This window comes from Eptesicus fuscus, chromosome 2 (genome assembly GCF_027574615.1).
Source record: "Eptesicus fuscus isolate TK198812 chromosome 2, DD_ASM_mEF_20220401, whole genome shotgun sequence".
NCBI lineage: Eukaryota > Metazoa > Chordata > Mammalia > Chiroptera > Vespertilionidae > Eptesicus > Eptesicus fuscus.
Genome location: NC_072474.1, coordinates 73,472,186 through 73,523,922, shown reverse-complemented (window position 1 = coordinate 73,523,922; position 51,737 = coordinate 73,472,186). Strand labels below are relative to the sequence as shown.

The 51,737-nt window shown below is 38.7% G+C and overlaps 2 protein-coding genes across 2 annotated transcripts; one reads left to right on the top strand and one right to left on the bottom strand.

The window, feature by feature from the left end:
* The first annotated feature begins 13,258 nt into the window (after positions 1-13,258).
* On the top strand, positions 13,259-27,769 carry ENAM (enamelin). The gene is given in 9 exon segments (XM_054723520.1): positions 13,259-13,290; positions 13,292-13,310; positions 15,246-15,314; positions 15,438-15,482; positions 16,416-16,457; positions 18,501-18,776; positions 19,772-19,825; positions 21,296-21,346; positions 24,923-27,769. Coding segments are annotated over 9 exon segments (3,435 nt in total).
* A 6,590-nt stretch (positions 27,770-34,359) lies between these two features.
* On the bottom strand, positions 34,360-43,465 carry JCHAIN (joining chain of multimeric IgA and IgM). The gene is made up of 4 exons (XM_008157476.3): positions 43,402-43,465; positions 39,798-39,924; positions 35,959-36,039; positions 34,360-35,341 (listed from the first exon to the last, which is right to left on the bottom strand). The coding sequence occupies exons 1-4, from the start codon at positions 43,463-43,465 to the stop codon at positions 35,137-35,139; spliced, it is 477 nt and encodes a 158-aa protein (XP_008155698.3). The 3' UTR covers positions 34,360-35,136.
* Positions 43,466-51,737: the final 8,272 nt, after the last annotated feature.

The window sequence follows — 51,737 nt, the reverse complement described above, 5'->3', positions numbered from 1 at the left end:
TACACAAATAAAATTGCTGAATCGTAGTAGTTTTCCTTTTTTCCTAATGATCCTTTTCTTAAAGACAGCCTAGCAAAACAGCAGCAGTAACAATGGAAGAATGGAACTGTTCCCTTTATCAATGAATTTGTGCTTTCCTATTCACATGCCACACACTGCCCTTCTGATCCTTCTTGGTAATTTGGAACATGCACTTGTGAGATCACATATGCTGGTTTCCTGATGAATGTTGTCATATCAAGGTCTCAAAGTTGGCCTCAGCTATTGGCAGGCCTGACACTTAATAACATTACTAGTTAGATCAACTTTGACAAGGAGAGATACCATGTTGTTGAGTCCTTGAATCACCTCTGTCCCTGTCTACCAATACACTTTAAATACTGACCCACAGAGTAAACACCAACGTGGCTAGCAAAAGAGTCTAAATATCACCCAAGGAGTGGGAAGATCTTAATTATTGAGAATTTTCTCCACTGGGACATCTGTGTACCAGGCATTTACATGAGAAACAAATATCTTCATATCATATCCCATTCTGAGAGGTCTATGCAGATAGCCTGCCTTCTGGACCTCCTTATTACTAATCTATCAATTTTATTCTTTCAAAGTCCCTGAATAGCTAACCAATCTGGTACTGACTGAGTCAGTGTAAATATGCATCTCAAGCCATCTCTCCTTCCACACAAAGTAGACAACCAGATGTGTCATTTAAAGTTCTGCCCACTGAGTGGGGTGTGGTATATTAACTGTCCACTTCCAGCTAATGCCAGAATACCATACAGAAACCCATGAATCAGGCACACACTCTTTTCTCTCCATTAATTGATCAAAGGTAGGGTAGCCATATAATTGATTCTCCAAATTGGGACACTTTTGCCAATGAAAAGTGGTATTGTGAATGATGAATGAATGTTGAACAGGTATAAACCAGTGATACCTAAGGAAAAGCTGGCCATCTCATTATTCTAGTCATTCCCCATGAAGCCAAATGTGTAAAATGAGGGGAAGGCATCAAAGTTATAAGGAGGAAATACATTAAAATCTGAACCACTTGTTTGTGCAACTTACTAGAGCCTTCTAGACTGGTTTCATATGTATCATTTTAACTTAAAATGCAATGCTTGTATTCAATTTTATGGCTCAGTGAGAATCATCTATCACCTAGTTCAACATGGACAACTCAAACAGCATATCAGTAGACATCCCATAATCAGGCTCACCGTCTGCATCAGGGTTCATTAGCAAGGCAAAAACTATCTCTCACAAAGAAAACCTTAAGGTTCTCTGATGTTATTCTATTGGGGCTTGCCAGATGTTTCATGCAGCCATAGATAGTTCCAGTATATTTTGGTCCCTGTGTCATAATGCCCAAGTGACAGGGAAGCATATATTACAGTGCAAACCCCTTTTTTGCCTTAAGTCCTACTCAAAACCGTCAGCATTTCAAATTATACAGTATGTAGTAAATGTTGCGTTCAAAACACAAAGAAGTCCAAAAAGCACTGTGGTTCTCTCTTCTTATACCGCCTTTCCCTTTAGCTATCCTGATGTGTCCAGAGTACTAGACCTATAGAAGTGTTAGCAACCCAAGGAATTTTTGCACCATTTATCTTTCGCCCTCTGGCTTGCTGTTTCAAAACCTACTGCATCTGTCTTCAGTGTAGTGGACCGCTGTGGTGTCCTAAAAATATAAAGATGATCAAGGATCTTTAGGACAATATGAAAAAATCACAGAAGAGGTTACACAATTCTGGGGCAAGATAGTTTAAGTTTGTGTTTGTCCTGATTTTTCTTGCTGATTGGAACAGAAAGAAAGCATCTGCCAGTCCATAATCACATATTTGGTGCCATGGGCTATGCTGATTTGCTCCAATAAACTTACCACGTTTAGAACAGCTACAACTGGCATCACCACCTTACTGAGTTTGCAGTAATCCACTGCAATTCTCCATGACCCACCTAGCTTTTGTATCAGTTGAACAGTTGAGTTAAATGGGGACGTAGTAGGACAACTTCCCAGTATTTCTCAAATCTTCAAAGGCGCTACTGAGCTCTGCAATTCTCCTTACAGGAGTTACCATTTTGTTGGGGGTGGGAGAGAGTATACAGTTTCAGGAGCTTCCTCCACTTGGTTAATTCTACCATGATAGCTTGCATTTCGCTGGTGCAGGAATCAAGGTGGGATTCTGCCAGTTATTAGATATATCTAGTCTCAATGTATGTCTGGAACTGGGGAAATAACCACAAGGTAAATAGATGCATCGGGCCTATTGTTACATGGATGTGAACCAAGATCACATCTCTCATCTGACTTCTGTAAGCTTTCACTGGTAAACAATGAAGGCTTTTCAAGTTCAAACCATGGTCTAATAACCTCCAAAAAGTCTGGGTATTTCTTTTTCCCACCCACCCTACATAGTCACTCTAGTAAACTGTTTCAGGTCCCTCTGGAGAAAGCTTAGGGAGATTCCCATGGTACATAGATGTGGTCAAATTCAGTCTTTTCTTCCAGGGACCTGGTCTCCCTTGAGCAGAGGGTCTCTAGGTCTGGGAATTGGATAAGAAACTGTGAATTGCACTAAGGTGACTTGAGTTAGGCTCAGTGAACCTAGAATTTTTTTGAGTTTTTATGTCAAGTAATACCTTAACAAGGTGCCCATCTATTTTTTTCTGGAAACCCATGACTTACTTGTCACCACCATTTCATCTGTGGCTTACTATATCCTCCTTGTCTCTGAGAGTTAAGCCCCACAATCTGGCCTCTATTTCAGAACTTTATTTTTCCCACTGAAAGTCCAAAGCAGCAACTTCCAGCACCATATCTGTCCTCTAGAGGATAAAACCACAGAGCTCTTCATAATGCCTTATTGAAGAAAGTGTTTTCTGGGCCCTTCTGCATGGAGAAGGATGGGAGTGAATCTGGAGTGGTAAACATAATAGATCCATTATCCTGTGTGTCTCACAGGTATATATTTTTATGTAATACTTGAGTAATCTTATTTTTATATCAAGTGATGATGGTTTTCCATTTGCAAAGGCAAAAATGAGGTCCTTTTATTTTTTAATATATTTTTATTGATTTCAGAGAGGAAGGGAAAGGAGAGAGAGAGAGAGAAATATAAATGATGCCCAAGAAACATATGAAAACATGCTCAAAGTCACTAATCATCCGAGAAATGCAAATCAAAACAACAATGGGGTACCATCTCACACCTGTCAGAATGGCTATCAACAAATCAACAAATAACAAGTGCTGGCGAGGATGCAAAGTAAAAGGAACCCTCCTGCACTGCTGGTGGGAATGCAGACTGGTGCAGCCACAGTGGAGAACAGTATGGCGTTTCCTCAAAAAACTAAAAATGGAACTCCCATTTGACCCAGTGATCCCACTTCTAGGAATATATCCCAAGAAACTAGAAACACCAATCAGAAAGGATAAATGCACCCCTATGTTCATAGCAGCACAACTTACAATAGCTAAGATTTGGAAACAGCCTAAGTGCCCATCAGCAGATAAGGGGATTAAAAAACTCTGGTACATCTACACAATGGAATACTACACTGCAGTAAAACAGAAGGAATTCTTACCATTTGCAACAGGATGGATGGAACTGGATAGCATTATGCTAAGCAAAATAAGCCAGTCAGAGAAAGATAAATATCACATGATCTCACTCATTTGTGAAATATAATGAACAACATAAACTGATGAACAAAAACAGATCCAGAGACAGAGAAGCATCGATCAGACTGTCAAACCTCAGAGGGAATGTAGTGGAGGGTGGGGGTACAGGGGAGAGATCAACCAAAGGACTTGTATACATGCATATAACCCTAACCAATGGACACAGACACCAGGGGGGTGAGGGCATGAGTAGGGGGGGGGGGGGGGTTAGGGGGCAATGAAGGGATAAGGACACATATGAAATACCTTAATCAATAAAGAAAAAAGCAAAAAATAAAAAAAGAAATATCAATGATGAGAGAGAATCATTGATTGGCTGCCTCCTGCATGCCCCACACTGGGGATCAAGCCCACAACCTGGACATGTACTCTGACCAGGAATCGAACCATGACCTCCTGGTTCATAGGTCGACACTCAACCACAGAACCACGCCAGCCAGGCAAAAGTGAGATCCATTTAAATTAAATTGTTTAAAAAATATTAAGTGAATAGTACAGGTTATAGTGGGAAATGGCAACAATCATAAAGGCAGTACATAAATTATTATGAACATGAATAAAGTTTGAGAAAATTTGATTTAATTCAATCTTCTCATTTATGGGTAAGGAGACTAATGCTCAGAAGAGTACTGTCTTTTTTCAAATTCTGATTGTTATTAGAGGGTGAAAAACCCAGGCCTTTGGATTTCCTGTTCAGCACTGTCCTACACAGAACCACCACAGCTGTCAAGCACTCGCTCAAGAATTTAATTAAAACTATGAATGATCTCTTTTTTAAAAGCAAATGCAAAGAACACATAAAATTCTGCCAACAATATCAATGTTTACTCAGAATGGCTGAAGTTTAATCATTCAAATACCCACCAGTATATGGTATTGTACAAGTTGAAGCAAATATTCAAAGTGACCAAGACTTACAGTCTGAATTATTTTGGAACTTGAAAACACTCTCTTTAGGAAAATAAGCCTCAAACACATAAAAGCTTTGAGTTTCTAAGTGTGTTCCCCTTTCATCCAAAACTGTTCAGCATGAGTCCTGGCCAGGGTAGTTCAGTTGGTTAATGCATCTTCCCAATACTCCAAGGTTACAGGTTCGATCCCCAGTCAGGGCACAAGTCAGAACACATACAAGAATCAACCAATGAATGCATAAGTAAATGGAATTACAAATCTTTCTCTCTCTCTCTCTCTCAAATAAAAAATAAAATAAAATAAAATGCTCAGCAGGGACCGGTTGACTCATATAGACCACATGTGATAGCAAACAACATCAACAGACAGACTGTGCTGCATTTTCCAAAGAGGGAGATCAAACCAGCTGTTTAGATCATTTCTTTCTTCCATGAACATTAGAGACTAGGGGGAAGTCCACGTACCAACAACCACACTCCGGAGAGGCAGACATTAGAAGCACAATTTCTAGCTTTGTGAAATGATCATTATGAAGCTGTTTGTCATAATACCTTTTGCTGATGCCTTCAGCTCTCTTCCTGCACTTTCATCTTTCCCCAGGGTTCAGCAGCTTTCTACCAAGAGACCCACTTAACAACCGGTTTGATAATGACTTAAAAATAAGCTGTAGTGAGCACAGTGAAGGAAATGACTGTGAGTTTTTCAGGGTGGATGGGGATTTACATTCTAATTTATTTACAAACTAGAACTGTCTGGGTGTTAAAGACATGCTTGAAAATCTGACATAGAAAAGGTCAACCTGGGGTTATGTGTCTAGCACATTTTGAACACCATTTCTATATGACTGTCTGGACTAGGCTACCTCCATGAAACAAGGCGGACTGAGTCCCAGATGGCAGAAACTACAGCATTTCTGCAACCTTGTAAAAAGTGAAAGAAAAAAAAGAAGGAACTCGACCCTGGCTGGGTAGCTCAGTTGGTTGGAGTTTTGTCCCAATATGCCAATTTTGCAGGCTCTATCTTTGGTCAGGGCACATACAAAAATCAACTAATGAATGCATAAATGAGTGAAACAACAAATTGATGCTTCTCTCTCTCTCTTTCTCCTCTCTCTCTCTTTCTCCTCTCTCTCTCTTTCTCCTCTCTCTCTCTCTCTCTCTCTCTCTCTCTCTCTCTCTCTCTCTCTCTCTCTTTCTCTCTCTCTCTCTCTAAAAATCAATGAAAATTTAAAAATAAAGAAATCCTGTTAGAGACTCTCTGTCTTGAATCTTTAAAGCTTTCTGGTATATCCACCCAAAGCCCAAATATACCAAGTCAGGTATCTTCAAACCTATCTACTAATCAGAATTCTGGGGGGAAAAAACAACATATATGAAGTACACAACTCTTTCCCTAGGTCAGATTCCGTACAAGTGGGTATCAGCCTCTTGGAATCCAAGGACACATTTGCCTAACATCCCAAGTGTGGGCTTATGAGATCCATTACCTGTGAAGGGACGGGTGAATTTGGTTGGTGACTGGTGGGAAAGGGAACACACACAACAGAGGGCTGCATTCCATGCGTATAGACCAGTTTAGGAAGAGGAGCTTGAACCAAATGTGTGCATCGTTTCACTATCGATGTGTCAGCGTAGATGTTAGCAATTCTGAAAAAAGTGATTAGACGATGTCTGGTAAGAAATGACGTGATAGACTCACCAAGCTTCCACTTACTCAATTATCTAGTCTGCTATAACTGTTTATTTAAAGTTGATTCATCTTGCCCAGCATGCACTGCACTCCCAATACCAAGAGAGCCTCTTGTTTTCAAAAGGAGCACGATTTTTTTTAACTTTCCATTAAACTTTAAAAATTATAATTCATGTTAGTATTTGGAGTTGAAGTTCCACAAAACTATTTCCTTTAAGTTCACATCCCGCTTCATATTTACAGAGAAGTCCTTTATAGAATCTTTGTCCTGGTGTCCTGACACCCCTGGCAAAAACACTTTGTATATGGCTACACTCTTTAGAGTGAAATGGGTAACCACAGGCAAACCTAGTTTCAAATCCCCACTCTACTTTTTAGCCTTCAGCAAGTTATCTTCACTCAGATTCCATTTTTTTCAAAGGTAAACTGTTGGTGAGGGGAATTATCACACCTACCTTGAAGGCTTTTTTGTGAATATTAAATAAGGTAGGTCATGTAAAGAACATAGCACAGTGCCCAGCACATAGTAAATGAAGGTATTACTGTTACCCGTTTCAAGGTGCTATTACTACAAGAAAACAATAATGACAAGGTTTACTGTCACCATTTTATGTTATTAATTAAATATTTTATATCTATCTCTTTTCAAAAAGTATTTTTAGACAGTTCACAGCAAGAAATAGTAGTAACACAGATAAAATTAGTAGGTAGGCACAGCAGAGAGGAAGTTCGCCGACAGGCTCAATGTGGAGTCCAAGGTAGAGTCACAATGAAACTAACGAAGCACAGGACCCTTCCGCACCCTCAGTGTTCACATGGCCATGAGGTTTGGTAAAATTTGCCTACAATTGGCTAAGACTGCTGTCTCTTACCACTCCCGTAGTCCCTCCATCCTGCTTCTCCTAAATGCCTATGGTGTTGAAATAGCCATGGCTATTTTGAGGAAGTTGAAATAGGGAGACATTTCATTTGGGTGTAGCACAATATATTTATATGATTCACAGTCAACTTCTGTGTATAGTTAAAACATTACTAGGCATTCTCTTGTAGGAATGGCTCCTAGAAATATTCCTACTTCCCATGCCTAGCTCTCAATACCTACTCATTCTACAGGTGGCCCAATGATACAAGGCCAGAAATCATATTGTCTGGATTCTCCCACTAGCGATGAATTTATCAGAAAAATAAATTAATAAGTGTCTAAGATAACAAGGTCTTTTATAAAATAAAATTCTAGAAATGATTTCCTCTGTAGCATTTTATATGATGAATAGAATGTTGATATAGTACAATTTTTAACTTTACTAGATGAAAATGTTCTTCACTGGGCTTGAGATTCTGTTTGGCTCATCTCTTTTAGCCTCATCTCTCACTACTCTCAGTCCTAGAATCCTTTTCCAGCCAGTTAGACGTCTAGAGTTGTTCAAATTAACATTGCTCATTCTTCCTCCAGACTTCATCAATACTGTGTTCTGCCTTGAACACTTTTCTATGCTCTTTTGGCCACCTTGAACTCAGATATGAGGTTATGGCTGATATCTCACTTCCTCTGGGATGCCTTCTATAAAATCCCTCCTACAACCGATATGACATGTGATATTACAATGTCTAGATCCACTATTGGATAAATGTCTCCATGACAGCACAGACTCTATCTACGGTGTCCACCATAATTAACACCACTCATGCGAACTGTGCCTGGAACACACGGGGCACTTAATAGGAGCAGATTTCCTATGTCTATCACTCATTCTGGGAGCTTTAGTAAATGTAACTTTGTGAAGGTGATTTTTTTAAAGGAGCTAAATTAATCTAAATGCATGGGCTCCTGATAGTATGACTTAATCCATGGAGTTCCCAGGGGAATGGTTGAGTAGCTTTTTTCCTAAAACCACTTCACTCAATCTGGCATGTCATAAGAACTGAACTGCACATATTTTGAGGTTCTCTTAGACCGAAAGTCCCAAGTATTAGTATTCTGCTCTGCTGGGGGACAATATCATATGCTTTGGAAAACATAGAGACGGGTTCTTGTTAAGAAAGGGGAAACACAGTGACGTCTAATGACATTCCCAAAATCTCAGGGTTGGTGAGTGACCAAACAAGAACTAGAAACTAGATACTCTAACTCCCTGTGATTGTTTCTCTCCACAGTTAAAATCAAGACAATAGCAGCCATTGTTATGAAAGGAAAAGCTAGGTAAGCTGTGTGTTAACCTCTTCGCTTCAATGCAGGCCAAGGCAGCGTGGAGTAGAGGAAGAACAGAATGGGGATTCTGGAGCCAAACGATCTGATGTTAGCCATTTACTGGCTGCGTAACCCTGAACAAGCTACTTAATTTTTGTGTCTGGGTTTTCTTATAATAAAATATGGATGATAATAGAATATGGAATACTACACTGTGATAAAACCTCATAGGGTTGTTAAATCCATGATAAGTGGATGCTTACAGTAGCATCCTTGTAGCAAATGATCAATAAGTATATTGTCTCCATTACAACCAGCTTATATGAAGTATTAGAAGTTTAAAAACGTCTAACCCATGTGAAGCACCCGTATGAGTCGGTTACTGTTCCAAGCACAGTGAACACCATTACTCAGTATTTCAAACCTCAAGATCTGTGTTCTTAACCATTGGGTTACATTTTCTTCTCAGGATGAAGAGAGAAAATGGAGAACAAGACAGTCTTCTTCGATTCTAAATCATTTTAAAGATGATCTTGAGTACATATATGAGAGTGATTACTCAGAGCTCCAAGAAGTAAACACTACCTCTGAGGGTGGTCCAAATAAATTAGCACCCACCAGCTGTAACTCACTGACACCACAGAGTAACACTTGCATTTATAGAGCGAAAACTGGACTTAAACTAGATAAATCTGATACATTTCACGATTTAATTGTTTCTAGGTTCTAATTATGTATACGTGTTATTGCTCCTTGGGTGGCTTTTGTTTCTTATTTTTATTGTTTTGTTTTGTTTAATGAATATGCATAATAAGGTGAAACAGTCCTCAAGAATCTTTAAGAAATATATCACTGGTAAGTGTTAAAGCAACTATTAAGCAAGCTCTAATCATAATCACAGGTAAGTAACCTTTATATACCTATTTATTTATAATATTTATTTGCACTCTGTGCTAAGAACTTTAAATATCATCTACTAAATTCTCAAGAAACCAATCAAGAAAAGACTATTGTTATCTTCCACTTTACAAGTGAGGAAACTGAGATTAATGAGATTAATTCACTTGACCAAGATTTGAGAATAAGTAAGTCATTGTCTGATGCCAGAATTGAAGCCCCATTCTGAGTTTTGACTCAGAAAATTTCCTATCTTAATACCTTGTGCAGATTGGGTGGACACCTAAGCTGGGGCTTTGCATGAGAAACCACTCGGGAAATGTTTATGGAATAAAACATTATTAACCATTTAATATGTGAGAAATTAAATCACACTTCTCTTCTCTTAGGCTGGAAGAGTTTCTCAAATTTAGGATGTGAGGATATGCTATATGAATGGATCCAGAGAGAAGTCAAGTTTGTGGACTCTTAGACACTATTTGGACACCAAAAATGAATTCTTAAGACAACTTTATCTCAAGTGTCTCAAGTTCAGTAAGTCTGCAGTGTTGGGGTATTCTGCTAAAAATAATCCAAAAACCTTCAGCTTGACATTAGTGCTTAGAAGAGAGGATTAATTTGCTCTAATAATTATGACTGCTTTTATTACTCTTAAGTCCTTAGTAAATCATTATAAAGTGTAATGTGGAACCATACAAGTAACCTGTGTATTGATCCATTAGTCGCTGATCATCACTCAGTGCCTGCTAGGTACCAGACACTACATACATTATTTCATTTATTACTTAGAATCAACTTGTTACTCCCTAATTTACTGAACAGGAAATTGAATAGTTGGATAATCTGCAAAAAGTTTAAACTCAGGTCTGGCAATGCCAAAGTCTGGCCTCTTTCTACCACAGCTAGACTAAAAAAGTCAGAAGATTTTGCTGCTCCAAATGGCTTAAAATCTAGGGCAATGAGAAAATCTTAATAATTGGAGGAAAAGAAAAGTGGGGAGGTCACAGACTCTTAGAGGATATGAGTTCTCTTTCAGAGAAAAATTAAAGTGCTTTTACACACACACACACACACACACACACACACACACACACACACACGAATACTTATATACAATGTTATGGATTACAGATCCCAGTTGGAAGATTTGTTTTATGGACAAGATAACAAATAGAGAGAAGGGGCAGGGAACAGATACACAAACTTTTTAAAAAGCCAAATCATAAACATGTTCACAAACAGTTTTAATGGTTTGGAGGGGAAAGAATTTATAAAATAAGTAGAGATAACTGGTGTATAGAGGAAAAGGTTACAAAGGACTGGTTTCAAGATATTATATCAAGTTTTTAAAGAAAAAAGAGACTTGGCTGTTCTCTCAATCCAAGCTACCACTACTAAGAGTTTCCCCATTCAATAACTTGGCTAGATTTTTACAACAAATTGTTTCATAACCACTAACCACCCTGGGCAGTGGGAACAGGATAGCTAGAGAAGACGATAAAAAGTGAGGTTTAATGGCATCTCCCAATAACCTATCTGGCTAAGGCCGAAATAAAAACTCCAGCCTCTGTGTGAAGGGCAACAAGCAGAGGCCAGGGTCGGCAGACATTTCACCTCCATGAATACACTGTGCTCTGAGCATCCTACCACTTGAAAATTCATCTTAATGTACATACAGTATGTACAGTATCACAATTTCTACTCAGTTTCTACAAAATCCAAAAAGATAGCCAGGGGTTTGGAGCAGATATACCTTTGCACATCTTGGAAACTACAGACTTAAAAGATTTAAAGCTTAATTTAAAGTCAAATACTCTCAGCTTTGCACAGTGGCAGTATCGTAGCCAATGCGGTTTATCCGAGGCACTATTATTATTAACTGAAATAATAATAATAAAATAATAATAATAATAATAATGTCAAATACTCTGGAACAATTTTAATTTGTGGTACTAAATTCAGGGTGTGGGAGTGGGGCTAAGAAATGCAGCATTAGCCCAGCCGGCATGGCTCATTGGTTGAGCATCGAACTATGAACTAGGAGGTGGCAGTTCAATTCCCGGTCAGGGCACATGCCCAGGTTGCTGGCTCCATCCCTAGTGGGGGCGTGCAGGAGGCAGCGATCAATGATTCTCTCTCATCATTGATGTTTCTACCTCTCTCTCCCTTTCCCTTCCTCTCTGACATGAATAAAAATATATTTTTTAAAAGAAAGAAAAAAAGAAATACAGTTGTTAGTGGGCTCAAGAGAAGACATGGCACCTTCCATGCCTTGGGAGAACAGTGGCCTGGGCAACCACTGGATGAACTGATATGCACAATCATACAAAGTAGGAACCAGCTTTTGGCATCAAATTTAAACATTCTTAATTTTCAAATGCAAGCATTATAATAAGCAAACATCACCACTGGAATGGAGCCATAAGAGAACAGCAGAGTCCAAGCTCAGCAAAGACAGCAAAGCTTGTTCTTGTCAATGAAAAGTATCATTTATTTATTTAGAAATAAAATCTTTATTATGGTAAGTCAGGTTTCCAAAAAAATCCATAACATAACCCCTTAAGTGAGTTTCTCAGCTCATAGTTTAAAGAAGTTGTATTGCCATGAATAGCTGAGAGTCCATTTGCTGTTTTGCCCAGCGCCTCTAAAACTCTGAATCCCCAGTGACTGAATTATATTTGAGTTCAGAAAGAACACTGTGTAGCCTTATGTTGTCCATGACATTCAGTTCATTTTAATTATATATTAAGTATACGTTAATTAAACAGTAAATTAAATACATATATTGACCTGCCTTTTAATGATGTTCAGTGATCTATGACAACAGATTATAGTCAATATTCATCTTTGTTTCCTAGATGTCTTTGTATAAACAAAGTTTCTATACCTGAAAAGCCCCAAATTCATTAAGGAAAGCATCGTCTAAAACTTACTGCTACAAGCTCATTTTCCAGACTGTTATTATACATAATAATAGACTTGATTTGACAGCTCCTATAATAACACATTACAGATTTTACATTGGATGTGTGTTTTTACCTTAAACTCTTGTGTTGGCAAGACCATTTTCCTCAAAGCTGATTGGTTGTACAGGTCTGCAGCAGTGCTTAAATGTGACCTTGCTATCCCAAGCTTTTCTGATGAGGAGGAGCCTTTTGGTACAGAACATGATATCTTCATGAAGAATTTGTTTTATTATTAAGAAATAAATGTGTCTTGCTTCTTGAAATATCTCTGGCTTCAGCAATTTGTAGTCATTTCCACTGCAGACCATTTTGAATATATTTTGAATATATTTCAAAAACAGACTAACAAAATTCAAGTACAAGTTATTTTTTAAATATTGGAGCTTCTAATTGGGTGAGTATGTATTAGAGATTATCAACACAAATAATATAGAGCCAAAGAAGGAACTTAGGTCAGAGATGTTGGTCGACTTCCTTATTGCATTCTTTGATATTAGTTGTATAACCATGTTTTCCAGACTGATCTTCTGATAAAACTTGAAACTCCTTGGTTTATTTGGTATATTCGTTTTTCTTATGTTTTCTTCCAACCTACTTAATCTCATTTAACACTGTGATTTTGTACATTTTCCAATAAAGCAGTAAAGTTTTGTCAACACTGCACTAGAAGTACCCCAAGTACAATGCCTGGGTCATTTTCTCTCTGATTTAGTTTTCACATTCCCTTAGAACAACAGACTAAGCTTGATTTTTGAAGACCCTAATGAGGACATGATTGGGCAAAATAATTAAAATTGCATCTGAGCCATAGAACTGAGGCTTTACTATTCATTTCATTTGCTTGTTTCATTTCTATATTGAGTTTTTTCTCATGCCAAATGTGTATTTTTCTTAAAGGCTTATGAAAATTTTGGTGAAAAAATGTTGCTGCTTCAGTGCAGACATGGAACCTCTTCCTAAGTTAGATAACTTGGTGAGTATTATTACTTATTTTTCCTTATACACACAGGTTTCATATCAAACTAAATCTCGTCAGAAATATACTTGAGGGGATAAAACATTTTACATATGTCAGAAGAAACAAAGGATTTTTGAGTTGACAGATGGGATGGAAGAAGTAAGAATTTATGCAGTCATTGTATTCCATAGCAATTATGGAATTATTTGAATAATTTGAATCATTATGAATATTATTTTCAGCTCAAAAAATAACTAATCATAGACTTTCACCTACTCATAAACTTTTTAGAGATGGAAGGAATCTGAAAAGTCATCCAACATAATATATTAATTTTACAAAAGAGAAAATGAGTGGCATTTTATATTTATAAAATATAAGACCACATCTTCCTACATGAGTGTATAACATCAAAAATCTAAGTGACAGCTACTATAGAGATTAAATGGATGACTAAGCAAGTGAGAAATTAAACATCAAAAAAGTTCCCCAAATCTTAGGCCATAATCTTAGAAAGTATATTTGGGGGTGGGGGGGAAGCATTCACCAATATTCTCTTTATTAGCTTCCTATACTAAACACACTAGCTTCAGTTGTAATTTTTAATTCTCCACAATGTTATGATTCTGAAAACCTTTAATTAGGAGAAAAGGTATTTACATATTACTGCTTCCTTTGTTTAATTACACTCTCCCAACTTCTCTGATATATAAAAGGTAATTGATTACACTTAAAATTTAGGAAAATGTTAAAGTGTCCTTTAATTATATTTCTGGGAAGCAAGCAGAAGGCTGAGTATTGGCTCAAATCACTACTAGAAGCATTTCATGCCTAGAAAGAAGCAGGAACAAGAGGAATAAAAATGGTGTCTCTATGCTGGTAACTATGCTAGGAATTGTGTTGTATCTGATATACCATGAAAATAAGTCATTCTGACTAAATCCTTTATTTTCCTCTATTGTATATGCAAATAGAACAGTTTTCTTAAGGAATTAGCTAAGGAAATGCTTCAGAATAAATCTTGTTCAAATATGTAAATACAAGTTCTAATTATACAAGGCTTTCATAATAAACTAAAGTAGGATAAATGAAAACAATCTCCAAGTTTCATATATGTCTTCAGTTTCAATATTTTCCTCCATATGTTTAATCAAAGTATCTAACAGAGATGAATTTATGGCTTTTGCCTATGTTTTTCTATTTCCCTGACCAGCCCTTGAGCAGAAATGATTTTTTAAAGATAAAATAATAATAATAATAATTAATAATAATAATAATGAAAAAATAATAGAAGAAAATGATAGGATTCTGGGATATTCCAGCTTCTTTAATTAGCCTCCATATAATGGAATGTTGTCTATAGCACCTTAGAAAGTAGTTTAAAGTACTGATTTTGGAATGTGCCCTCATTGAAACTGAGATATTCTGAACAATTAATATAGTCAGAAATTACTATGCCTTTCTAAACCAGCCTAGCAACTAGACGTTCAAAACCAGCAGTATTTATATTTTTTAGGAAAACTCCTAATTTATTATTTCCACATTCTAGTGCTATGAACCATCTTCTACCTTCTCAAGCATCAATTCTCTCTCTCTCTCTCTCTCTCTCTCTCTCTCTCTCTCTCTCTCTCTCGGTCTCTCTCTCTCTCTCTCTCTCTCTCTCTCTCTCTCTCTCTACCTCTCTCTCCCTCCTTCCCTCCCTCCCCTCCCACACTTCCTCCCTCTCATCTCTCCTTTATACTGTGACCCTTTGGGTAGCTTAGAAAACTACCAGGTAATAACTACCTAATAGTTTCTTAATGTAAAGTTAAAATGGCAGCAGAGGCCCCTCTCACTGTCTGCTTCTGCACTCTTCTTGACAGACAGGTGGGCTAGTGCCTAAATAAGTGTGGAGTACCCCAAGCATAATTATTTCATAGTCCAAAAATAAAATCCAGTTTTTTATTTTAGGTACCAAGTGGGAAAATGAGGATTCTCCTGGTCTTTCTAGGTCTGCTTGGTAATTCTATTGCTATGCCAGTGAGTATATTTTTAAAATTTAGGACTTTTTTTGTGTGCTCTTTGTTACATAGCTTGAAGAAAATTATTGGGCTTATTTCAACTGACATTCTGAATTTGTCATTGGTATCCTCTCACTTTCAGATGCACATGCCCCGGATGCCTGGATTTAGCAGTAAAAGTGAGGAGGTATGTATGTTCAGTGTCTGGGGAGTTTTCCAGAGCCCTGTCCTGAGAGTTCATTTAAAAAGGAAAATGTTGGAAAACTTTCTGGTATAAAATGTCTTAAGAAAGAGGTAGAGGGAGTGAGATTTGAAAGACTTAAACTCTCAAATTAAGGCAAAGTAGTAATCTCCTCAGCACCATCCTACCTATGTATTTCAATATTCCTTCTCAAATTAAATGTGAATTTGTATTACATTTGATAGCTTTTTTGCTAAGTTTTCAAGCCAGCAAAGGTAGCCATTTATACCAAGGGTTGTTAGACATTTAAGTATATAAATAACTTCCAGCCAAAACCGGTTTGGCTCAGTGGATAGAGCGTCGGCCTGCGGACTGAAAGGTCCCGGGTTCGATTCCGGTCAAGGGCATGTACTTTGGTTGTGGGCACATCCCCAGTAGGGGGTGTGCAGGAGGCAGCTGATCGATGTTTCTCTATCATCGATGTTTCTAACTGTCTATCCCTCTCTCTTCCTCTCTGTAAAAAGTCAATAAAATATATTTAAAAAAAAAATAATAATAATAATAATAATAAATAACTTCCACATGATGTATACCCAGGATCATTAGCCAAACTCATTACTCATCAGAAAGGAGAATCATCTTTTTATAGAATTATCACACTCTCAGATCCTGAATTCCAAAAAAGTAGAATTGAACATTTAATAGCTTCAAAGTAGACAAGATTTTTATTCTCTATTATTCTTCTCAAAATAAAATTCTGAGTAAAAAATTAAAATGCCATAGAAGTTTTTATTGCATTTAACTTTTTTAATAACCAGTAAAATATATTATGACTCTTGTACCTTAAAATAAGAAATTCAACTTATTTATTATGATTTGTGGATTGATTGAATGACAATGTTTCACTTGTGCCACATTAATGGATTCCTTTGATCACAGATGATGCGGTATGGTCAATTCAACTTCATGAACTCCCCACATGTAAGTTATTATGTCTAATGATCTATACTTTCTGGTGATTTCTTGTTTACATAAAGATAATTACATTGTAACTATACACAGATTTTAATTATAAGAGTTTCAAGGGGGTGGGGGAATAATTTCACCTGTCTTCTTACAACAAATTTTCTTCTTATTCATTATTATTGTTATTTCAAGTAAATAAAACTCATTTTTAATTACATGGGCTCTTTAAGTCCAAAAGAAATTTGTTCTGAGAAAAGATCACTCAAGATATATCCACAAATAATGAGAACAAAAAATAGCATAGTAAATATTCAAGGGAGGCAGTGTAAATTTTATTTGGATTATCTTGAAAGATAACACCAAAATTACGAAATAAATTATCATTTTATTTAAATAAATTTAATTGTACTTATCACTGTGTGTTAATTCTTAGAACTGACTAATAATAAATCAAGCATCTGTTGAATCTTTTGGCATAATTTTTCAGACAAAATTGTGTGTTAGTACAATAATGTCATTTGTCACTTTTGACTTGTGACATGATTATAAAAACCATTTTGGAGGAAAATCAAGAATTTCATCTGCTTTTCCTTAATCTTTTTAACCAAAGAAGTTATATGCACACTATAGGCCCGGTGCACGAAATTCATGCACTTGGTGGGGGGATCCCTCAGCCCAGATTGCAAGAGGGCGCAGGCCAGGCCAAGGGACCCCACTGGTGCACGATCAGGACCAGAGAGGGATGTGGGAAGTTGGCCAGGGCATGTCCGGCCAATCTCACTCAATCCAGATCAGCTGGACCCCAGCAGCAAGCTAACCTACCAGTCAGAGCATCTGCCCCCTGGTGGTCAGTGCATGTTATAGTGAGCAGTTGAGCGGCCTTAGCATATCATTAGCATATTACACTTTGATTGGTTGAATGGTCATCCAGACGACCAGACACTTAGCATAGTAGGCTTTTATTATATAGGATATGCATAACCCATGACACAGACAATAGTGTGAAGGTCTGGGGTGTGGGAGATGGGTTCAGGGTAGAGGGGGTCAGTGGGGAAAAAGGGGGGGATAGCTGTAATGCTTTCAGCAATAAAGATACCGGTACCTTTTTTTAAAAAACAAGTCATTCTCTTTCAAAACCCCTCATCAATTGTCAAATTATCATCATTGTCAATTTTCTCACTTTTGACTATCGATTGACCTAATTCTTTTAAACTCTCATTCTCGGTTTTAGTGACTTTGCCTATAATTTGATGTGTTCACCAACTTAATTGTCATAAAATACTACATCTTAATGCAAGAGTTGCAATTTTATCTTCCATCAGTTCACATGGCATTTGCACTATGTGTGTGTACATCATCCAATAGACAGCAAGAGACTACTTAATGAAGACTGGAGATAGAAACTGGTGTGAAAACAGAGAAGGAGCATTTGAATGGGAATTGATGTTGTAAGAGGTCAATTTCTAGATTAGCATTTTCAGATTATTGCTACTCTTGCTTCCCCGTCAACTTTGAAATTGTGGAGATTCTGATAATGAAAATGGAATTAATGAGGATTCACCTGCAATCAAGAAGCACAGGCACCATTAAGGGTGTTTACACAAACAGAATTTTCTCTCTCTCTCTCTCTCTCTCTCTCTCTCTCTCTCTCTCTCTCATCATTTGTTTTTTTAACACTCTCACTTTATTCCTTTTGCTTTTCCTCCTCCTCTTCCAGCCTCTAACAAGTCACAGGGGTTTTGAATTTGACATCAACTCCTCTATAACCTGACTTATACAGTTCTTAACTGTAAGAGCTTTATTCTTAAACTGAAATTTCTTACCCAATTTGTCCTTTGCTTTGTTTGGTTGGTTGGTTGGTTTTCTAGAAGACTGAATGAAATTCATTTCTGTGAGATAACATGTAAGGGAATGCTAGCTAAAGATCTTGGCGCTTCCATTGTTAAGTTCCATGGGATTTTTAAGATTCCTGGCTGAGTATAGAGACTGACACAAGAGGGTGGGGAGAGCCAGAATCTCAGCCCTTGTGTGACCTTCTGTTATTTGCTACCCTTTCAGATGACACAATTGGGTCCCTCATATGGGTATGGTATGCAACCCCCTCAGCTCTTCCCACAGTACCAGATGCCCATGTGGCCCCAGCCACCACCCTACACGGGGCGCCCAAAGAAACCCTCATCTCCTTCAGCATCCAAACGCCAGGGCAAGACGGATATAGCCCCAGAGACTCCGAAGCCCAACCCTCCTCAACCAAAAAAGTCACCACCAAAGCGACCTTTAAAGCAGCCAACGCCTGCCCCAACTCCACCCCAAGAGGAAGCCCAGCCACCTCAGGTGAGGCTTGCCCAGCAAAATGTCAAACCAAGTCATATGGCCTCAAAGTGATTTGGAGGGCCTTGCTGCCCACACATACACACTTCCTTCGGTGCTGCTGAGCACGGGGACTGCTATGAGCAAAACAGAATCTTTAGTTTTGACATTTTCTTCCACGGTGATGCTGTCACCTCCTATTCAAAACTGCCTGGTGAGTCCATTTCAGTTCTTGTTTGAGTTAAAATTACTCAAAAACTCTCACCTTAAAGAAGGCCCTTTAAAATACAGAGGTAGCATAGTATAGTAATCTGAGCACTAATGGAAGAGTCCTGACACAGAGATTCAAGTTCTACCTTCAGTAGTAGAACTGGAGGGTAGTAGTATGAGCTTGAGCAAGTCACTACACCTTTCTAGACTCCAGATTCCCCATAAATGAACAAAATGACCTCTATGCCCCTTGCAAGCTCTACATTTTGATTATTTAAAATGTTGCCCTGAAAGGCAGTACTGCTTCAGTACTTCAGGATGGTCCTGACTTAAAGCGTGAAAACTGATAAATGGTTTCTCAAGATCTCATCTCATGTGGAGCTTCTAAACGACTGTCTTTTAGAAGGTTAGCACTTATTATTAGACACTATTATAGATGAAAAGAAAACAAAATTAAATGAAAAGACTCTCCTGGTTTCAATCACTTACCAGCTATGAGATTTGGGACAAGTGCCTAACTTCTCTGAACCTCAGAATCTTAAGTGAAATGGGAATAATAATAGCACATATTGTCTTTGGTTATGTGAGGATTAAGTAAACTTACCAATATAAAATACTAGGACATGTGTTCAATAATACTAATACTAATTGTTGTTGTTATTATCATCTCTGCCCTACAATTAAAAAGCACAGTTTAGTGCAAAGGGAGATGTAGACTCCCAAGTTTCAAATAATTGTATTTACCAGTTTTGTTTCATTTTTCATATATTCTCACTTCCACATCATGACAATTCTTTCTTTCTTTCAAGGCATTCCCACCATTCGGCAATGGGATCTTTCCCTATCAACAGCCACCATGGCATGTGAGTTTTTCTTCTTAGTATTAGAAGTGAAAAATAATATTAGCATGTTATATTTCAAACTAATATAAGTTTGTACACTCTAAAAGGAATGCTATGTGCCAATCCTAGAGAGCATGGAACAAAATCATTACATCAGTGATCATGTAGGAAAAAAGAATTTTTAAGTGAACTTTTTACTCAAATTGGTGGCATGAACACAGCCTAAATCATCAAACAACTGCTAATAACTTAGTTAATGAGTTAATTTTTAAAAGTTGTGCTACTTCATTACCATTTTCTGCTTCCTCAAAAGATTTGACAACACAAAGATTATCCTCATTTAATGTAATGGGGAAATTTGAACAAAATGGAATTTGAAAATCACAAGATAAGCTATGATTAGACAAAGACTTTTCCATCATATCTTATTTCTAGCCACAGCTATTTTATTATTAAAAAAACATACAAAATAATATTTACAAGAATCCTTTAAAGTTTAAAGTCATTAAAATAAAATATAATATTGAAATTGCATCACATGCATTAAAAATATGAATTGCAAAATAAACTATTTAAACTAAAGAAATAGTAAAGACCAGTTGCTGTTAAAGTAACATAAATAAATAAATATTTGGTGACTTCATTGGTTTTTCTTATTTATCACCCTTATAACCAAGAAGGTTTCTTGTTAACAAGGAACAATTCATTTTAATAAGAGTTCCTTACTTTTTTCCCTTAAAAAATTTACTTCCTTTTACTGGGCATACTGAAGTAAGGAAACTAAGGCAGTACCGGGTGAATAGTTAAAAAGCAGATGAGCATGAGTCTCATGCTGAAGTAGCTATTAACCGCATGTACATAAAATTCTGGAAGATCTGTGGAAGGTGAACTGCTTTTCTAACCCTCCTCTGAGTAGAAACCCAGCCCTCAAATTTGAGTAGAAAAATAAACCTTGGTCAAATAAAAACATTATAGTAATAATGCAGGAAGGATTGTCAATTTGTCACCCTAAATGTGAAGTAGATGATCTAAAAATAGCATCATTATTTAATCTTCATTATTACATGTTCTAATATGGATGTTTGGACCCTAATGGCACTCAACCCACTTTCCCCCTCTCCTTCACTCCTCCCATCTGTGTGTGTGAGTGTGTGTGTGTGTGTGTGTGTGTGTGAGTGTGTGTGTGTGTGTGTGTGTGTGTGTGTGTTGAGGTGATGGGGCCAGGTGAATGCTAGGAGATGATATTTTCAGTAGGATGAACTAGGATCCTTCTGAAGCAATTGTATTTACCAGTATTCACTGTCAGATTATAATTATAGTTGTAAGTATTAATAGCTGGATTGTGAGAACTAATGACTCAGATGCTAAAAGCTAACAGTGCTGACACCCAATCACTGATACAAACTATTTTAAGACACCTCAAGTCTAACAAACAAATAGCAGCATAGGAAGTGGTTTCCTCTTGTGTTCACTGTGTTTTTCACCTTTCAGAGGGTACCACCAGGTTATGGACGTCCACCAGTCAGCAATGAAGAGGGGGGGGTAAGTACAAGTAAAGCTACATTCCCCATTAGCAATTACAACCTTTCAGTCTCTCCTTTTTTTATCCCTACCTAATAAGAAAACTAAAATCCAACCCATGAACCTATAGCTCTAGAGCCCATGATGCAAGGGAGAAAAAGTGAAATAAATCAAGCCAGTAAAAATACAATAAATGTGATACATCATTTCTCTTCTACATGTATTGGAGTCTTCCTCCTTCCCTCCCTCCTTCTCTCTTACTCTCCCTCTCTGTCAAAGAAGGCTAACCTAATAACCTACGCTCCAGTGATGGAGCAACTAGTGAACAGGGAAGGAATTAAAAGCATCTTAGAATGTTATCCCCACAAGAGAAGTAATCATCTAACTCCCTCATTGTACAAATATATCAAAGCCCAGAGAAGATAAATCACTAATTAATTTCACCTACTGAGTTAGTGGATAAACTGGACCCAGAACCCAAGTCTTCTGACACAAATTCAACGACTTTTTTATGACACCACACTAGGAGAAGAGCCAAGCACATGTCATAGAGGGATAGGCTGTTAATATATTCCAGCACTGTGTCATCAAAAAGTCCTTGCAGTGATGGTGGCACAGCATGCCACCTCTTTTTTCCTAGATATGTGCTATGTCCTCAGTCAAATGCAAAAACCCGATAGATCTGGGAAGTGGGGAGTTAAAACAGTGACATTAAAAATTCTATGTTAGCCCTGGTCGATGTGGCTCGGTTGACTGAGTGTCATCCTATGCACCGAAAGGTTGATGGTTCAATTCCTGGTCAGGATACATATTCAGGTTTTGGTCTCCATCCTCAGTAGGGGGTGCACAGGAGATGTCTCTCTCTCTCTCTCTCTCTCTCTCTCTCTCTCTCTCTCTCTCTCTCTCTCTCTCCCCCGTTCCTTTCTCTCTAAAATCAATAAAAATACTTTAATTACTATTAGTAATGGCATAAGGTGCTTTTAAAAATATCATTGTGAAATAATCCCAAATAAAAATGAGTCAGATAATTGTATGCAGCCTAAACACTGACACTTCAAATTTTCACAACTATAACATGAGAAAGTGAGGCTGAATGACCCAGGCAGTTGGCGTAGGCATTAAGAAATCTGTATTCCAACTCCGAGGACCTTGTCTGATTTCCTACATGTTAGAGACATCACCACCGCCACCTGTCTCATCATCTCCATCCACAAATAGAGATTAAAAATACTTTTTCCCTACAGTGTGTTTGTTTTAAAAGAAAACTAAATGACCTAAATGCCACACAGATGTCTAACAAACACTGACAGAACTCATGATGATTGCATCACTCATGAAACATTTATTAAGCACTTCCCCTGTACTAGGTACCTGGAAAACAAAGATGAAAAGAATTTTTTCACTCAAAACCTTCATATGGGAGAATCAAGTGGGAGAATCCCAGGAAAATGAGCAATTGCAGTGCAGTGGGTAATTGTTATAGCATAAGTCTATGCTGCTGTGGACAACCCGAATAGAGCCTAATTCTGTCCCTGGAAGTCAGGACAGAGAAGGGAGCATTCAGACTGAATCCTGAGAATGAGTCAAGTTTGCCAGGAGGTATAGATGTGTCAGTGAAAAGGTTTTCTATGAAGAAGCTACGTGCAAAGGCACTGAAAGACAGAGAGAATAGAGTATTCAAATAACTAGTTGTAATTTTCTTTTTATTTTATGTATTGTGATAAAATCACTTCACATGTGTTGCCCTCTTAACAAATTCTGAAGTATACAGTACGGTATTGTTGACTATAGGTACAATGTTCACAGATTTCTAGAGCTTATTCATCTTGCTTAATTGAAACTTTATGCCTATTAATTAGTAACTCCTCATTTCCCCCTCCCCCAGCTCTGAGCAATCACCATTCCACTCTTTGATTCTATGTATTTATTTCAGTTACCTTATACAAATGGAATCATGCTGTATTTATCTTTCTGTGACTGGCTTATTTCACTTAGTACATAATGTCCTCAAAGTTAATTCATGTTGGCATATATTGCAGTTTTCTTTTTTTAAAGGGCTGAATAATATTCATATATATTATATATTATACATTATATATTATATATTATATATTATATATTATATATTATTATATATATATATATCACATTTTCCTCATCCATTCATCTGTTAATGGACATTTAGGTTGTTTCCATGTCTTGGCTATTGTGAATAATGCTGCAAGTAGCAGCTGTGATTTACAACCACATAAAATACAAGGAGGAGGAAATGAGGCTGGATGATTATGGGCTAGCTGATTATTGAAAATTATTATTCATTATTATTCAATTATAACCCTTGTTAGGCCCTCACCAAGTATCAGGCACTGAGCTTTACATATATTATTTCATTTGACTCTCATGAAAACCTATGAGGTAGATTGTTTTTATTATCTCCATTTTTCAAATAAGTAAATTGAGAGCCATACTACTAATTCTGGTGAACTGGGATTTTAATCCATATCTGTCTAGAGACCCACTCTTTAGCATGACACTGTACTGCTTTGCATGTTAGCCAAATGTTTAGAATTTATCCTGTAAGGCAAGGGCAACCTTAAGTTATATTTAGCCCAGCCAGTATGCCTCCATGGTTACACGTGGGCCCATGAACCAGGAGTCAAGGTTCTATTTCCAGTCATTGCACATGCCTGGGTTGTAGGCTTGATCCCCAGTAGGGGGTGTGAAGGAAGCAGCCAATCAATGATTCTCTCATCATTGATGTTCTTTCTCCCTCTCCCTTCCTCTATCAGAAATCAATAAAAAGATTTTTTAAATTAAAAAATAAAGAGGAAAGTGACAGAACTTTCCCACACATCCAACCCCCAAACTCCACTACTCTGGTGGCAATGGAAAAGCAAGGAGGGAGGTAATATTACATCCAGAGTAACCTGTAAGAAAACTATTTCAATAGTTCAGGGGTTTGGGGGATAAAAGGAGGAGAATAAAAATTTAGAGTTAATAGGATGTGGTCATTAATCACTACAGGACATAAAGGAGACAAACAGAAACAACTTGGGAAACTGAGTAAATCATGGTGAATACTACTTAGATATAGAATATTAGAGAAGGAGGTTTAGGGAAAGATGAGTCTAGTCTGGGTACATTCTGTTGGAGGGACTCATGAGATCTTCAGTGAAGCTGTCCTGCTATCTCAACCTCAGGAGAGAATGGAGTGGACCAGAGTTGTGGCTTTGGGAGTCATTGGCATATATTTGTAGTAAAAGAATTTGGCTGCAATAGCTTGCTCAAGGCAAATGTGTAAAATGAGAACAGGAGAATAAGGATAGAGGATGGAAACCTTTAAAAAAAAAAAAGTAGTTTTAGAGTACAGGCCAAGAAAAAGAAAGCTGAAAGGTAATGGTCAGAAAGTACGAGAACCAGAAGGGAAAAGGGTCATAGAACCCAAGGAGGAATCAAATGTCAAGAAAGAAAGCTTAAGTCATTAGTGTTAAAAGAAGCATGTGGCTAATAAAATTTCCCTATCACATTAAAAAATTCTGAGCACCACCATGGTGGGAAGCAGAGAGTAATTGTCAATGTCTATCTTCTTCCCTACAGAATCCTTACTTTGGATATTTTGGATATCAGGGATTTGGAGGTCGTCCTCCCTATTATTCAGAGGAAATGTTTGAACAAGATTTTGAAAAACCCAAAGAAAAAGACCCTCCTAAAACGGAAAGTCCAGCCACTGAGCCCTCATCTAATTCAACAGTTCCTGAAACTAATTCTACCCAACCAAATGCACCCAATCCCGGAGGGCATCCAGGTGGAAATGACACCAGCCCAACAGGAAACAGTGGCCATGGGCCCAACACTGGGAGCAACCCTACAGCTCAAAATGGGGTCAACCCACACCCTGCAGTTAACGTTTCAGGCCAGGGGGCAACAAGAAGTCAAATCCCATGGGGCTCAGGTCAGCCAAATATTCGTGGAAATTACCCAAATCCTAACTTTCCAAGTTTTCCTGTGGGAAGACAATGGCGTCCCACTGGTACTGTCGTGGGACACAGACAGAATGGGCCTTTTTACCGAAATCCAGTCCAAAGGGGTCCTCGGTGGAACTCCTATGCTTTGGAAGGCAAGCAAGCTGTTCGTCCAGGAAATCCAATTTATCGCAGACCTTATGCTTCCACTGCAAGAGGCAATACTCCCAATCTTGCAGGAAATCCAGCAAATTTCAGAAGAAAACCTCAGGGGCCAAATAAACACCCTATGGGAACCAATGTTGCCCCTTTGGGTCCCAAACATGGTACTGTTGGTCGCAATGAAAAAATTCAAAATCCAAGAGAAAAGCCATTAGGTCAAAAAGAAAGAGTAGTCATTCCTACAAGAGATCCAACTGGCCCCTGGAGAAACTCTCAAGATAATGGAGCTAATAAATCAAACTATAAACTGCCTCCTCCAGAGGGTAACGTGCTACTCCCAAATTTAAATTCTATTGATCAACGTGAAAACTCTTATTACCCAAGAGGAGATTCCAGAAGAGCCCCAAATTCTGATGGACAAACCCAAAGCCAGAATTTGCCCAAAGGGATTATTTTAGAGCCAAGAAGGATCCCATATGAATCAGAAACTAATCAGCCAGAATTAAAGCACAATACCTATCAGCCTGCATACCCTGAGGACATCCCTTCCCCTGCAGGAGAACGTTTTCCTGCTGGAAGAAATACTTGGAACCACCAAGACATCTCTCCACCTTTTAAGGAAGATCCCAGCAGGCAGGAAGAACACTTACCTCATCCTTCCCATGGCTCTAGGGCAGATGTGTACTACCCTGACTATAACCCCTATGACCCCAGGGAAAACTCACCATACATTAGAAGCAATACATGGGATGAGAGAGATGATTCTCCCAATAATATGGGGCAACCGGAAGATCCACTGTACCCCATGAATACTCCAGACCCGAAAGAGACAGTACCTTATAATGAAGAGGACCCAATTGATCCAACTGGAGATGAACCTTTTCCAGGACAAAGTAGATGGGGTGTGGAGGAGTCGCGCTTTAAAGAAGGCGCCACAGTTAGGCACTACAAAGATGAACAGTATACCTCAAACCGACCAAAGGAGTACCTTCCCTATTCCTTAGATAATCCGTCGAAACCTAGGGAGGATTTTCCTTATGGCGAATTTTACCCCTGGAACGCAGATGAGAATTTCCCATCATATAATACAATTCCCACTGTGCCACCACCTGTGGAGAACAGGGGCTATTATGCCAACAGGCCTGTTGAACAAGAAGAAAGCTCTCTGTTTCCTTCTTGGAACTCCTGGGACCATAGGATAGAAACCCAAGGGCAGAAAGAAAGAAGACCATACTTTAACAGAAATTTCTGGGATCGGCCAACCAATTTACATAAAGCCCCTGCTAGTCTACCACACCAGAAAGAGAACCCGCACTATTCCAGTAACTCCCCAGCTGGGCTTCAGAAAAACCCAATATGGCGTGATGGTGAGAATTTGAATTATGGAATGCAGAATACTAGGTTAAATTCACCAGACAACGAACACTTGGCTTTCCACGACTCAATTCCTCCAAGTTATTCAGCACGTCAAAAAGAAGCACATTTGTTTCACCAAAGCCAAAGAAGCCCTTGCTGTGCTCGTGGCTCTGTTGGACACAAGGACAATCCACTTGCTCTACAAGACTACACTCCATCCTTTGGTCTTGCACCAGGGGAGAACCAAGACACCAGTCCCCTGTATACAAAAGATAGCCATACTAAGCAAGCAAGACACACCATCTCCCCGACAAGCAGCCTACCTGGCCAAAGAAACAGCTCAGAGCAAAGACAGCCTGGAGAAAGTCAAAACCCAAGTCCTTTTAGAGATGATGTGTCCACTTTGAGGAGGAACACACCGTGTTCTATAAAGAATCAACTGGGCCAAAAAGGAATTATGCCCTTTTCTGAAGCCAGTTCCCTTCAATCAAAGAATACACCTTGTCTCAAAAATGACTTTGGAGGAGATGGAAACAATGCTTTGGAACCAATAATTGAAGGCAACCAGCTTAATGAAAGGACTGTTGACCTTACTCCCGAGCAGCTTGTTATCAGCACACCTGATGAAGGCCCCAAGCCAGAAGAAATCCAAAGTGAAGTGCAAGGAAATGAGGGCGAAAGGCAGCAACAAAGACCATCTAGCATTCTACAGTTACCATGCTTTGGCTCCAAATTAGCAAAGTATCACTCCTCCAGCCCTGGAACTCCATCCAGCATTGGAAGGCAAAGCCCGTTCAATGGGGATTCAATAACGCCTACTGAAATTCCTGACTCATTGGCTGGGTTAGCTACTGGGACCCAGTTTCAGAGTATAATTGTAGACCCATATAATGTAGATGAACACATTCCATTTGATTCCCAAATAGGGACCAATCCACAAGACTGCTTACTACTTCAGGCCTAGGAATTATATCAACTGAGCATTCTTTGGAGAAGAAAAATACCTGATATTTTACAGTGGTTCTCAAAGGTTTCCCCTGAAGACTTGATTAAATATCTGATCTGCTTGGTGATCCTTATGTTTTCCCCCATTCCAACAATAGGAGTAGTGACCCAAGTGGTGCTAATAAGGTTGGGTCTCTTGAAGTCACTACATCCAGTGCTACCATTATTAGTGCAGACCTTAAAAAACAAGCAAACAAAAAGGCAGGAGGACTATGATCACCACCACCTTGAAACTTGGAAGCCACTTGTCTGGGTTAGTTTCCCTTTGCTTGCTGATTCTTCTTTTTTCTCTCAAAGTCCTATACTTGCAAAATGCTCTGGTTTTGCAAAACAGAAAAGCAGATGAACTTTCCATTTTGTGTATGGATATCTGTGTCAGTATAATCCTGATGATTGTACATTTTTTTTTTGTGTTGGTCTTTGTCTGTTTTTGTGTTGTTGTTTTTTTCCCCCTAAGTAATGTTCTCTTTTGGCACTTTTTTCTTCCACTACCTCTTTTTTTTTCTACCTTTATTATTTACTTACTTATCTTCCTTCTTTTAATTCTCTCTCAACCATTCCATATTTAGCTTTCTATTTCTTTCCTTTCCATCTTTCTATCACTTCTTACATAGTAAGCTATCTTTAACCATCATTAGTCTTTACATCTACATTTTTCATTTTTGTCTTCCTCTCTTTCCCCCTTTGTTCTATCTCCTAATATGTCACTTGTCAACCAATCCCTTTCTTCTCTGACTCCTTTCTTCCCTTCAATTTATCTTTCTCCCTACTGTGCCATTTTCCTGTCTTAAGACTGCATGTTTCTCTCTATTATATCTACTCTCTATACTCTATCCTACTTTTTTTTCTTGGCCTAGCCTAAACATTTTTGTAGAATATATTTCAGAAATAGTAGTCACTGGTACCTACTTTCATTTTTTATATTCTTAGGGTCTTACCAGGTAAACACAGCTCAGTCAAAGGAACACATTCAAGGAGAAGTATGGGGGAAACAGGCTTGTTACCCAGAACAAGCAGCAGGGGAATAAGGCTTAGGAAAGTAGGTAGAGACAGACTGCCACTCTGTGACTGAGCACTTAGACAAAAAAGACTAGGACTTGTTATATCCCATCACCAACTCATCACCTGGGAAACACTGTCCTAAATCAAATAAAGGAAACACTCATCAGTTAGTTTTCTTTAATAGTACAGTATAAGTGGTTCTAGCAATTTTATAGACTTTTGTTGTTAATCCTCACCTGAGGATATTTTTTCCATTGTTTTCAGAGAGTGGAAGGGAGGGAGGGAGAGAGGGAGAGGGAGAGGGAGAGAGGAGAGAGACAGAGAGAGGCAGGGGATGGGGGGAGGGAGGGAGGGAGGGAGGGAGGGAGAGAGAGAGAGAGAGAGAGAGAGAGAGAGAGAGAGAGAGAGAGAGGAAGAGAGAGACATAGAGAGAGAGACGAAAGATCAATGTGAGAAAGGCCCTTGCTGTGCTGGTGGCTGTGTTGGACTAGTGATGATTAACACATCAATTTGTTGCCTCCCACATGCACCCTGACTAGGGCCAGGGATCAAATCTGCAACCCAAATATGTGCCCTTGACCGGGAATCGAACCCATAACCCTTCAGTGTGTGGGTTGATGCTCTAACTGCTGAGAAGCATGGGCCAGGACAACATAAAGATTTTCATTCTTCATATCCTACTAAAATTATTTGCAGACACACTTTCTTCATACCTTAATTAAATAGTGTAAATTATTTTGTAAAGTAGACATTTTTACATCGCCTTGCTTAGAATACATCTAGGTATTTTGTTTTTATTAATGGCATTTGGCCCACCATCTATCTATATATTCTTTCCTAGAGAAAAAGAATTCTCAGAATTACCTAGAAAGTTACCTTCTAACTCTAAGGAATTCTTAGATTTCCTGGGACAGATTTCTTTTAATTTTTTTTTCTTCTTCTTAAGTCATACTCCTTTTTTAAAAAATTCTTTATTATTGAAAGTATTACATATGTTTCCTTTTTCCTCCATTGACCTCTCCCAGCCCGCTCCTGCCCCCCCCGTCCCCCCCCCGCCCCCCCGCCAGCACAGGCCCTCACCCCACTGTCTGTGTCCATTGGTTATGCTTATATGCATGCATAGGAGTCTTTTGTTTGATCTCATACTGCCCCTCTCTCACCCTCCCTTGCCCTCCTTCTGAGGTTTGACTATCAGGATATATTTCATAAGACCTCCGAAATTTGAGAAAATAGAGTGTTGAAAACTTCCTTAGGAAATGAATCTTTTCCTTTGAGTCTTCTAATGTTCCTGGCTCAGTGTCTTTTGCACATAGTAGATACCTATTAAAGCTCCCATGAAAATACCACAGTGTGCTTTTCCTGCCGGTTAAACCATCGGGGATGCTGAATGAGCCACCACACTCTGTAGCTTAATGTACTCAGCGACATTTGCATTATAGAATCTCAGGGTAAGAAGGGATCTTAGAGGTAGACTGTCTAAGCCACTTACTAGTTGCTTAAATCCACCCCCATCACCAGTGTTATATTTGAATCACTCATTGCAAAATCATTAACTTATTCTAAATAAACTGTCTCTTAAGAATTATCCTCATCAAAATAAAATTACATTTTATGTTTCACTACTTTTTTCAAATGATTTTTTAATCTAGATATGCATGCCTTTCATTGTAAAATACTCTTTCACTTCACTATTTCATCAAAATGTATGGATCATACACTTGTTTTGGCAGATATGCTGACAATCTTCATCTATGAGTCAATGAAACTTAATTTATCATCTGAGACCTCTGTAATGTAAAACATAAACAATGGGGACAAAAACATCTATTAAATTTGAGACTATAGTGAGAAAATAAAAAGGGAAAATGTCCCTGTAGAAAATGACTCTTCGTCAGCACGGGTATCCTTTTGCAAACCTGGATACCAGGCCTGAGTTCCTTGCAGTAAAGGAATTATTCTGTGTGCCCTTGTTAAGTTATTGATAAAGCTTTTAAAGTCAGCTCTAAAGTTAAGGTGCATGCAGTGGGATGGCAGGCTCCAAGGTGACCCCCTCTTGTCTCCAGCACTCCCAGCCCACTGCCATTTCCCCATTTCTATGGCAAGTTCCTACATCTTTTGGCCATCACTTGCTGATTTTTAAATGGCTGGATACATTCTAGCCGTGTATTTAGATGATACTATAAATAAAAAAGAAAGAAAATAACACCCAAGGATGGCAAATAGGAGATAATCCAGCAAGGCTAATACACCTGACTTATACGTGTTTCTGTCTCACAGCCAGAAATGGACTTCTTTAAAGGGTAGTTGGCCACTGATGAAGTTGTCTGGGGAAAATCTTGAACTTTTCCACTTTAAGCAGAAAGAGAAGTAGGATAATGAGTGTAGGGTCCAGCCACCTCTGAACACTTAGTCTAGCAGCCATCACCATGAAGATTCTTCCTCTGGCTTTTTGAATGCCCTGAACATATTTTACTTTATCATTCACATCAGAGTCTTAACTTAATACTCCTTCAAAGGAAATTCACAAGACATGACCTTTGAGTTACTTTTATTGCTTGCTATGACATATCCCTGTCTACTTCAGTCATGACCCGAAGGGCCCTAAAGAAGATTCATCTTGCCCTCAGGAAGCCAAACTTCATTTCTAAAAGCCAAAAAGGGAACCAGAAATGTTGGATTCAAATCAACAACTGTGACCCTCCTTCACAAAACCTCAGAGGTTTCACTGTGACTCAGACCAACTGCCCCATTAAAACTCAGAAAACTGCACTTGATGGGAAACAAGTAATCACCATTTCACAACGGAATCAAAGCTTTTGGTTTGGTCCACCCATTCTTCTTTGCCTCTCACCCTTAGCACTGTACTGTCAGCCACTAGACCTTTATCTCTCACTTTGAAATCATGGCCAATAAGATTTAGAAACAGGAGTTAGCTGGTAACAAACAAAATTCCATTTGGCAGAGCAGAATTCTTCAAATAAAGGAGGAAGCTGAGCTGTAGTTTGACACAGATATGATTGTGAAATAGATGAAGCGGCTCTCAAAGCCCATCACTTCCCCAGTCACAGTCCTCTGCACTCAGTGTCCTTTTCATCTGCCTAAGGACCCAGCACCCTCTTTTCTGTGCTTCATCAGAAAATGGACAGTCTTAAATTCAATTACCACTTCTCCATACACTATCTGTAAAACCTACGAATATTACGTCATCTCTTTGCGTCTCAGTTTCATCATTTGTAAAATGAAGATAGTACTTATTTCATAGGGCAGTTGAGGATTAAATGAAACATGTTAAAAATGAATATGCATTGTACTTCATAAATCAACCACCAGGAGGAGATGGAAGCTTATAATTCTAAAGCAATGGTTCTCACATGATTCCAAGCAGCAGCTGGGAATTTTTTGAGAAATGTACTTGCTCCTGCTGTATCTCAGAACTACTTAATCATCATGGGGGTTGGGAGGGAAGAATCTGTTTCAATGAGTCCTCCAGGTGAGTCTCATGCATGCTAAAGACTGAGAAACAGTGATCCAATAAGGTCACATTGTTCCCTGATTTGTTGCCTGGGTAGAGAGAAGAGCCAGAAGTCAATTAACACAATGACAACTGCAATTTACAGAAGGTTACTGAATGCTATAATAGCTGTAATGAGTGGTGTACATAAATTATGGCATGTATCCTTATTTTTACAAGCTATGAGAGAGTTGTTTTCACTCCTATTTTTAATCAAATTGAATGAAATTGCCTTAGTGATGTCATTTAGTCACTAAGGATAGAATCTGTATTCCACCTAGGCCATGAATTTACCCACTACACTACACAACCACCCAAAGCCAAGACCTGGAAAGACCGTTAAAGGGTAATTTCCTATCCATAGTCTTAAAGTGAATACTTGACTTGTGTCTACTGGTTTTCAAGGGCCTGGCACGAAGGAACATTACTCTTATTGTTAATTAATGTAATTTTCCCTGGCTGGTGCTGAGTGTGCTCACTTACTAGTATGTAATAGCTAAGCACTATGCAGAAGAAAAACATTCTCACCACTAATACCCACTTATACCTGTCCTTTAAAAACAGCATCCATTTAATTCAAATTTTAAAAGGAGGACAAAAAGTTCAGAAATAATTGACTTATAACAGATAAATAAATTGGTCACATTAACCTCAAAATGTCACAGTAAAACTGTAAGAAAATGTTATAGTGGGCAAAAATGATTATCAGAGGGCTTCTATTGATATTTGTTGGGGCTATGGCAGTGACTGAGTTTTCATTGCCATTTAAGAGACCTGTGAACCAAACTGTTAATTATGCACTGAGTTCATTTTCTCAATAACAACATAAAGGTAAGCCCAAAAGTCATTCTGAGGGTAAAATTAGATGACATAGATGAATCACATGGCATGTGAATAATGTTCAGTATCAACATCATCATCGTTAAATCAAATCCTCATAATTGGCTACTATGTTCATTCAGGCCCTACAGAAGCAGAATCCAAGATGAGATTAAAGGCACAAGGTATTTATTAGGAAAAACGCCTGTGAAAGAAAGCGGTGCAGGAGAGCCATCAGACTCTGACTCAGGTCTGACCTGTGTGGAGGCAGGCGGTGGGAAGGAAGATTGCATAGGTAATATATAATAGAGGTGTGGTGCTAAGAAATTTTCAGTGAAGCTGATGGGGAGTCCTCAAGTCAGTCACCCATCAGAGGAGTCCTGTGTCTCCCAGGCACTGGTCTGTACTAGTATCCTTACCCTCTCAGTCATCATTGGCTGGGAGCAGCCCATGTACCTCATACAAACACAGTGGTGGGTACCAGAGCCATCGGTCAAATACGCTCCCTACAAAGAATTGAGAGGCTCCTTTCAGAGCTGCCTCCTCTGCGTTGCTTCCTTAGTGTTTCCTTGCTAAATTGTTGACTAATACAAGCAAACATATGAGTAAAACTAACAGGAATGCTTTCATCTTTCTTCAATAACTCTCATTTAAGAGCCACCAGCTATTCTGGATTTGTATTGAATGAGTTAATACTTAAAACACTGATTGATGCCTAGCTAATGGTGAATACTAAACTGTTATTAATATGAGGATCTTTGAGTTTAACTGAACTTCTGAAAGAAGGCCACAGGACTATGTCTGAGGTGCTCTTCCAGCTGGCATTTAATGAGGCAATGTGGTCACAAAACCTTTTCCTATTAGGTAGGCAAAAAAATACAAGGCAAAGATAAGGAGACAGAGAGGAGCCTCTCCAGAAACTATCTCCCACAAAAGTTCTTATCACAAGAAACAGAATTGCTTGTAATTGTATGAGGTGAGAGATGTTAACTAAACTTAGGAACACTATGTTTGTCATGAGGGACCTTGCCTTTTTATTTAATTTTAGTTTTAAATCACAAAGCTACCTCAGATATGTACATGTATGAATTCAGTGGTTAATGCATAATCACATCATACAAACTATTCATAAGTAATCAATTATATTTAACTTACATACAACAAAGTTAACACAAACTTTTTTCCAATAAATTATTTCACACAGGTATATGCTTAAAAATCTATTTAATTGTTCAAACTGTGCTAGAGAATACATATTGTGGAATAATACATATTTCATTAGATTCAGATACAACATTGATGATTTCCAGTGGGAATTTCTTACACTACTGATTTTTTTTTTAATTTTATCGAAAAAAATGTATCATTTGCTACCAAATCTGTGTTATGTCAAAACAAATTTTTCAATTCTGCATTTAATTATGTCACTTTCAGCTCACTGGTTTCATAAATATTACAGATCCAATTTTAATTATTTTTTAAATATTTCTAAAACATGTTTTCTAATCACTTTTTTAATGAAGATCTATAATTGATTTGTGTTTGCATATCACTTTCCTCTACACGTTTTACTTTTTTTTCAAAGAGAATAGCATGGAATGTGCAAAAGCTCTGGCTCTCCAAGGCAAAGCAAAAAAAAAAAAACTACAAAAAACACCCACAAAATTTACTTCTGTATCCAGATTTTTAACCTTAAGTTTTGTTTTCTCTCCTTGTCTATTTTTTTTAATGTTAGAAATGATATTATTAACATAGACCCCTTCAGGCGAGGGCAACAAGAGATTCAACACTTAGAATATGAACATACAATATTTAAGAGTTGAGAAGTAATTACCTAATAAAAATAACAATGTTACTATTTTAATTACTTGGAGGCTAGAGCTTTACATTATCAAAATATTGTGGTTTCAAATTCATTGGTAATAAATTTATTAACTTTCTGGATCAAAATGGAGAGCCTTTCAAGATAAGCTGTGTGGTCAACAATGACTTAATTAGTCACGATAGCAGGACTCCGGGGTCAAGGCTGTTTCCACCATTACAGTCTTACCACCATATGAAAATGGGACCTTATTTGTATAGCACTTGTTTCTGTCATAGGTGTAGCAGGTTTCATTGTCTTCATCACAGATATTGCTCTGAGTGGCAGTAACCACTTGGTTTCCCAGTTCCACTTCTGTAGAATCACATTTTTTACAGCTGAAAAACAAATCTATGCATTAGGCAATCCCCATCAAATGTTGTATCCAAAATAAATCCGTTCTTTGCAGTGCTCTACAATGTTGAATGGTTTATAGGATTTTTTTCAACCTTTAACATAAAAGTTAATTGAAAGTAAGTAATATGATTAATAATATACTATTGTTTTGCCTATACCATATAGCAACTTCTACTCTGTTAGATTAATTAACAATTGTGTATTGGAATTAAATAAGTTATTTATGGTGACAAAGAAGGGAGAATATTTTTAAAGAAATTGTTTGATACTGAATTCTGTAGTTTCAAAAAAAAACACCTACATGTTAATATGCCTGAAATCCAATTACTGAGCTATTAAGACAAATCAGCCCTTCCTGTACTAATGGCAAGTATTTCTTTGTTAGAATAAACTTATAGCTAACTTTTATCTGCGATTACATTTTATGAATTTATGGTACCTAATAATAAACATGGGAATTAATGTATTCAAAAGTTAAAATTATATTGATAAATGTTTAGACCCCAACATATTTTCCAAAACATTCTTACTAACAAGTTAATTTTTAAGTTATTAACTTGCATATATATGTATAGTAGTATGAAGGAAAATCTCTTACATGTCAGACAAATGGTACACAAATTTGGTTCTCAATGGCGAGGTGGGATCAGAGATATTCTCCCTGTTGTTAATAGGAACACTAAAAAAGAGAAAAACAAGTCAAAATGATGAAACTAACAGATATTGCTATTTTTTGGTAATAGGTATATTGCTAGGGCAGTAATTTTCATGAGGGCATTTAGTGAATTTAGCACTCTAAAAGAATCTATGGTGATGCTCATACTCAGATTTCACAGTAATTTGCTATAATATAAGCATTTCCCATTCAAAATAAACATCACAACAGCTCCTCTCTCAGTGATGTTTGCTCACTTGGCAAATACGTTTTTCCCTTTAGCAATCAGCTCAAGTTTTACCCTCTCTATGAGCTCTATGATAACTTAGATCCAATCTCCACCCCTCAATAAACTCCTCCCTCTTTAGTCTTATTAAGCTCGTCTATCTTTATTATAACAAACACCGTATCATAGTTGCTTGAGGCATAACTGCTTCCCTAGACTACATAGTTCCTTGATGCAAAAACAGTTATGTATTCCCAGTGCCTCACTACATGTGTAGCATGTGGAATATGTTCAATATTTTTAGAATGAATGGACAGCTATTATTATCCACAATTTTGAAATGGATAAATTATAAATTAGAGAGGTTAGCAACCTATCCAAGATCACACAACTACTAAGTAGCAAAGCTGTAGCTGGAATCCAAATCTCTTGATTTGGTGATTGCCATGAAAAATTAGATAATGCTTATCAACTAGTTCAGGTGATCTTATTAAGTTGTACATTTTTTCATCTATGTCATCATTCTCCTCATGTGCACTCATCTCTACCAAAAGATACAAAGAAAAACCTGTGTTTCCTAACTCAGTGTTTAGCAATAATATTTATATAAATATCTAAGCAAAAACCTGGATAACATCCCTGAGTCCTCGCTTTCTGTCATGACCTATATTTAATCCCATGTCACAGTTCAATTGTGAAATCCATCCACTTGGTTCAGGACACTGCCTCTTCTCTCCTAGCAATGCCTTCCTTCAGTCTTGACCCCTACAAGTGCATTGCTGCATTATTGCCAAAATGGCCTTTCTAAAATACAAGCCTAATTTCCTTCTCTGCTTAAAACCTAGTGTCTCCCCAGAAATACCAGGGTATCTTTAATAGCATGCTGTTGCTCTTCAGCCTCATCTCTCACCATGCCACCCTCTTTACACTACATGCCAGCTCTAAACAACAGCTGACAATTCCATAAACTTACCAGGCTTTTCTCACCTCCATGTTTTAATAACAAAAACAGTTCTAACATTACTAAGCGCTTACAGTGTACCTGGTACTATGCTAAATATATTACATGATGATCTAATGTACTCCTTATAGCAACCCTGATTCCTTTTCCTAGAATGATTTTCCTCACTTATCAACCCTGTCGTTCCCCACATATTTACCCAATTAATTCCCATTCAGCCAGCTAGCAGCCATCATTCACTTTCACTACTTACTCCAAACATTCTTCCTGCCTCCACTGCAGCTCTCCACCAGCCCACAAGGATTGGACTGGGTGCCCTCTAACATCCTTTGCCTATTCCTGTCATCATAGCATTTACAATACTGTACTGTAATTGCCTTTTTACCTGTTTACAGTTCCCTACTTGACTGTAAATTCTCCAACAGTCCCCAACTCCAATCCTCAGTGGCATTCAGTAGCACTCAATAAATATTTGTCAAATGAATGAATGGATCTATTCTTTATTGGCTTGAAAGGTTCTAGTAATATCAGAAAGGGCTTTAAATATTGATAGAGATAAGGGAATATACATGTATGAATGTCTGCTTTGGGTCAAACAGTGTTCTAGACACTTTTACATATTATCACATTTAATTCTCACAACCCTATAAAGTATATGTATACTAGTATATCTACATACATATATTGTATCCCTCTTTTATAGTTTAGGAAACAGGCTCAAATTAGTCGAGTAATTTACCCAAAGTCATATTGCTAGGAAGTGATGGAGTTGGGAATAATGCCATAATGACATGGCAATAATAATAGAACTTTTAGAAATGACATCAGAGAACCATTAATACACATCAGGCAAAGTGGATGAAGTAACTGAATTATCTGAATTCAGAAAAAATATATAAAAAGAATGGTCATAGAAAAAGATGAATTAGAAAATTATAGAGGGCCGTTTAAAAATCTGAAGATTTAAACAAGATATACACTCCTCTTCAATGAATGCCATCCATCCCTTCAAGTTGCATGCTTCTCCAACTGTTCTCTCTCTAACAGGGAGCTGAGTGGTATAGAGTCTGAATGGTTCGAGAAAACCTGCCAGAGGAAGTGATGTCTAAGCTAAGACATGCAGGTTGAGGAGAAGTTAACCAGGCTAAGAGGAGTGGGAGAAAGGGTTCTTCAAGCAAAGGAACAACATGCAAAAATAGAAGAGGAAGAAAGCAATGTGAGTGGGTAATAATAAGGGCACTACATTATTTCTGGATTTTCAAACATGAGGTGAAAAAAGTGTCAATGGAAGAGCTTGAGAGTTATGCTCAGTGGTTAAGCCGAGGCATTTGTAATTCATCACAGTAACAATGTTGGGTAAACCAAGGTATTTTAAGAAGTTTAGTAACAATCAGGGAAAAAGGAGACATATGTAAAATTGTATACAAATTTTTTTAATTAGAAAAAAACTATAGTAACATAAAGATAATTGGCATGTAGGTTAGGTGGATGAATAATAGCAAATACTTTTTGAAAGTATGCCAGGAACTATTCATTCTCTAAAAAGAATAGATCTCAATTTATCTTTATAGTAGCTCCATGATATATATACTATTTCCCACTATTTAAAGATGAGCAAGTTGCCCTGGCCAGTTTGGCTCTGTGGATAGAGCATTGGGTCCCAGGTTTGGTTCCTAGTCAGGGCACATGCCTGGGTTGCAGGCTAGATCCTCAGTAGCGGGTGTGCAGGAGGCAGCCAATGATGACTCTCTCGTCATTGATGTTCCTAACTCTCTCCCTCTCCCGTCCTCTCTGAAATCAATAAAAACATATATTTTTTTAAAAAGATGAGCAAGTTGAAGTTTATAGAGTAGTTAAGTAACTTGTATACAAGAGCACAACCAGTGACCCAACCAGAACTTGAAACAAAATTTTAAAAACATTCTATTGGATGTTACATTGTTTCAGAAAGAGGTACCCAATTGCTAGGAAAGTATTCAAGGCAGAAGTGTTCACAAGGAAGGCTTCACTGATTGGATCCAATAGGAATCTCATTTATTAAATATTATTAGCATTTTGGCAATTAAACGTCAAGACTCATAAGTTATAACTTGGACTACATGTGAAAAGAAATAAATATCTGGAGTCCAATGGACAAGTGAAGACTAAATCAAATTAGTCAATTTGATTAGTCTGCCTTACTTTATCTCTATGCCGCCACTTGAGTACTATGTAAAATACTCTGCAGTTCAGATGTGGTACAAAATAAAGCTTTTAGTGTTATCTCAAGTTTCATTTTGAACTGATCAAGAGCAACTAAAAGTTCAGATTCAAACAGAAATAACTCCATATAAACAGGGCATGTTGATGACGAGATCTGAACCTTCAGTTATAATCATCTGATCTAGCTGACTGGTTTCAGATTGTGTGGAAACCTTGTTCCTGCTCCCAACTTGTGCATAATTGACTCAGGTCCATTAACTAGATTCAGTCTCATGTCAGGTGCTACATATCACAAAGAGGAGCAAGACATAGTTATTACCTTCAAACAATGATTGATATGACAGAGTATCTCTGCTTACAACATGAAGAAATGAAATATAAAATACCACGTACATAATCCTGATGTTCCTCTCCACAATGTCTTGAGTAGGATCATCGGGAGAAGGGATGACTCTAGAAGTAACCTGGGCACACTTGCATTTGTTGTTCACAAGAACAGTCCTTTCATCTTCGTCTTGGGCTGGAAAGATACAATGTATTAAGAAGAAATGGACCTGGGGGGTGGGGAGGGGTGGTAAGGGCTGGGAGGAGGGAGATAGAAGGGGTGGGGGGAAATGGGAGATATCCGTAATACTATCAACAATAAAAAATACATATTTTAAAAGAAGAAGAAGAAACGGGGATGAAAAATCTACTTATCAACTTTAAATTGAGTTCATCTTATTTCCTGCAAGGAAAAAAAAATCAGTTTTATGGTTGATCAATTTCAGCTTTCTCCATTTGTTCTCCTTCCTAATCTAAAATAGCTGACTAGAATCTCACAGTGTAGTGAAGGACATCCAAATGTACTCCAAAAGGAATTTTCTTCTTCCCTTGGACCAGGTTAGAGGCACCTAAGCTGAAAGAATTCTGGTTTTAATCCAATGTTTTAATGGAGCACAGCTCTCTGAATGATGTAGCCTTGTAAACATGAGTACCAGATGCCAAAATAAGAGAGAAAACAAAAATCTAGACTGGATTTCTCTCAGACCAAAGCATTCCATTCAAAAGTAAACAAAAACTAACATTAGCCTTTGTAAACCCAGTGTGAAATGCCACGTCCTTCACTGAACTCCCCTTTATATACATAGCTTGTTACATTGCATTAGAGCGGAGCACAGATACATTTTCCCCAAAAATAACCTTACTTTGTATGATTTTTAAGTATTCTCCACTACAATCTTCTTAAACTTAATTATGTTCTTCTTTTTTGTAGTAACAATCAGGTTATTATGATATTATGATCCAATCAAATAAAATAACAGGTGCTATATTAATATTTCTCATAAGAATTATTTTTAAAGTTATAGTATATATAGATGTAAAATGTTACAAATTTGCAAAAACAATTCAGAAAATATTGAGTAAATATATATTTAATTTAATGTGTCCAAATGCAGAAAAAATTAATAAATGAATAAATTCACAAATGACCATAAAAGCCTTAACTCTGAGTATCAACATTTATTGTCTAATCTGAATATTAGACAAAGAAGTCTGGTAAGTGTTGCAAAGAATAAATAAAGAAAATGTATTAATATATGGACTTAGATCAGTTAACAGGTATTTGAAGAGTTAATAGCTTTAATGGTGCTAATTAAATAAAAATGTTAAATATATTTTATTCCTATAATTTTAGCTAAATAACCTTTAAAATTTCCTCACATCAAGCTTCAACTGAAAAAAAAGCAAGAACACAAAAATTTAGCACATAAAGTTATAAAGGTTAAGTGATTGGGTTAGATATCTCTGTTACTGGAAGCCTAATTATTCCAGAAATGATCTCAGAGCTGAGAGGACCTAATTGCAGTATTTCAGTCTTGGTGATAATAATTATTACAAAAACATTTTAAGATCATTATCATCATACTTATAATTGTTTGAAGCATTTTATAATGTTATTATTCATAACTTCTTAAATCTTCTGATAAAAGTCTGTATGGCACAGGAGAAGAAACATTATGAAGTCAATTTAAGATCATTATATAACTCTGCTTAACATTTTGAAGAATAAGATGAATTAAATGGTGTCCTTTTCCCTACTGCTGTATTCATGACTCTTAAATGCTTTCTCAATAAAATACAAATGAGCCAGAAATATCTGACAAAAAAAATGAATCAAATATGTGAGTTGACAATTAAGTCTTAAGTAGAAAATATCTGTATTTTATTTATGGCATACAGTTTATTTTCTTACCTGAACATAGGAAAAAACTAACATTACTGTTGTTATATAAAAATATTAGGCAGCCTACATACCTACTAGAAAATGTACAAATACTTTCAATTCACCAAGACTTATAAGATTCAACATTCTCTCTCACTGACAGGTAGCATTTTCCCTAACAAATCTATTATTAAGGATTGTGCCTTACTTTATTTGAAGAGCAACTAAGATATAGCAGGTGCTCAATAAATATTTGTTAAATTTAATTTAATTCAGTTCAAACAAATAATAAAATAGATTTAACAACACATACTACATATGAGCATAATTAATTTACTAAAAGGTGATTGTCTTATACAGGAAAAATAAGATAGTAGTTAAGAGTATGGGTCAGAGGGTCAGAGGGCCTGGGTTCCATCTACTACATGCTTGCTGTGTGAGCTTAGGTAAGATATTTGGCCTCTCTAAATCTCCATGGGCTCAACTATACATAGAAATTATAATAGCATCTATCCTCAAATGGTTGTTGTGAGAATTAAATAGAATAGTATATGTAAAGTAGTTATCACAATGTCTAGAACCTAATATGTGCTCAATAAATGACAGCTCATATGTATATGTATGTGTGTATTTATACATATGTATAGATACCTGTACTATACATGTTTTACTGCTATCTTTATATTGTAAATATTATTAGAAATTCATTATTTTTAATGCTAAATTAGTATGAAATATATTTTAAAGGATTATTCTTAATTATATCATACTCAGTCTTAAAAAAGAATAAAGTCAGTTTTAGAAACAATCCAGCCAAATTATATCACACTAATCATGTGCCCTTCTAGATGAAAATTATTAAAAACTATACTTCGATATTCACTCATCTAGGGGAAATGATGAACAACATAGACTGATGAACAAGAACAGAACCAGAAACAAGGAGGCATCGATCGGACTATCGGGCCTCAGAGGGAGGATAGGGGAGGTTGGGGGGAGGGGGGAGAGATCAACCAAAGGACTTGTGTGCATGCATATGAGCCTATCCAACGGTTAAGTTCAACAGGGGGTTGGGGCATCCGTGGGGAGGGGTGTGGGATGGGAATGGGGAAATGAGGACAAATATGTGACACCTTAATCAATAAAGAAATTTTTAAAAAATAAAATAAAATAAATGGATTACGGACGTCAAAAAACAAAACAAAAAATAAGATAAAATAAAATAAAAACTATACTTCGATATTCAGAATGTACTCCATTTTCTACAGTACTTTGAAGGGTTAATACATAAAATAGCCAAAGTTTGGTCATCAATTTATAGGCCCCATAAAACATTAAACATTGTTAATAAATCTGTAGGCCCAGACCCAGAAAAGTTATTAGAACTAATATTAGTCTGTCTTGGAAAATAAAATTCCATTGGAGTCTATGTTGTATTTAAAGCAATTATTACTTCATTTTCCTGAATACTAATTTAAGACACTCAAGAGGAGGACTACTGATTTTTAAGATTCAATATGGATATTCATATAAGTACAGCTATCATTACTTATCCAGAAATATATATTTTCTTATTCTCTAGTTTATAGTACTCAAACAAATAAGAGATAAAGAACTATAATGAGTCTTGTCTGCATAAAGATCACTGCCCATATAAAGATTAAGGCATGTTAGAGAAAAGTAGCCAGCAAGCTGGCCAACCAAAGCACAAACATTAATGTTTAGATCTGAAGAACAGATCTGTGCTATATTTTTCCTTTTATCTGGCTTTATTTTCAAAATATCACATACCTGTCACAAGAACAGCCTTAACAAAAATGGCCAGGACTCCCCAGAAAAGCAAATGCTTCTTCATCTTGCCTTCACTTCTTTTGAAAACTGGAGCCAAAACCATCAGGGTTAAGGTGTGTGTGCTATAAGGAGTGTGCAAATGATGTTGCTTCTGCTTTCTTAAAATAACGCTCCAGGCAGCTAACAAACTAAAGCCAATCACAACTGCAGCTAAAGTCTGAAATTTTCATGCTGCACTGCAAAGAAATGTATGGCTTAGATTTACCTATTTTCTTCCAAAGCATCCCCCAAAAGTCATCTTGATGCAATCACTTTTTATTTTACATTTACTCTAATTAATGCAGAAGAATAATAATAATTTCAAGGCAAGAGTCCATTAAGAATGTTAAGTAGGAGTGTTTAATGTTATTCCCTAGACAATAAAGTTTTCAAATATATATGATATTTGTTGGGCTTGGAACAATAAGTAAAGGAGTATAAATGAGCATGTTGGTTACATTTACATGCAACATCAAATCTATGTTACTTTGGGTTCTGAGTTCTCTCATTTTTTTAAGAGTCTCCTAGAATTTTGAGAGGCACTAAAAAAATACTTCAGGATCATAAGTAGGCAAGCAGATTTCATAGCTGGCAGTAGAAAATAGCAGAATGAAAGCTATAAAGTCTAGCACATAATTGTTCTCCTTCAATCAATATGTATTGAAAGTCTAGCAAGAACAAAGTGCCAGGCTCTAGAGCACACGATATTGCTATGTCAAACTTTACTTTCATTTTAATTTCCACTATCATAGCATTTAGAAACTATTTGGGGTTAAGAAAACATACTGGATTCACATGAACAATTATGTCTAGTAGAAAAAGAAATATCTGAAAGCACATTTTAGTAATGTGGTCAGGGTGTCAAAACAAATATTAACCACTTAAGAGCTCCTCATCTGTAACTGTAGTTTCTAAATAACTAATTTATTCCATCACTCCAAAAAAGAGTAATTAGAAGTTAGCTTGATACTTTTTACAAATTATTATGTCCTTGAAAATAAACTCAAGACTAGTCTAGCTCCCCAAAACAATTGGATAAATTCATGGGGATAAAATAAAGCTTCACAAAAGCTTATGTTTTTTAAAGCAAAGATTACTTGATTCATAAATATACTATATTTGGTGTTTATATTCTTTCAGTTTTATAGTTATATCTTTCTATTATGTAAACTATGCATCTACAAAGTTATTTTAATAAAAGTAAGGTGTGAGATCCAAGTGGCACTTTTGCCACCAGAAGAGTAACCTAGACTTGCAATATAGTATCAGGACCAGTGTTTTGCAAAATGTGTTCAAGAGATCATTGTCCCTAGAATCACTTGTACTACTGATTTTTAAGATTCAATATGGATATTCATATAAGTACAGCTATCAATACTTATCCAGTCAAAATATGGATTTTCTGGCTACATCCAACCAGAATTCCTGGAGATGTAACCTTGGAGTATGTATCATTAGAAAGCCTTCCAGTTGATTCTTACTTTATGTACACTAATATTTGAAAATTGGTATAAGAGCAAGAAGCTAATAAAGGCAATTTGTTAAACAAATTTATTTTTACAATTCTGTGATATAGGCAAATTGTTTCATCTTTTTAGCACTAACCAAATATACCTATATACTGACTATTATATAGTTACTAGAGGCCTGGTGCACAAAAATTCATGCACTGGGGGGGGGAGAGGGAAGGTCCCTCAGCCCAGCCTGCGCCCTCTCACAGTCCAGGAGCCTTCAGGGGATGTCCTACTGATGGCTTAGGCCCGCTCCCCTCTGGGAGTGGGCCTAAGCTGCAGTTTGGTCTCCCTCTGTGAGAGGCAACCAAGTGGGCAGATCAGGGGATGGCACCGCCCCCATCACCCCACCACTGCTGCTGCTGGCCTCACTCTGTGGGAGGCGACCGGCCTGATCAGGGGAAAGCACTACCCCCATCACCCCGCCACTGCCACCACTGCCAGCCTCCCTCTGCTAGAGGCAACCAGGTGGCCCATCAGGGGATGGCGCCAGACGGCGCAGCCCCACCGCCCCATCACACCACCACTGGTTGCTGCCACCTGCCCCCCCCCATCGCCATCCCCTCCCTCTGCCCTCTGGCACGTGCCTTGGCTGGTCTGGCCGCCTGCTCCCCAGGCTCCCCCCACCGCCCCCCTGCCCCCCGCCGACTGGTCATTCCGCTGTTCGGTCAATTTGCATATTGTAGTTTTTATTATATAGGATATAGATATATTACAACCAAATATATCTATATATTGGCTATATATTTATTGGATATATGTGTGTATGTGTGTGTGTGTGTGTGTGTGTATACTCCTATCTAATAAAAGAGTAATATGAAAATTAACCATCACTCCGCTACACCCAAAAGCCACGCCCACAAGCCACTCCCATCAGCCAATCAGGAGCGAGTATGCAAATTAACCCAACCAAGATGGCTGCGGCCACGGAGAGAGCAGGAGGGAGACTTGGGTTTCCCCGGCGATGGAGAAAGCCAAGCTTCTGCAGCCCTGGCAAGCCCAGGCCTCTGCTTAAGGCTACAAAGTTTCAATTATCCTACCTAATAAAATAGTAATATGCAAATTGACCGCACCTTCGCTACTCCCAACCATGCACCATGTGGTCCCTCGGCCTGGCCTGTGCCCTCTCACAATCCAGGATCCCTTGGGGAATGTCAGAGAGCCGGTTTTGGCCTGATCCCGCTCAATGCAGGAGCTGCTTCCTGGTGGTCAGTGCACTCCCACAGGAGGAGCACCGCTCAGCCAGAAGCTGGGCTCACGACTGGCGAGTGCAGTGGCAGTGGCAGGAGCCTCTCCCACCTCTGTGGCAGCGCTAAAGATGTCCGACTGCCGGCTTAGGCCTGCTCCCTGTGGAACAGCCTAAACCGGCAGTCAGACATCCCCAGAGGGCTCCCAGACTGCGAGAGGGCATAGGCCAGGCTGAGGCCACCCCCACCCCCCCGAGTGCACAAATTTCATGCACTGGGCCTCTAGTATAGCATAATAGTTAAGGGAAGGGATTCTGAGTTTAATTGTTTGGGTTTATCTCCCAATCCACCACTTACTAGCTGTGTGACATTGGACAAGCCTTGGACAAATTAATCTCTATGTTTCAATTCCCATATCTGTAAAATGGGTATGACAATACATATTTCATGGGATTGGTGTGAGGCTTAACATGTATTACTGCATATTAAAAAGTTAGAGCAGATCTTGACATATGATAAATGCTATGTAAGTACTAGTGATTATTAACCATTATAACTATCATTATCATCATCATCATGTTGGCCACTCCTTGTTGAGTTGCAGAAAATGTAAACCCAACCTGAGTATATCAATTATAATGCAGTTTGAGGAAAGCATTCCTGGGAGAGCTTGACATTTTCCCTTGGGTGGCAAGCATATAGGAACATAGAACTGATATGTGCTCATGCTATATGACCCTTATAATGTATATATGAAAATATTCAACAAAGCTAGAGTAGTAAAAGCAGCATATTACTGGCATAAAAACAGACACATAGACCAATAGAGAGCCCCAAAATAAATCTACACATATATGGTCAACTAATATTTGATGAGGGAGAGAATACTCAATGGGGAAAAAAATAGTCTGTTCAATAAAGAATGTTGAGAAAACTGGATATTCACATGCAAAAGAATAAAATTGGACCTCTATCCTCCACCACTCACAAAAATTAATTTAAAATGGATAAAAGAGTTAAATGTAAGATCTGAAGCCATAAAACTCCTAGGGTGGAGGGCACAGGGAAAAGCTCCTTGACAGGGATATTGGCAATGATTTGGGGAACAATCCAAGTGTCAATCAAAGTGCAGCAATAAACATAAGGGTGCATATATTATTTTAAATTAGTGTTTTGGGTTTCTTCATATATATATACCCAGAAGTGGGAAAATATAAGCAACAAAAGAAAAAAATCAATAACTGGGACTAAATCAAACTAAAAAGTTTCTGCATAGCAAAAAAAAAAAAATCAGAAAATGAAAATGCAACTACAGAATGGGAGAAAAAGTTGTAAACCATATATCTGATAAAATCTATAATAATAAAAGCGTAATATGCAAATCAACCGAACGGTCAAACAGGAGAACGACCGTCTGGACAACCTTCCGGACAAAGCCAGGCTGCGAAGGCCTATCATGCATGAAACTTGTGCATCGGGCCTCTAGTCTTACCTAATAATAGACAAATATGTAAATTGACCGTACCTTCGCTATGCCCACAGCCAATCAGAGTGAGGGAGTATGCAAATTACCCCACCAAAGATGGCGGTTAATTTGCATACGAAGGCAGGGCGGGCAGCACCATGGCCTGCTTTGGGGGTATGGGTCCATCGGAGGCAGAGGAGGCCCTGAAAGCAGCGCCAGACACTGCCCACAAGGTACCAGTCCATCGGCAGGGGAGGCGGTGGGGTGGGCAGTGTCAGACGGCACAGGAGGGGTCCGGGTCCATTGCAGGCCCCAAGAGGGGCTACAGCCTGCCTAGCTGCTCCCCGGGGTCCCTGGAAAGATCGTGGCCCCGGGGAGGCAAGGCCGGACCCGCCTAGCTGCTCCCAGGGGTCCCTGGGACGATCGTGGCCCCAGGGATGCGAGGCCAGACCGCCTACCAGTTCCCGGGGGTCCCTGGGACGATCGTGGCCCCAGGGACACAAGGCCGGACCCGCCTACCTGCTCCCGGGGGCCCCTGGGATGATCGCGGCCCCGGGGAGGCGAGGCCGGACCCGCCTAGACCCTCCCGGGGGTCCCTGGGACGATCGCAGCCTCAGGGAGGCGAGGCCGGACCACCTAGCTGCTCCCGGGGGTCCCTGGGAACAGCGCTGCCCCTGGGAGGCAAGGCTGAACCCGCCTAATCGCTCCCAGGGGTCCCTGGGACGATCGCAGCCTGGGGAGGCGAGGCCGGACCCGCCTGGCCACTCCCAGAGGTCCCTGAGAACATCGCAGGCATGGGGTTGCTGAGACACAGACATGGGCCTCTGGCCACAGATTCATAGCTTCGCGGAGATGGAGGGCAGGGATCTGCCTCATCTGCAGAGAGACAGAGGTTCTGCAATGCCCCGAAGATGCGGGTGGGCCCAGCCAGGGATCAAGGGGCATGGAAGGACTCCTGGGCAGAAGGGCAAGGACCCTCACTCCTGAGGCCGGGGTTGAGGGGTGGTGCCACCTCAGTGGAGGGGTGCTGCACTGCAGGGTACTGGACTGACTGATGTGATTCAGAGAAGCTCCCAGTGCTAACGGGCCTCGCTCAGGTGGCCTTCACACTTCAGAGGCGGTGACTCCTGCTCCTGCCTTGACCCAAAAGCAAGCCCGGGGTGCCCTGCCCCATGGCAGAGCATGGCTAGGCAGTGAGTGTGAAGCCTTCCACCTTCTCCGGAGAAGCGGGGGCAGTAAAGAATGGGGGGCAGGGCACGGGGAGAGGAAAGAATGTGGAGCATCCGCAATGAAGAGGTGCTTGAGAAAGAGGCTCGGAAGCCTGACTGGAAGGTTTGCTCTGTTTGCCAGGCGGCTGCCTCTTAGGAAGCGCAAAGAGCATGGCTCTGAGGGCTTCCTGTGTGCTGAGTCGAGTTTCACAGCCAACTGGAATTGGCCTCAGTTTCCGGTCTGTAAAATGGATGAAGCGTGTCCCAGTGCCTTCACTGAGCTTTGATGGCCAATTGAGATACTATATAAAGAAAATGAGGGAAGAAGTGAGAAAGAAAAGGAAGGACGAGCAACACAAAAGAAACACTGAAAGGAACCTGTAAACCCATTGTCACTTAAATAGGGAATATAGTCAATAGTGTTGTAATGATGGTATGATGCCAGGTGGGTACTAGAAATATCGGGGAACACTTTGTAAAGTATATGATTGTCTAACCGCTATTCTGTAACTAATATAAAACCTGAAACCAGTACAAAATAATATTGAATGTAAAGAAATGAAAATTGGAGTGAAATTTTTATAAATGTCAAAGTTTAAATAAAAGCTGTAAGGAAGGAAGGGGAGAATAAAAATAGTGTTTTTCATTTTACCACTTCATTAAAAAGACAGTTGTCTTTACATGGTGCTTTTATACTTTTATACTTTTCTAAGTCATTATCTCATTTTAATTTCCAGGCAACTTAAAGACAAGATAATTATTCCCTCCACTATTCAAAGAAAAGAAATCTTGGTGTCTGGTCCTAATGATTCAATCGTCAAGCCCTTATTGTACAGCAGGGTTAGTAAAATTTTCTGTGCAGGGTTATATTTATACTAATAAAAGCCTTGGGGGTGATCAGGCCAGCAGGGGAGGGTATTTGGGGGCAATCAGGCCCGCAGAGGAGCAGTTAGGTGTCAATCAGGCCAGCAAGGGAGCAGTTAGGGGGCAATCAGGCAGGTAGGTGAATGGTTAGGAGCCAGCGGTCCCGGATTGTGAGAGGGATGTCCAACTGCAGGTTTAGGTCTGATTCCACAGGGATCGGGCCTAAACCTGAAGTTGGACATCCCCCGAGGGGTCCCATATTGGAGAGGGTGCAGGCTGGGCTGAGGGACACCCTCCCCAGTGCACAAATTTCATGCACCAGGCCTCTAGTGTTATACATAAAATATGAAGAAAATCATACACCTAAGTAGAAAAAAATCTGATTTAAAAACCAACAGAGGACTTGAATAGGCATTTCTCCAAAGAAGGCATATAAATGGCCAACAAGTAAATGAAAAGGTACTCAACACCACTAATCATCTGGGAAATGTAAATCAAAACCAAAAGGAGAAATCATCTCACACCTGATAGACTGGCTATTATAAAAAAGATAAGAGATAACAAAGGCTGGTAAGGAAATGTAAATTAGTACAGCCAAGATGGAAAACAGTATAAAAGTTCTTCAAAAAATTAAAAATAGACCTACCATATGATCCAACAATCCCACTTCTGGGTATATATTTAAGGGAAATTAAATCACTATCTCAAAAAGATATCTGCACTCCCACATTCACTGCAGCATTATTCACATTAGCCAAGACATGGAAACACCAAAGTGTCACACACAGATGAATGGATAAAGAAAAGTATTTGTGTGTGTGTGTGTGTGTGTGTGTGTGTGTGTGTGTGTGAGAGAGAGAGAGAGAGAGAGAGAGAGAGAGAGACACAGAGAGACAGAGAGACAGAGAGAGAGAGACAGAGAGAGAGAGAGAGAATATTTTTCATCCATAAAAGGGAAGGGAAGATTTCATTCTTTTTTATGGCCAAGTAATATTCCATTGTATATATGTACCACCACTTTTTTATTCACTTGCCTAGTGATAGGCACTTGGGTTGCCTGCATATTTTGGCTATTGTAAATAGTGCTGCAATAAACATAAGGGTGCATACATTCTTTTGAATTAGTGTTTTGGGTTTCTTCATATATATACCCAGAAGTGGAATCTCTGGGTCATAAGGCAGATCCATTTTTAATTTTTTAAGGATCCTCCCACACTGTTTTCCATCATGGCTGCACTAATATGCATTCCTAGAGGGTATTACGCTAAGTGAAATAAGTCAGACAGAGAAAAACAAATACTGCATGATCTCACTTATATGTGAAATCTAAAGAAAAAATAAACAAAAGAACAAAATTGAAACAGCCACATAGACACAGAGATCAGACTGCTGGTTGCCAGAGGGGAGGGGGATTGGAGAACTAGGTGAAAAAGGTGATGGGATTAAGAAGTACAAATTGACAGTTACAAAATAGTCACAGGGATGTACAGTATAGCATAGGGAATATAGTCAACTAGATGCCCGGTGCATGAACATTCATGCACTGGAGAGGGGGGGTCCCTCAGCCCGGCTTGCCCCACCCCACAGTCCGGGAGCCCTCAGGGGCAGGAGGTGACCAGGCGATCAGCGGAAGGCAATGCCCATCACACCTCTGCTGCTGCCACTGCTGGCAGCGCAAGCCTCAGCCAGTCCTGGTTACCTGAGCCTCTGGCAGCCCTGGGCGGCTGGGTAGCTGCCATCTGAGGCTTGCCTGTACCTCGGGCCAGCCCTGGGCAGCTTGGCAGCCGCCATCTGAGGCTTGCCTGTACCTCGGGCCAGCCCTGGATGGCTGGGCAGTCAACATCCGAGGCTTGCCTGTGCCTCAGGCCAGCCCTGGGCGTCTGGGGGCTGAGGGACTGGGGGACTCCGGAGGCAGGCATGCAGAGTGGCCAGGCCCACCTTGGGGAGGGACCGGCCTTGCCGCATGCCTGCCACCCAGGCAGGGCTGGGGAGACTAGGCGCTGCCATCTTGTGGCTATGGGTGCCGCCATCTTTGCGATGGTGTGAGGGTCAATTAGCATAT

Excerpts from the sequence above, each read along its gene's own strand:
- JCHAIN (XM_008157476.3), bottom strand. The coding sequence starts at position 43,465 with ATGAAGAAGCATTTGCTTTTCTGGGGAGTCCTGGCCATTTTTGTTAAG. Across the intron at positions 39,925-43,401 it reads TAAGGCTGTTCTTGTGACAG|CCCAAGACGAAGATGAAAGG; the intron begins GTATGTGATATT and ends GTATCTTTCCAG. Across the intron at positions 35,342-35,958 it reads GTGTACCATTTGTCTGACAT|CTGTAAAAAATGTGATTCTA; the intron begins GTAAGAGATTTT and ends TTTGTTTTTCAG.